General features: G+C 38.8%; 1 protein-coding gene across 1 annotated transcript; it reads left to right on the top strand.

Moving 5' to 3' along the window:
• The first annotated feature begins 12,103 nt into the window (after positions 1-12,103).
• Positions 12,104-70,831, top strand: JAKMIP2 (janus kinase and microtubule interacting protein 2). The gene is made up of 20 exons (XM_064279706.1): positions 12,104-12,904; positions 25,244-25,741; positions 29,794-30,003; positions 31,935-32,033; positions 37,110-37,256; positions 37,946-38,086; positions 40,108-40,164; positions 41,086-41,205; positions 42,159-42,287; positions 47,197-47,280; positions 48,123-48,185; positions 50,822-50,920; positions 52,063-52,161; positions 54,057-54,110; positions 55,031-55,096; positions 60,045-60,113; positions 61,447-61,524; positions 63,469-63,672; positions 70,633-70,698; positions 70,814-70,831. The coding sequence occupies exons 1-20, from the start codon at positions 12,776-12,778 to the stop codon at positions 70,829-70,831; spliced, it is 2,430 nt and encodes an 809-aa protein (XP_064135776.1). The 5' UTR covers positions 12,104-12,775.
• The last annotated feature ends 1,258 nt before the right edge of the window (positions 70,832-72,089 follow it).

The following is a 72,089-nucleotide window of genomic DNA, read 5'->3' as shown; positions in this document are numbered from 1 at the left end:
CAGGCTGCAGAAGCTGGAAAAAATCTTCAATGTCTTCATCTGTGGCCTTAGTGGTGGGTGTGTAAATTTGAATAGTCGTATTAACTGGTCTTCCTTGTAGGTGTATGGATGTTATCCTATCATTGACAGCGTTGTACTTCAGGATAGTTGTTGAAATGTTCTTTTTGATGATGAATGCAATGCCATTCCTCTTCAAGCTGTCATTCCCGGCATAGTAGACCATATGATTGTTTGCTTCAAAATGGCTAATACAATTTCAGCTCACTGATGCTTAGGATATTGATCTTTATGCATTCCATTTCATTTTTGATGATTTCCAATTTTCAAAGATTTATACTTCATACATTCCAGGTTCCAATTATTAATGGATGTTTACAGCTGTTTCTTCTCATTTTGAGTTGTGCCACATCAGCAAATGAAGTTCCCGAAAGCTTGACTTCATCCACGCCATTAAGGTCAACCCTACTTTGAAGAGGCAGCTCTTCCGCAGTTTTCTTTTGTGTGTCTTCCAACCTGGGAGGCTCATCTTCTGGCACTATATCAGACAATGTTCTGTTGCTATTTGTAAGGTTTTCACTGGCTGATTATTTTCAGAAGTAGACTGCCAGGTCCTTCTTCCTAGTGTGTCTTAGTTGGGAAGCTCAGTTGGAATCTGTTTGCCATGGGTGATCCTGTTGGTATCTGAATACAGATGGCACAGCTTCCAGCATCACAGCAACATGTAAGCCCCCACAGTACGACAAACTGACAGACATGTAGGGGCTGAAAATATTAGCTCATGTTATTTCTGAACACACCCATGACTCCTTCTTCTTACCAAGTTTATTGAAGCTACACACCGTCTTCCAGTGTCCTATGCACAAGGCTTGGTGTTGTCTTTGACCTTTCCTTTTCTCTCTCACTACTTGTCAACAATCAGCACGTTATATGGTCTCCTTCTGCAGCTCTTTGCACCAGCTGGAATGAAGCATAGTAGTTTAAGCCCATAAGAAGCTACTGATTCACATACACCTAGTCTATGACATATATCTACCTATGCGTTAGTAAGAGAACTGATATCCTATATGCTCAATTCTGCCACTGTAAATAGGGAATAAAAACTGCATCTCTATCATAGTTCTAAGTTTGAAATGGTAGGATACATGTAAAATGCTGCAGTCTGTAGTATTCAGCATGTATTAGATGATGAGTAAAGAGAAGCTGTTGCAGTGATGATGATAAGTTGATGGCGAGAAGAATAAGAGTTCCTTTAGCTTAAACCCCTAAAAAACCCAAACCCAGTGCCATTGAGTCGATTCCAACTCATAGCAACCCTATAGGACAGAGTAGAACTGCCCCCATAGAGTTTTCAGGGAGCACCTGGTGGATTTGAACTGCCAACCCTTTGGTTAGCAGCTGTAGCACTTAACCACTACCCCTCCAGGGTTTCCTCCTTTAGCTTAGAAAAGAAAAAAAAGCTCTGCTGCCCTTCCATCCTAGTCCAGGCATCACCTTTTTATATCTGGGAATTGACAATGCATTCCTATCTAGACTTCCAACCGCTCTAATTTTTTCTTGCTGCACATATAACTGCAAGATTAACCTTCCTTAAAAAAAATGAAAAAAAAAAAATTGAATCAGATCTCTTTTCTTAAACATGATTATGAATTTCCCAGTAATTATTAAATAAAATGCAGATTCACTATGTAGGCAGTTAAGACAATGCACATCTTTCCCTCATCTTATTTTTTTGTTTGTCCATTTGCTCCCCAGCATGAAGCCTCCATCCAGACAATGTGATCTACCATTTGTTACTCACACTTAACCTTCCACTGGCCCTACTTTCCTGTCTTTGCTCAATCCCTCCTGTTCATCTTTCGTCTTTCAATCTTAACCATAATTATTCCATAAAGCTTTATTTTTTTGTGAAATAATTTATTAATTCAGAAGTATTTATTCAGGTCCTACTTTGTGCCTGGCATTATACTTGGCCTTGGGATTCAATAAGAAGCCAGATAGACATAGTCTTTGCCCTCATCTTATGATTGTTGTTGTTGTTAGGTGCCATTAAGTCAATTTCAACTCATAGCAACCCCATGTGACAGGGTAGAACTGTCCTACAGGGTTTTCTAGGCTATAAAATCTTTACTGGAGCAAATGGTCAGATCTCTTTTCCCATGGAGCCACTGGGTGGGTTAGAACTGACAACTGCTTAGCCATTGTACTACCAGGGCTTCTTTATCTCATGACATCCTCTTCTTCTCACTCTGTGTGTATGTGTTATTTCTCCCCCTTTGGCACTTAGTATATGCAACCTTGTGCTTCGTGCACAGTTATGGCTGAAGAGAGAGTTCTTGATCTGATATTTTATATGATTATCCTATAGAATATATGGCCAATGTTAGGGTTAATGACCTTCAATTAATCAACTTCACAGTTTTGCTTCCAAGATTCCATCAACTGAAAAAATGTGGATAAGCATCCCTCTGGAACAAAACTCAAAACAGGATCCTAAATGTTTTTTGTAAGAAAAAATCTCTATTTCATCTATATTGCACTATAATTTTGTATACATTATGTTGTTATTGTTTTTAGGTGCCGTCAAGTCGATTTTGACTCTTAGCGACTCCATGTGAAAGAGTAGAACTGCTTCATAGGGTTTTCTAGGCTGTAATCTTTATGGAAGCAGATCACCAGGTCTTTCTCCTACGGAGCCACTGGGTGAGTTCAAACCACCAACCTTTTGGTTAGCTGCTGAGGGCTTAACCATTGCACCACCAAGGCTCCTTAGTATACATTACACTGTATTGTCATAGAGGGAAAACACTGTCAGCCAGTTTCTCTTCAATAGAGTATGAAAAATTATATACAGTTCTTTATAACAGAACCAAATAATATATCCAAAACTGTTTTATTCAAACTTTATGTACTTTTACTTAAGTAACAGTAATCAGTGTAAATGTTTATACTGAAGTTTTGCCATTTTTAAAAACCAGGTACGCATTACTCCTATATATAGAAATTTCTGCTCATTTTGACACTTTGCAAAGGTGCCTTATAATAGTTGAGTTTTTATTTATTTATTTATTTTTAAATTCAGTCTTTGAAAACAGTCACCAACAACAGAACAGGATGTATGTTTTCCTTATACATAAAATAGAAAAGTTTGTTGTCATTTATAAGTTTAATTCTATGAAGATCACTCTTTCTAATGATTTGGATTTTTTCCTTTACCTTTACATGCCAGTTTATTTTTAATAACAGCATACAACAGAGCAAGAGCCTGTTTCAAGCCTGAGCTCTATGTGTTTCTTGCTCTGTCTGATCTTGAACAGGTAATTGTTTCCTTCTGTGTTTGTGGTTTCTCTCCCATGTCCAATGAAGTTAGCACTTCGCATATAACAACTGTAAAACACTTTGAACCCAGGAGAGAACAGACAATGTGAATAAGAATATACGGCAGGTAGTGCCTTACTTTGCTAATGTTGTCCTTGTGAAAGCCTCCTAAATCCAGACAGTAATATACAATACAAAAAGGCTGAGGAAGTACTGAGAAGAAATTAAATTTGGGAGTATAGTGGATAACAGCTAGGAATTAAGAAATCTCAGTATATGGCTTAAATAAAAACTTATTTTATTTTGTAGTCAATTTATTGTTGCATCAAGCTTTAGTTCTGTCTGAAATCAACACAATTATTCAAGCTCCCTTGAGAAAGGAAAAGAAATTTCCCGTCATAAATCTTATTTTAAATGATCTTTTTAGAGACTGTGAAATATGTTCCTCAATCTCAGTATTTTCTTTGGATCTGTATTAATGTTAATTCAACAGGTATTCATTGAACTTCTACTGTGTGGTAGCTCCTGTGACAGGTAATAGGATTAGACAGATGAATAAGACATGGTTTTACCTTTAAGTGGGACTCAGTCACGTAAAGAATGACAATAATATAAGTGCATTATGGCCACAGCCTCCTAAGTTTCCCTTCTCCTTTAGCTCATTCCATCCTCTGTTGTCAGAGCACCTTTATTAAAACCAAAGTGTGGTCAAGTCTCTCTCCTGTTTGAAACCTTTCAGTGTCTACATATTGCTATATGAATAAAATCTACATGCTTTAACACAGTATTCTAACTTCTACCATCTGGCTCCTGCTTACCTCTCTAAGCTCATGTCTTGCCATTTTTCCATTCACTACAACAGTATTTATCTCCATGACCTCTTTTATGTTCTGTTTTACCTCTAGGCCTTCATATACAGTACTCCTGCGTAGAACATTCTTCTTTCCCACCCCAAATCTTTGCCTGCTGATTCCTTCTAGTCTTTAAGATTTTTGCTTTTCCCAATGAATGTTACCTGACCCACTGTCTCAGTCATCTAGTGCTGCTATAACAGAAATACCATAAGTGGATGGCTTTAACAAAGAGGAGTTTATTTTCTCACAGTCTAGTAGGCCAGAAGTCCAAATTCAGAGCGTCACCTCCAGGGGAAGGCTTTCTCTCTCTGTCAGCTCTGGAGGAAGGTCCTTGTCATCAATCTTCTCCTAGACTAGGAGCTTCTCTGTACAGGAACCCCAGGTCCAAAGGACGCACTCTTCTGTTGGCACTGCTTTTTTGGTGGTATGAGGTCCCCCCTCTCTGCTCACTTCCCTTTCTTTTATCTCTTGAGAGATAAAAGTTAATGCAGGCTACACCCCAGGGAAACTCCCTTTACACTGGATCAGGGGTGTGACATGGATAAGGGTCTTACAATCCTACTCTAATCTTCTTTAACATACAATTAGGGAGAACAGCCACACAATACTGGGAATCTTGACCTAACCAAGTTGACATATATTTTTGTGGGGTACAATTAAATCCATGACTCCCACTAAGACTCCTATGGCTCCTAACACCTATCATGCAATACAAATGTGCAATTATCACCCTGTATTAAATTGCTGATTTCTTATCTGTGAGGAGTGGAAACCATGTCTTTCTTGCTTAGTACAGACATCACTCCCTCATGCTTTATAAATATTTGTGAATTGATGGGTGAATAAATTAATGAATTAAGTGAAGAATGCTATAAGAAGTATCTTCAAAGTGAAAATGGTAACCTAGATGAAGGAATAATTTATTCCACCCAGAGGATGGTGAAGAAGGTAAAGCAAAGTGGTATGAGATGACATTTCATTTAGTCCCTAAAGATGAATAAAAAAAAATTTTTTTTAGGAGGGAATAAATAGGAGAGAACACATGGGAATTCAAGAAGGGAAAGGGAAGCAGGACAAAGGGAAGCTGTGTGAGCAAAGGCATGGGTTTACATAGTAGACAACTTGTAGATAAATTCTACCTACCTTGGATTTCAACTTACACATCACTTCTACCAAGCCTTCCTGACACACCTTTCCACCTCCTGAAAGAAGTATATGTCTCTTGTATTCATGTAATGTAGTTCTAATACAGTTTTAAATCTCACATCTAAAGAAACAAACCAAGCATGAGTAGTAGTTTTTTGGTTGCATTTGTAACATTCTTTTTCTATGAATAATTTAAAGTGTTGACTTAAAATAATTTTTAATAATAGTAATTTCCATAATCATCATCATTATTATTATATGATAAAGAGGACAATTAGGTGGAGGAAGAGGAGAGACAAACAAAAAGCCATATAGATCCGGGCATCTTCCAAATCTTGAACATGCATAATCGTTACCATGCCAAAAGTCAGCATTTCAGATTCTAACAGATACGTAATGGATTAAGAGCCTTTTGACCCCATACCCATGCCACCCCTTTACATAGGGAAACTAGAGCTCAAGAGTTGGACTACCTTAAACAGCAGCCCCTCACCTTTAAATTAAATTGCTGTGTCAAGTTTGTGAATGCACGCTGAGACATTTTTCCTGTATGGAAAAGGGTTTAAGAAGTGATAATATCTCTTAGCAGGTTACCAGGAATAAAGTGGGCTAGCAAAATAATTCATTTTAAACACCAACAGCATCTCACTCAAAAGCACCCAATTTGAAAAAAAAAGGACGGAAGGAGGGGCTTAGACAAACAAGCCTTAGGTAGAGTGGAGGTAGAGTGGGCATTTCCAAATGTTAATTATGGAGAAACAGTGAAGCATTTAGGTTTATGCATATGAACTCTAGCTATTTTATATTACAGCTGCTTTTCAAATCATAACTTGGGGGCAACAGCCTTATTGGAAATCCTAAGATTAATAACAACTTTATTGAGCTCATAGTTCGGGGCTGAACTAGCTACAAAGCCAAGACTCCTGGGAATACTGATCCCGTCATTGCAGGTTCCATTTCCCCCAAAGCATGAATTCCTTTAGTCTTTCCAGTATATTTGTGCTTTCACTGGCCCAACTTTTTCATACAAAGACTTATACATTGTTTCTTCCTCCCATAAAATCTAAGCAGACTTTAAGTTGAATAGTTAGGTTTTGGAAAAACAATAACTATGATAATAATGATATAAGAATATCATGATGAGGAGGCATGGCCAAGACGGCTGAATGGCCAGATGCTGTCTGCAATCCCTCTCACAAAAGACCTGAAAAAACAAGTGAAACAGTTATATTTATGACAAGCTGGAGCCCTCAACATCAAAGTTGGAAAATGGACTGAGCAGCAGGGGGAAGGAGAGAGAGTTCAGAAGCAGAGAGGAGTTGCCAGACCTGAATCGTCAGGAGCCCTCAGGCACCATTCCCAGGAGAGGCTGTGGCAGGCTGGTAGTAGCATTTGGCCGCAGTTTCCTCAGGGAGAAGCAGCCAGCCACACAGTCTACTCACACCTCTGGAACCAGAGAAGAACAGCGCTCTCAGCAAAAGCTAAGTACTTGCATATATTTTAATGTGTCCCCAGCCGCCAAGCTGGCTTCTGTGGCTGTTGATTTCCCTGGAACTGAGATAGGCTGTAATAAGCACCCTGAGCCACCCCCCCGCCCAGCCTTGGAGTAGGAATAAATTCACAACTGGGGGAAAAGATAATTTGCCAGCTCTACTAACCGGGGAGCTCAGGACAGAAGTGGCTCCTGTCCAGGCATAACGGTCCATGGACTTAGAATACATTTCCCTCCCGCATGGTCCTGTGTGGGTGTATTTCAGGAGACTAGGCCCTTGTTGGAAGACTACAACTGCTTCAGCTGTGCAGTGAAGAGGTGGGTGTTTGATATTTGACACTGCTTTGCCTATTAAACAGGGTCCTCAACTACCCACATCAGGGGCATAAAGACTGGTGGCTCTACTCAAGTCACCCAGCCACCTGAGACAGGGGCTCAAGGATAACTGGTACCTCCCAGTACTTACAACCAAAAACATTGGGTACGCAAGGTCTGTCTGCAGAACCCACCCATCTGTACGCTCTAGGGAACAGGGACATTCATTGCTCACAGACACTCGGAGGATGGTTCTTGCCCCCTGCCTTGTCCAGAGCATGACCCCCGCTGCAACCAGATACTGGTACCTACACCAATCACCCCTACCCCTCTAAGACTGTAGGGCAGAGCCTGTACCACACCTTCAATGATCAGCTACCTGGACACCTGAGCTGAATTCACACAAGAAAAGTGAATGGACTCCCAGACTGATATACCTGATAACCACTCTAGCCATCCGGGGACAGGATGTCAGAGCTCCAAAGGTGAAAATAATCAAGTTAGCTCATTCAAGCAACCCATTTGGGCATATCAAAACAAAACAAAGCAAGAATCTAGGATACAGTAAGCAAACATAAAATAAACTAATACAATAACATATTGATGGCTTGGAGACAACAGTCAATATCAAGTCACATAAAGAAACAGAACATGATGGCCTCAAAAAGCTCTCAAAACAAAGAATCAATGGAGCTTCTGGATGAAGGTGCCTTCCTGGAATTACCAGATGCAGAATTCAAAAGGTTAATATACAGAACTCTTCAAGATATCAGGAAGGAGATTAGGAAGAAGATCAGGCAATACACAGAACAAGCCAAGGAACACACAGATAAAAGAGTTGAAGAAATTAAAATGGTTATTCAAGAACATAATGAAAAATTTAATAAGCAGCAAGAATCCACAGAGAGACAGCAATCAGAAATTCAGAAGATTAACAATAAAATTATAGAATTAGATGACTCGATAGAAAGTCAGAGCAGCAGAATTGAGCAAGTGGAAGGCAGAATTGGTGAGCTTGAAGATAAAGCACTTGGCACCAATGTATTTGAAGAAAAATCAGATAAAAGAATTTTAAAAAACTGAAGAAACCTTAAGAATCATGTGGGACTCTATCAGGAAAAATAACCTACAAGTGCTTGCAGTGCCAGAACAGGGAGGGACAACAGAACATATAGATAGAACTGTTGAAGATTTGTTGGCAGAAAACTTCCCTGATATCGTGAAAGATGAGAAGATATCTGTCCAAGATGCTCATCAAACGCCACACAAGGTAGATTTTAAAAGAAAGTCACCGGACATATTTTAATCAAACTTGCCAAAACCAAAGATAAAGAGAGAATTTTAAGAGTGGCTAGGGATAAACGAAAAGTCACCTATAAAGGAGAGTCAATAAAAACAAGCTTGTACTACTTGGCAGAAACCATGCAGGCAAGAAGGCAGTGGGATGACTTATATAAAGCATTGAAGGAAAAAAATTGCCAGCCAAGAATCATATATCCAGCAAAACTGTCTCTCAAATATGAAAGTGAAATTAGGACATTTCCAGATAAACAGAATTTTAGAGAATTCGTAAAAAACAATCCAAAACTACAAGGAACACTAAAGTGAGTTCTTTGGTTAGAAGATCAATAATATCAGGTATCAACCCAAGACTAGATCACTGGACAGAACAATCAGAGGTCATCCCAGACAGGGAAATCACAAAAATAAATCAAGGTTAAAAAAAAAAAGCTCAAAACATGGAAATAGCAATGCTACTATGTAAAAGAAGAGAACATTAAAACAATAAAAAGGGACTAAGAAATGCAGTCATACATCTTTCATACAGATAGGAAGACAAGGTGATATAAAGAAATAAAAGTTAGATTTAAATTTAGAAAAATAGAGGTAAATGTTAAGGTAACCACAAAGGAGACTAACTATCCTGCTCATCAAAATAAAATACAAGAAAAAAATAGAGACTCAGCAGAAACAAAATAAACAACAATGAATAAGAGGAAAAGACAATATATAAAGATGAACTACTCAGCACAAAAAATTCAGTGGGAAAAGGAAATTATCAAGAACACACAAAAAAAGACATCAAGACAACAGCACTAAACTCATAGGTATCTATAATAACACTGAATGTATATGGACTAAATCCATCAATAAAGAGACAGAGTGGCAATTAACAACAATAAAATACTACACAGGAACAATAAAAATGATCAGAAAAAAATATGAATATTAAACTGGGAGAAGACAGAGAGTGTCTTCTCCCATTTCATAATCTTCTCTAAATGTATCAGGCAAATTTGTGGCTCCAGGTTTTTGCCCAAGGTCTTTCCTCTGCCATTCCCGTATCTAAATTTAGAAAATCCCATTCTTCATACAGGAAGATTACATATCTATGAAGGGACTATGAAGTTTTTCCCAAACTACTACATCCCATTATAGGTTTGTCAGAAATTGACCAAGGAGAGTCATACTTACTAGGTAAAGCAAGCAGGACTTGCTGGTGGACTAGACAAGAAAAACTAGGGATAAAGTAGAAGCAAGGCTGACTTCAAAGTTTAGGTCTTGAACAACCAGGCATGTGGTGCTGCCATGTATTAATATTAGAAAGCGTTTGGGGATAATAAGGTTTTGGGGGATGAGTAAAATAAAGATAGTGTATGTTTGAGGTACCAATCAGATATCCAAATAGTCTGGCAAATAAACCGTTGAATATATGAGTCTAGAGCTTGGTGTCCAGGTCAAGGCAATGAATTTAAAACTGTGAGTTCTAACCATACAGGTCGGGCCAGAGAAGAGCATCTGGGGAAGCCCAGGGGAACATCAACATTTAAAGATAACCAGAGGAAGAAAAACCCATTAAACATACAAATGTGAATTTACTCACCCATACCTGCTTGTGGTTAAGTACCATCTTATTTATGTTGGTGCCTAGTGGTGTTTGTCCCACAAATGCTCAATAAAAGCTTCTTAAATTCATTTCAATTCTAAAAGCAAAGGTGTCCTCTTAGAGGCTTTCAGTATTTACTTTAATGATTTTGCAACATCTGCAAAACAAGCAGAGGGCCAATGCCAGCATCTAGCACAGGGTGGAATACGATGGACTGTTCATGACTGCTGTAGACAGGCAGACCTTCCCTGTTCTTCAACCTCTCTATCCCCATCCCCTCAGGGACACCCTTCAAAGGGTATAGCTCCTGTGCTCATAGGGAATGGCACAAAGCCCAGGATCCTAGCATGGTCTCGGAGGCGAAATACAATGGGCCTTGAGAGACCAGCAGCTGCTGGAACATATGGGTGACCAATAGCAGTTCCACTTAGTTCTGGACTGAAACACCTTAATGTACAGAATATCATTTTCTGAAAGGCTGCATTGGAAACTTTCTCTAGTATTTGTTATGTTTTCCCACTGACTTTAACAGTTTAATATTCGTATTATTTTCTGATCCTTTTTATTGTTCCTGTGTAGTATTTTATTGTTGTTAGTTGCCATTGAGTCAGCTTCAACTCACGTACGATAGAACGAAACATTGCCCAGTCCTGCACCATCTTCACAATTGTTGGTATGCTTGCATCTGTTGTTGCAGCCACTGTGTATTTTGAGTGCACTCCAACCTAAGGGCTCATCTTCCAGCACTGTACTAGACAATATTCTGTTGTGATCCATAGGGTTTTCATTGGTGAATATTTGAAAATAGATCTTTAGGCCTTTCTTTCTAGTCTGTGTTGATCTGGAAGCCCAGCTGAAACCTGTCCACCATGGGTAACTCTGATGGTATTTGAAATACTGGTGGCATAGCTTCCAACATCATAGCAACACGTAAGCCACCACAGCACAGCAAACTGACAGAAAGGTGGAGAAGTATTTAAGGCTTTGTAAAGCATGACACATGTGCTCCCTCTTTTTTCTCTCCTCTTGCCACTATTCTGATTAGGCATTCATCATCCTTCATCTGGACAAATTCAATATCCTCCTAACTTATCTCCCTGCCTCCACTCTCTCTCCATCCTGCCACCAGAATAATCCTGTCAAAACAATGCTCAGTTAGGGCATCCAGCTATTAAGAACCTCAATAGCTTCCCAATTGCTTACTGAAAAAAATACCCCAAAATTCTAAGCTTGGCATTTGAGGTCTCCAACGATCCATCATTTTCAGGCAGGCTTTCCAGCACTAATGCTAATCAACATTATCCTGGGTTACAATTAATCAAGCCCCCATTTTTTCCCACAAAATAGTCACTGTGCTTTTTCTTTGCTGTGTCTAGCATTTGCCATTTCCTTCTTCCAGGATGCTTCACCGATTTTTCTGTTACTATCTTACCAGGCCAATGCCACCTTTTTCAGGGAGTTTTACTCAGGATAAGACCTTGTCTAGATTTTTCAAACAGTTAGTGTTTATTTCTTTAAAATGACTTAACAGATAGGTGATGGAGAGAGAGAGAGAGAGAATTTTCTTGCCTTGGAACTCTGAGTTATTGATTTTTAATCTCAACATACTGGACCTAGCACAGCACATGGAAGGAACTCTAACAACATTGATTTAATGAATGAATAAATGAGTGAGTCTATCAAACTAGCAATCAATTTATAATGAATCTCTTCTTCTCACAGTTTATCCACATCTTCATATGCTGGGTTTTCTTAAAGTTGGGGCTATTTGTACCATGAGGTGACCTCACAGGTGATCTCCTATGACAAATACTAATTGAGTGCTTAGTATGTCCTAGGCCTTAAGATAGAATCTGAAGAGCCAGTTTTAAACAAGAACATTCCTTCCCTCACAAAATTTACAAGTTCAGGGAGATGACCACAATTTCACAATAGGGACATGGTGACACAGTGGTGAAGAGCTATGGCTGCTAGCCAAAAGGCCGGCAGTTCGAATTCACCAGCCACTACTTGGAAACCCTATAGGGCAGTTCTACTCTGTCCTATAGGGTCACTATGAGTTGCAATCGACTTGACAGCAATGGGATTTTACGGGTAATAACCCAGAGGATGTTTCCTGGAAGAATTGATATTTAAGCTGAAACTCAAAGGATTTGTAGAAATTCATCAAACTGAATTGTATGTTTGGCATGGTTTTGGGAGGTGGCCACAAGAGAGGCCCATGCAGAAGATGGAGAGAACAAATAGAATAGGTAAAGTCTTGATGGGAAGAGAGAACCAATCAGAAAATTAAAAACGTTCCTTATAGCCAGAGTATCAGTGAGTGACATGGAGGAGATAAGGATGGAAGAGTGGGCAAGTTCAAGTGTAAAGAGCACTCCAAGATGTGAAAGATATACTTATAGACCCTAGAAGGATTCTAAGCAGGGCGTTGATATGATCAGACTGTCCTTTTGGAAAGATAATTCTAAATTCATGTGCAAAGTGGGCAGGAGACACTGAAGACAGGAAGACACTTATGAGACGGCTATTGCAGGCAGCTCAGGCTGTAAATGGACCAACTGGCATTACTCCAAGTTGTTGCCAAAACAATAACCTCTGTCTCTGCCTCTTTGCAGGGCTTCCAAGGCAGCAGTTGAGGAGACCTTACCAAGGAGCACTACGCAGTAGATGCTGACACATCACACTCCAGGATAAGAAACGGTAACATGGCAGCACCTGTTTGAAAGGAATTACAAACCAACAGACTCCATTTAGAAAGGAACCATGTCCAAGAAAGGGCGAAACAAGGGTGAGAAGCCAGAGGCTCTCATTGTCGCCCTTCAAGCTGCCAATGAAGACCTCAGGACCAAGCTCACCGACATTCAGATTGAGCTGCATCAAGAGAAGTCCAAGGTGAGTGAGGGCTACCTGAGGCCACAGCCTCAAGAGTGACTCTGGCCATGTTCACACGCAGCGTGCCCAGCTCTGCCTGCCAGACCACCCCAATGGATTACTGCCAGTTGCTATAGATGGAGAGGTCAAAAATCCTGTCACGTGGAGATTGTCTAGTGTGTGGCAGGAGGGAACTGAGCACAGGACACACAGAAAATGACAATAGCATACTCATCAGACTAATCCCTACCTCCCCAGGAAACCTGGTTCAGGAAGCCAAATGGCATAAAAATTGAGGCAGTGACCCCACACACACCACCTCCACCACCATCATACCTGTTGTTGTTGTTAGGTGCCATTGAGTCGTTTCCAACTCAGACAGACCCTATGTACAACAGAATAAAACACTGCCTGGTCCTGCACCATCCTCACAATCATTATATTTGAGCCCATTGTTGTAGCCAGTGTGTCAGTCCATCTCATTGAGGGTCTTCCTCTTTTTCACTAACCTTCTACTTTACCAAGCATGATGTCCTTCTCCAAGGATTGGTCCCTCCTCATAACACATCCAAAGTATGTGAGATGAAGTCTCGCCATCCTCAACTCTAAGGAGCATTCTGCCTGTACTTCCAAGAAAGATACCATCATATTTCCTGATGCTTAATAGTTGTACAGTAAGAAAACTTTCTTGACCAATCAGCTAGAGGTCACAAACCAACAAATATTCTTATTCCATTTTATTACCTCTTATTCCTTGACATCTCCATTAAATTTTAATATGTTACATCCTCCAAAATTGATTGCTCTTGGTTTTAGGACTAATAAAAGCCTGGCTCTGCCAAAGTCTTTTGCCTCCTGTCTCAGCTAAGCCTTGCTGCTGAATAAATAGACACCCAATGCACAGATTGTAAAGGAATTTTTTTTAGTTTCCATGAAGCCAACGCTTTTTTTTTGTTTTTTGTTTTTTGTTTTGTTTTGTTTTTTTAAAGCATTTATATGAGCGTTAAAAGACGTTGGCATTATTCATCTTTATCTCTCCTCAGGGGGCAAATTTAAGAGTCTCAATTTCTCTATCTGTAATTCAGATGACTGTGTTTCTCCTTATCTGTGCCTCTCAAGCACCAGTGTGCATGAGAACAACCTGGGTGAGCTTATTAAAGATGGAGATTTCTGGGCCCACAGCCCAAGGATTCTGATGCATGTGTGTGGGCGTGGGGGAGGCTACCCGCTGTGCAATTCTAGCTAGCAGTCCAGGGGATTCAGGTCCAGGTGGTCCCCAGCCTTCATACCAACAAACACTCCACTCTTAAGTTTCCGTCCAGGCCTGGCAGTCTACGAACATTTCTTTGGTTTTAGTTTTTCCCTGGTGCATTGGAGCACATCAAGGGAGGTAGACTTCTCTCACTGTGATAATGATAGGATGACAAACCACATTCAAGGGAAGAAGGGTTTCTGTCTGGAGAGTGGTAACCATAAATTGTTGCTGATTTACAGTAAGCGAACTCAGGAGACTCCAGAGAAGCAGTGGTTCTGAGAGCCCCGCTACTGCCAATTGTCCACACATTCAGCCTTTTAAAATAGGTAACTCTCCACCTTGGACAAGGCTGCCTGGTTATCCAGTACCTGGCACTGGTGTCTAGCCAGCAAGCCAAGCATAGCTCCGCTTCCTCTGACAGGAGACTGGCCCCCCGTCTTGAACACGAGCCTGCCTCCTTTCTCTCCTCTACTGGCTGCCCTGCCTTTCTCCCTCTCTTTGGCAGTTAATTACCACCCCAGCACAGGAGCCAAAGCCAGGCCTCACTGCCTGTCAGCGGCCTCCCCTAAAGAGCACAGGGAATTTAGAGGGCAAAGAAGTCATAAAGCAGTTTTATTATGAATAACTATGATTGTGTTTTTAAAAGACCAGGTTTTAGGAGAGAGAATATGAACAATGCCAAGATGTGAATTCACACTCTCACTTTTTTTCTGGGGCTAGGAAGATAAAATGACAATTCAGTTGCTGGAGAATGGATTAGCTAAAGAATGGAAACCTTTGGGGCTTTGGGGCATTTCTCGTTTTTCTAGCAAGACAAATAATCCAGTTAACATTTACAGAACATCCACCGTGTACAGAGGAGAATCATAACTGCTTAGGGCTGGTAAGATAAATAGCTACAATTTATTGAACGTTTACTATCTGTCATCCACTTTAATAAGCGCATCTCACACTGGCATAATCTCAGTTCTTTCACTTAGCACCTGAGTGACACTGTGCAGGTTATGAGACCGACCCATCTGTGTTTTCTTTATCTCATCTGTCAAATAAGTTAATAGTAGTATTTACTTCATACAAGTGTATATATGTGGATTCGTTTGAGTAATTAGTTTGTACCAAGCATGTTAAGTGTTTAATGTGGTTATCTCAGTTTATCCTCATCACTACCCTCTGAGATAGGCTTTTGTTATCCTCATTTTACAGATGAGAAAACTGAGGCTTAGTGACGGAAAGTAACTAATCCACGGTCACATGCTAGGTGCAATGAGCTGGTCTTTCAACTTCTCTTCCCTCTTGCAGAAAACCTGTCTTCTTGAAAAATGTGGCGGGGAGAGGGGAGGGAAACACAGTTGCCATAAAGCCCTTCCGACTCCTGGCAACTCCATATGTGTCAGAGTAGAAATGTGCTCCATAGGGGTTTCCATGGCTGATTTTTCAAAAGCAAATTGCCAGGCTTTTCTTCCAAGGTACCTCTGGGTGGACCTAAACTGCCAAGCTTTTCATTAGCAGCCTAGCATGTTAACCATGTGCACCATCTAACAAACTGAGACTCACTGCCATCAAGTCGATTCCAACTCATAGCGACCCTATAGGACAGAGGTGAACTGCCTCATAGGATTTCCAAGGAGTGGCTGATGGGTTTGAACTGCTGACCTTTTGGTTAGCAGCCAACTCTTAACCACTGGAACACCTAGGGATAAAAAAAAAAAAAAAAAAAGTGAAAGTCTGGAAAAAATTGGAACCCTGGGCTAGAGAAAAGGAAAGGAAAATGTCAGGACTTGTTTTCTTTCCACATTTATGTAAATTTCAAGCAGAGAAATGTGGTATATGTATGTACAGTGGGCAGAGGGTAAGAACATACCAAGTCCTTCTCCCAAGGATATCTGCATTTCCAATGTAGAGAAATGACACAAACATACAAGACATAGTTGATTGCTAGAAATTATCTAAAAGGTTTGCAAGGCCCTGATAGGAATGGACACACTGCTAAGTAGAGTGTGACTGAATTCCAGTGAAAAGGGCCTAGAGGATGGGATGATGGAAACTGAAGCCCTGTGATAGAGAGGAAGTGTATGACTTGGAGCAAGGAAGTGTATGACTTGGAGCAAGGCTCTCACCTTTGAGCTGTTATGGCCTTGTCCTTTCTGAGCCTGTATTTTCACATCACTAAAATGATGGTAAAATGAGTGCATTGGATGAGTCAGAAGAGCTGAGGTCCTTGCAAAACAGGTTGGAATTGGTTAGGAAAGGCCACTGACTTCTCTAGCTCTTCCTATGTTGGGATGGTTGTCAGGACACTTCCATCTCAGCCTTTCCTGACCACCTACTATATTTGTAGTCAATTTGATTCCTGTGTTCACCATCTGATGAGGTCCACATGTATAGTTGCTATTTATGTTGCCGAAAAAAGGTACTTGCGATGGAGAGGTTGTTGGCCTTGCAAAATTCTGTCATGCAATCTCTGGCGCAGTTTCTATCACCGAGGCCATATTTTCCAACTACAGATCCCTCTTCTTTGTTTCCAACTTTGCATTCCAAATGCCAATAACTATTGGTGCATCTTGATTGCATGCTTGATCAATTTCAGACTGCGAAAGTTGGTAAAAATCTTCAGTTTTGTCATCTTTGGCATCAGTGGTTGGTGCATAAATTTGAATAATTGTAATAAATGGTCTTCCTTGTAGGTGTATGGATATTATCCTATCACTGACAGCATTGTACTTCAGGACAGATCTTGAACTGTTCTTTTTGACAATGAATGCAACCTTATTTCTATTCAATTTGTCATTCCCGGCATAGTAGACTATATGATTGTCTGATTCAAAATGGCCAATACCAGTCTATTTCAGCTCAATAATGCTAGGATATCGACCTTTATGCGTTCCATTTTATTTTTGAAGACCTCCAATTTTCCTAGATTCATACTTTGTACATTCCATGTTCCGATTATTAATGGATTTTTGAAGCTGTTTCTTCTCATTGAGTTGTGCCACATCAGCAAATGAAGGTCCCAAAAGTTTGACTCCATCCACGTCATTAAGGTTGACTCTACTATCCTACATTATTATTTTACTTATTTAGATGGTAAATCCCAGGCTCAGGTAAAGAAAGATCCCACTCAGATTTATCTTCTTCTTGGACCAGCACTCTGAGCCATTAAGCTGTGTGATATTTTCTTCAGTTTGTCTGTTCTCTGGATACTGTAAGGCAGTGATTGGCTGCTCAGCATGTGAGAACACACCAGGTATTGTTGTGAGATGCGAAATCCATCCATCTAGTTCCTCAGCGCTCAGTTGCAGTGGTGATGAGCCATATGGGCACCATGACATAAGGAAGCAATAAAGAACCATGTCAGGGGATGAAGGGACAGGAGCAGAGAACAGGGCACCAGGGGTAGTAGTAGCAGGACAGGGGTCCTCGGTTGCAGAGCCTAGGAGGGATCAACTCTAGACTCATCCCGAGAATCAGCCAGGGGCTTCCACTCTTGGAACAGAACTTAAGACGGCAAATCACATTCACACAAGCCCAGGACAAAGGCAGGGCTTGATTACTATTTTGATTTTACTGAGGAAGAAAATGAGGTTCAAACAGTTAAACTCACTGGCTCCCTGTGACACAGCAAGTAAAGGAGCCCAAATAGAAATTCCCATCTTCTGTAAGGTGGTGGTGATCCAGATAATGCTGGATTTATTATCGTGCCGTGCTCTGTTGCCTCTCGGGCACTCTCAGACAGTCAGTCTTCTTGAGACTCACATGGCCACTCCTGAAGCTTCCAGGGTCAGGGCCCTAATTTGGAATTGGCTATTGTTTTCTGCATTCAAAGAACCTGTTTTTAGTAGGTGTATGTGGCCGAAATTAGAAATGTGAAAAATAAAATCTTTTGTAGTACCCCAGGCAGTATAAGATTTCCCTTAAAAGCAACCCTGCTAGAGTGGCAGCTTTCTCCTCTTTCACGTGTCCTGTATGAGAGGAATTGAGAGCACATAAAAATCCCTGCGGCTTACTGTGAGTTTAGAACTCCAGGGACATCCAAGGCAGATAATCCAAGCCAAACCTTACGTTAGCTTGTCTTGCCTTGACACCCTCTCAGCCCTCTTCTTGCCTTTGACTGAGTTGCCCAAGTTTTGGTTCCGGATTTCCAAGGTCTCGTAAAAGCATCACCATCTTTATTTTGGCAGAATTTATACTGGTATTTTCCACGGGCCAGATTAGAATTAGGACAGAAAAGAAAAACACATGCAAGGCCTATGTGGGGTCATCGTGAATTCTCTTCCTTCTCTCTTAAGTGTAAGCTTTCCCTGGTAGAATTTAATTTTTCTTATTTATTTATTGACTAGAACCTTTAGGGTAGAAGGGAATTTGGAACTGTATTATTTAAAGCCCCGTTTAGTGCTCCCCTCCTTACCCTGCCCCACTCCACACCCCTCTCCTTATGCATACACGTATTCCAAGTGTTTTCCAAGTTATAATTAGATAGCTCTGAAGCCAGGCAACTCAATACATACTGAGGAAACCCATTTTTATCTCTGCACATCTCTTTCTATTAGGAAAATAGTTGTTTTGATCTTAGAAATTAATAATGCAATAATAATAATGTATTAGTCTTACCAGTATAATATAGGTATTTATATATTAGCTGTATTAATAGAACTTACTATATTACACAGTTACATGAATTATATAACATACATATAGTATATAATGTATATATACATTATACATACACATGTACATAACTATATAGTTATGTGTCTAATATTGTATATAATATATACATATTATAACTGTATTGTAAAAATGGTGCAGTGGCGTTATCAGACCTCCTCATCTAACTTCACAAGGTGGAGAAAGAGGAGTCATCATCAACATCAGCCCTAAGCTGATTCCTATGAGGTGGAGGTCAGACACACCTCCTCTTTCCAACCCTTTTACCAATTCTGACACCAGCTTTCCTTCCCATGGCACTCTCTACTCTGCTAGGTTTGATAATTTGTTGCAATGGCCACACAGAACTCAGGCCGTACTCACAGTTAAGGGGATTATACAGGTTACAATTCATGATCAGGATCAACAGGCTACAACTTGGGACCAGAATCGGGAAGCATGTAGGCAAAGTCTCCCTTCTGTAGTCTCTCAGCTTCTCTTGGCCATGCAGGGCTCCTCTCAGCTCCCTCAGGACAGGCTCCTTTTGTCCCCTTAACCCTCAGCTTGGCCTCTTACCTGCTCAGACAAGTCTTATAAAGTTCTTTAGCTCTGGCAATAAGTGCCCAGAGGCGCCCCACTCTGCTAGCAAGCCTCCTGCCTGAAGGCACTCAGCTCTCTTGCTCTGTGGGTCGGCATACACACTGTAGCTGCCTCGCTCCATGGGCTAGTAAGACCACTGTGCTGTCTCATGCTGGTCTCCTGGTTCTCTGCTGCTGTTTTTCTATTTGTTGCGCTTGCTGCAGCTTCTCACCATCTCATACCTTCTCCAGTGTTACAGCTCTTTTTGTCTCCTGGGTCTAGGAGGTTCTCAGAGAAGGGACCCAGGTCCAAAGGACATGCTCTGCTCCTGACTCTTCTTTCTTCGTGATGGTAGTGAGGTACCCTCTCTGATCTGGAATTAGATCTCTTTTTAGACCTAGTGGGTTGACAAAGCTAACTAATCCCCTTGTTAGGGTTCCATACACCTTATTTGCATGGCTGCACCCTTACAGGGTTCCATTCACCTTATTTGCATTCTTAGCAGGTTGTCCAATCCCCTTGGTGAGCCACAAACACCTTATTTGCATAGTCCTACCCAATCATTGTGTGGAAGTTGTAAGACCATATGTGGCTAACAGGCCATATTAAGTAATTCACTATACCACAGTAATATAATTCTGTAATTATATTCATCAAAATATAATTCATCAAAATATTAATAAACCAAACCAAACCCACTGCCGTCAAGTTGACTCTGACTCATAACAACCTTATAGGACAGAGTAGAACTGCCCCATTGAGTTTCTGAAGAGCACCTGGCAGATTCAAACTGCCAACCTCTTGGTAAGCAGCCGTAGCACTTAACCACTACACCACGAGGGTTTCCAATGTGTTCCTACCTTTCCAAAGGACTTTTAATATATTGTCTAATTCAATCTTCCCAACAAACCTATGAGGAATCCTGTTGTACAGATAAGAAAATTGAGGCTGAGAGATACGAAATCGCTTGCTCAAGGCTTCAGAGTTAACAAAGATAGTTGCAATCTGGCCCTGACCCAGCTCCAAAGTGCACTGTCTATGTTAATCAGCCTTCTTTCCTTTGCACTTATGCAGAGACTGTTCCTCAGTGTTCTCTTCTGAAATTGGGATGCTACGAATACTACCTACATCATAGAGCTGCAGAGAAGGGTCAATGTACCGATAGGTATAAAGCATTTAGAAAGGTGCCCACCTCGTAGTAAGCCCTCAATAAATGCTAGCTATTAAATGATTGAGATGAAATTTTTCCCCGTAATACATTTCCAGCAATCAATATTGACTTCTTTCTTTTCCTAAATAATTTTTCTCTATTGCAAAGCATTATTATATTCATATTTACCATTATTATTCAGGAATAGTTTTTCTTTTGTTTGTATATTCATTCTCCAGATCTAAATTAAGATATTAAAATCTATTTCCTTAGTGGTACAATCTACTGTACAAATAATTTTCAAAAAATGATTCTACTACAAAATTTTTATCAGCTCTCTTTTTCCCCAAAACTGCGTGCCATATTTTTTGTATCTCCTTCATAGTGAAATTCTTCTCCTAAGCTTAAAAAAAGGTCATACTTAGAAATCTTGGGAAAAATGCCAGTTCCATGACAACCAAAATAAATGTGTATAAAAAAATCAAATGTCATTTCATTCCTTTACATTTTCTTTGGTTTCTGTTGGCTCTTTTAAGTGATGGACAAGAAGCTAGTGTTTGTTTGCATTTGTTTTTGTCTTCGAGCTCGAATATGTTTTCCATACACCTGCATTTTCATATTTTTTTCTTTTCATCCATCTCCCCTCCAGTCTATACACAAGATTAGTATTTGTAATTTAAAAGAAATACAATCTAACCTACCCACAGAGAATCTTATGCTTGTGATTACAGATCAATTAATATCTCTCTTTATACCCAGTAATAAAATTGCTTTCTATCTCATAGAACTTCAAAGTTTAAGCAACTTTCCAATGCATTATCTAATTTAATCCTAAAAATACCCCTATTACAGATATTTTTTAAGTGTATTCAAAGATCCTAAGAAGGGAAGCAACTTTCTTAGAGTTAGCAGATGATGAAATTGAAATGTAAACCCAGAACTTCTTATGCTTTGTCCATTTTTGCTTCAGTTTTTCATTGTTCCAAGAAGAATTGCTAACATTTCCCTTAATAACTTGTTACCTGACAAACTTCATGGTCATGATATTGTTCCAAATGCCTAGTGTAAATATACCCTACTGAATTCAAAGGTGAATTACAATTTGCCAAGTATCTACCAAGTTCCTATCACTTGAGCTAAAGTAACTTTCCCCAGCCTGTGTTCTCTGAAACTGTATGACAGGTTGTATTATTCTCGCCTCTAGTTAGGGAGCTAGCCAAGGAAGCTTATTGGTATACAGTCTTTAACTTCACGGATGTCTTCTGGGTCTTTATCACGTCTTGTGCTAGGAACCACTGGCTATACAAAGATGAACAAGGCTCAGAGGTGGTCTTCAAGAAGTTTTCCGTCAGGGATAGGGGTAGGAAAAGAGATGATGAAAACAGACAGACAGGTGCAAAAAGCCTAGCATAAAGAAACATGTAGAAAGGACCAGTTAGGAGGTGTTAGCAAAGTGTGTTAAGAAGACAAAGGGAGGTGAAATGAACTTTGTCCTGCGTGATCAGGGGCAGTGTGACAGGAGAGGGTGACATTCAGCTGGGCCATAAAGAATGAGAGGATCCCAAAGAGTGGAGCTGAGGGAAACGCACTTTAGGGAGAGGGAACTGTGGGCACATAGGTACAGAGCTGCAGGCCATGATAGAAAATAGCATAGTCCCCTATGTTTGTCTTAGGATATAGTGTATCTTTCTGTGCATAAAAAATATTAAACACTTCCAAATACACGAAAACATCTTGAACATAATAACATAGTAATAATAATAGTAATATTTTGATGCTCATTGAAAAGTAGTGCCAGTTTATTACTAGGATCAATTGTATGTACCTTTTCCACAGCTGAAGAGATACCTACAGGGCAAACATTACCCAAAACAGTCAGAAGATTCTGCTCTGTAAAACCTTTGGGATACTTTATTGTAGTCTCTGAACTAACAAACCTGCGTTGTAGCACCAGGTGGCATTTCTGCTGGGTTTTGAACGCTGCTCAGCAGAGACAGGGAGGGTTGGGGGCATTAGTAGAATGGTGCTGGGGCCAGACGGATCATTCCTCCATCACCTCCTCACCTGAGCTGTCAATCTTACACACAACATGAGGCCTCTGACTAGGGGTGCCAAGAGAGAAAGCACAGCTCACTATGTGCTAGGAGCAAGCCTGGGACCCAAGGGTTGGGGAAGAGAACTCTGAGGGAAACCCGAAGTACTCCATGGACCCCTGGAAACCATATGGACATATGAATCAGGAATCTAAGAATGCTCCCCCCGCCCCACCTCCCGCTACCAAAAGGCCAGGAACCACTACAACACTGAAATTCCCACAAGTGTAAGGTAGGGGAAACATGAGCCCAGAGAGGTGCCATCATGGTTCCGGGCTGCACAGCATAGAGGGCCCTGCGGGATGGAGTGGAGGGTAGCCGGTAAGGGGTTCCGCAGAGGCCCGGCTGTGTGCCCTGTGCCCAGCGGCGCGCACTGACCTGTTGTACTCAGCGAACACTTAAAGCGCAGCACCCTGGGGGTGCTTGGAGCACGCGGACGGTGTGGCCCACCCTTTACGAGCAACAGGGGAAGGAGGAAAGATGCCTGTGAACTCTCCGCTCGCTGCAGGCCGTGCCTGGGCGGACCATATCACGGGGGGGAGCCCGCCTACCGCCTGTGGCCTTCCACCGACCCGCTGGGACATCTGCGCACGCAGGAGAAGAGGAGCCCATCTGCGCACGCAGAAGAAGAGGAGCCCATCTGCGCACGCAGAAGGGTGGCCAGTCGGAAGCCCGGGCCAAACAGCGAGTTAGTTTTTTTTCCTGATAGGCTTTGAGGGTGGGAGGGTGATTGGTAACTACGGGTTGTAGGTAAGTTGGTCGTTCATAACCCGAGGACTGAACATTATTTTAGAAAATAAAATATTCATAAAATGTTATGTGGGCTTAGAATATACTGTTCCAACGAAAGGTAAGTAAATCTCAGACGTTTCACATTATAATTAGGATAGTTTGAATAAAAAATGGGATGGTTAAATCACAAATTTTTTCAATGGGAAAGGCCCTCAACGATTATTTTGTAAAACTTGCCAGTTTTACAAAGGGCAGAGGTTCAATATCACTCAACTAGATATTACTCCTGAGGCTTCTCAATTATTTCCTTTTTCCAAGTTACTGTGTGTGTGTGTGTGTGCGCTTGTGCGTGTGTGTGTAAGAGAGAGACAGAAAGAAATAAGAGGCAAGAACAGGCAGCAGATAAGAGCTTGGAGGAGGACAGTAGAACAGGATCACAGAGAGGCTTTTTCAAGCTACAAATGCAGAGTCCCACCTTGATCTCTTGAATCGGAGACTGAGTCACAGCCAGATAAAGGCAGTGCCATTGCTAATCTACAAGGATTCCTATATTATCACTGGAAATGAAACAAAACACAAAAGATTGGCTTTACCAGAATTTCTGAAAGATTAAAAGGAATGCCTTATAAACTGCTTGGAGTGTTGGGGGAAAAAGGGGTATAAAGGTGAGAGATGGGTACAAAGAGACCTCCACGGAGCACACAGAAATAGCAACCGTCACTAACCTCCTTTAGGAGTCCCTGAGTGGTACAAACAGGTTAACATGCTTGGCTGCTAACCAAAAGGTTGGAGGTTGGAGCTTACCCAGAGGCACCTCAGAAGAAAGGCTTGGCAGTCTACTTCCAAAACCTCAGCCATTAAAAACCCTATGGAGCACAGTTCTACTCTGACACACATGGGGTTACCATGAGTTGGAATCAACTCTACAGCAAATGGTTTTAAATTCCTTTAAGAGGAGAGGGCCCAGTGAACTGCAAAATATGTTTTGGCAGGGGGAGGTGTGTAAAATGTGGGACTAGAACTAAGTTGCTCATAACAAGAGAGGTAAGGTTGAGGCTTTATCAGCTGTCAGCATTCTTCGCCCTCCACTCTTGTAGCATCAACTTCTCTTCCAAAATGCATTGAGAATACAATATCACTCTAGGCACCAATTTATTAGTCTGTCCCGCACTATGACACTATGACCTTCCCTGAGATACCCACATTTATAATTTGGATCTAGCTAGGGATTTGAGTTCAAAAAAGCTTTCCAGGTGATATGTTTTGAGCTCTTCCATTCCAAGGTGAAAGGATCCCTGGTGGCAAAATGGTTAAACATTCAGCTGCTGACGGAAAGGGGAAGCTTCAGGAAAGATTACAGCCTTGAAAACCCTATGGGGCAGTACTACTCCGTGCTATAGGGTTGCTGTGAGTCGGAATTGACTTGACAGCAATGGGTTCAGTTTGGTTTTGGACACCAAGGTGAAACCATTAGAACAGTGTTTCTCTGATACTCTGAATGCATATACCAATCACCTGGGGAATCCTGTTAAAATCCCATCCTGATTCCTAGGCCTGGGCCGTGGCTGAGATTCTGCATTTCTCACAAGCTCCTGGGTGATGTCAGTGCTGCTTGTCTGCAGACCGCACCTGGAGTAATAAGGCCCCAGAGCATCTAATGTTTGCCTGAACAAAGTAATATGTACATCCTTAGGCATTTCCTTCTTTGCCACTGTGTTCACAGCTTTAAGGCTGTAGTTTTCTTCGCTCTGAGCACACAGTGGCCTAGAGTTTGAAAAGAGATGGGGATCTAAGAGATCACAGTTATTCCAAGCATATCACGGCGGCCTGAGCTGCAAATCCTGCCTGGGAGCACACCTTCCCTTTGAGGCTCATTTCTTTTCATCCTTTCCCCTCTTTCCCTTTAGGTATCGAAGCTTGAAAGAGAGAAGACTCAAGAAGCAAAGAGGATTCGTGAGCTGGAGCAGCGCAAACACACAGTCCTGGTGACGGAACTGAAAGCCAAGCTCCATGAGGAGAAGATGAAGGAGCTGCAGGCCGTGCGGGAAAATCTCATCAAGCAGCACGAGCAGGAAATGTCAAGGACAGTGAAGGTGCGCGATGGAGAGATACAGAGGCTCAAGTCGGCTCTGTGTGCTCTCCGGGACGGCAGCAGTGACAAAGTAAGGACAGCGCTCACCATTGAGGCCCGAGAGGAGGCCCGGAAACTGTTTGATGCAGAGCGCCTTAAGCTCTTACAGGAAATTACGGACCTAAAAACTGCCAAGAAGCAGGTGGATGAGGCTCTGAGCAATATGATCCAAGCGGATAAAATCAAGGCAGGGGACCTTCGAAGTGAGCATCAATCCCACCAGGAAGCCATCTCGAAGATCAAGTGGGAGTCGGAGCGGGACATTCGGAGGCTGGTTAGTAATCCCGTCAGACCTGTGCAGAGCCGTTGCCTTTTAAGATTTCATTACAACGTGGGGTTTGCTTTTTCAGGGGTTTCATCATCAGTGTATTAAAACAAGTGTCCACTCTCCTTCTAGTACTTTTTCCAGAATACCAGGTGGATAGGTAGACAGGCAGGTAGGCAAGTGGTCAGACAGACAGATAGATGGATAGACAGACATGCCTGAGCCAAAATCAGTACTATTAAGAGTGTAAAAGATTTTAGAGTCTCCTTTCTCCTAAAAACTGGGTTCTCCCAGCCACACTCATATGGAGAGTATCTATTCAATGATTCCTGGTTTTTGGATGTCTATAAAAGTATTCTAAATTATGAACTCTTCCAAAGTCAGCATGTTTTGTGGGTACTCCATTTATAAAATGCTGTTGTATTTTTACGTGGGTTAAGGAAAGTTCCTCCTAAGACTTTCAAGATGTCTGAAAATGGCAACCACTGGGAATATCCTGAGTGATTCACCAGTCTTAGAACCATGCCTGAAAACAAGATACAGACCTACAGAACCCCAGTCATTTTTAAAATAGATCTTTTTCCCCCAAAGTAAACCTCCAAAACTGGGGCCATTATTTTTAAATTGGTTGTCCTTCCTAACTAGCTTGTGTTGCTTGTAACTTTTTCCAAAACTTACCTCAAGCCTACAGTTTGGGTCTTCATATTTTATGTGTATGGCCAAAAGCCACACAGGTCTCACCATGTTTAAAAATAAAACAAATGTAACTATCTTCTGAAAGCTGTAATAACCTAAGTTGACCTTGAGCAATTATTTTAGGAGAAGAAACATTTCAGATCATGTACACACAGTGTATTTGTTAGATCTTAGCAGAAGTAAATCAGATTAACCATCACCACTTAGAATGTACTTTATGCTTCTCTAAAAAACTCATTTTCCCTCTTGTGTCTGCAGATTTTAAGCAGTCACTTTCCAAGAATCTCAGTGGTTTTCCTTGGACACTAGGGTTCCAATTTTAAGTAAAAAGTGATTACCTCAGAACTTTTAAGGGCTAAACATGTGTAATTTTCTTTGTACTGAGATACAGTGTGACTGTAAAACGTTGCCTTTGCCACACTTTCTGAATTCTTCAGCTGCAATTTGTTTTACTGCACTTATTGACAGTAAAGACCAAACACAGAGCAGACATATTGGTCTCTGCCCTGCCTTTGGCTTTTGAAAAGACAATGAATGGCTAATGAAGAAGAAACCAGGACCTTGCACTCTGGAGTTGGCAGGTGGGTAAATGAAAAGGTAGCTTTACATTGAATATTCTTGCTTGTTGGTGATTTCAGTATAAGATCTTCAAGTATAGTCACTCATTTTTTCCATGACTTTCTTTCACTGGCACATTGCTGAAGGAGACATGGAGTCCCTCTTACTAGCAGTGTAAAACGCTAAGCTGCCAGAACAGCAGTTCTAAAATCAGGTTCAGACAGAAGAACGTGGGAAACTTTTTAAATAATGTAGACGCACTTGTCTTCATCTTCTCTCTCTCCTTACCCTGTCCCTGCTCCCACCCCCAGTTCCCTTTTTTAAACTAGAAGAGAGAGAATTGGGAGCTGTCCTGTTTCAAAAATTTCACCCTCACATCTAAGAACTAGAGATTTGGTAGTTTTTCAGTATCTTGAGTTCAGATTTCATGCTCATGGCCACCATGCAATAGAGCCTGTACAACAATAATTACTGCATGTTCCACAGAAAACCACTTTGGGAAATGCTAGGGTGACATAGTAGCTAACAGTGAGCTCCAAAGTCAGAAGATAAATTAAAAATTAGGCTCCAAAACTTATACATATAGCTATGACCAAATTTTTAACCCTTCGGTCCTCACTCATTACCTGTAGAATAGTGATAATACCCAGTGCCGTCGAGTCAATAATAGAACCTACTTAATACGATTGTTAAAAAAAAAAAAGAAAGAAATGTCATGTAAGTCTCTGAGTATAGAGCCTTAAATATAGTAAAAAAAAAAAAAAATCTATAAATTACAGTTATGATGACAGTGATGAGGAAGATGATTATACGGGCAGTGTTGGAATGCTGTCTCAGCAGGTTCAGTTAGGTCCAACACATCAGAACCAGCATCTGGGGCTATATTCAACTTTAAATAACACAATAGATGGCAAGTCTCTGAAATGAAAGTGCTACTCGGTTAATAACACTGGACCCAAGTCTCCAACACGGAGATGGAGACTAAAGACAATACTTGTCCCCCCCAAATGAATAAGGCTATCTTTGATTCCTTACCAGCTTATCAGGTAATATTACAGGATCATGTAGAAAGCATCCCAATGACCTCCCAAAATCAGACTGAAATTTAATCATGCAACTTGGCAGCAATAGTTCACCAATACATACAGTGTAGAGTACAGGTAGTCCCTCATTTACAACATATTTGAGTTACCACAAACCATACTTACAACCTTTTGTTTTACCTTTTTACATCTTATTGTTAGTAATATGTACTGCAATGTTGCAGTGAGTAATTTGCTGATGTTATCCTTCTCAGATGTTCGCTCACAGATGTTCAAAGATCAGATTTATAAAGATACTCATAATAAAAGACAATAATAATGAAAACTAAAAAAAAAAAAAGAGGTATTCAACTTAGGACAGAGTTGTCACAACAGAACCGTGTTGTAAGTTAGGACTACCTGTGTAAGACCACATAGTATAATTTCTGCCCACCCCCGACTCCCTGCCTGAAAAGCACAGCAAAGAAAAACTTACAGGCAACAATTTCTTGTGTATAAGGAGAAACTGTTTTATAAAAGGAGAACAATAAAATATTGATTTCTAGGTGTCTTTTCCCTATCTTTATTTTGAATATTCACATAGAATATAATAAAATGAGAAGAAAGGCCTAACCTGGTGGCTGTGCTTTCCTCAAAAATTGTTTACAGATATTTACTTCATTAGTCCTCTAATCCAGGGATGGCAGAAAGGTTTCAGTGCAATGGAATTCTGATCGGTTGATATCAAATGCCTGAGACCATGCCCAGGCTCAGCTGAAATGAGCGTTGGGATCAATCAACATACTCCACAGATATGGGAGGGGAAATTAGTGGCTAGTATTACCAGATATTTTCCATCCCTGTCCTAGTCCCAGACGTGATTTTCTGGTATTAACAGTAAAATGGTCGCTAAGCACTGGCTGCTCTGAAATATGGACAGGAACGGAAAGAACCATATGACATGACCCATAAAGGACCTCCCTCCAAATCCACTGGCCTGATACAAGCATGTTGGCCTTGGGAAATGACTAACTATTAGGAAGTCTGCAGTTTCTTCGGATACAATGACTCATTCATAGGTGTAACACTGCTATTGGGGCTGGTCTCAAATGTCCATTCCTCCAAAAAGGAGGTAACATCAAAAATTGTCCAGGACAGTGGGTAGGAGAGAGATTCTGATGAAGAGTGAGCTATTTATATCAGGTGGACACTTGAGACTGTGTTGGCATCTCCTGTCTGGAGGGGGGATGGGAGGATAGAGAGAGTTGGAAGCTGGCAAAATTGTCACGAAAGGAGAGACTGGAAGGGCTGACTCATTAGGGGGAGAGTGGGTGGGAGTGTGGAGTAAGGTGTATATAAACTTATATGTGACACTCTGACTTGATTTGTAAACATTCACTTGAAGCTCAGTAAAAGTTAATTAAAAAAAAAATTGTCCAGGAATATTTAGTGGAATATTTAATATCAGTCTGTATTAACACCAGTGTCCCATCTGAAAGTAAGCCTTTCTTTTCAGTATCCAACCAACCCAGACCATTTCAAAAAATACTTTGTATCAAAATTTCTACACAGGCTATACTGGAAAGAAAAAAAAAAAGTTCTCTTTAACACTTATTTAGCCTAGAATAGTCCTTTATGACATAATGTTGCCTTTATAAAAGGAAAACACTTATTCATGATTTTTTTTATATCCATCAGCGCAAAGAAGTTAAACTCATACCGTTGTAAAAATGTATTTCTTTACAGCATTGTTAAATAAAATGTCCTGGGTCTCATTTAATTCAGATGGATGAAATCAAAGCCAAGGACAGGATCATCTTTTCCCTGGAAAAGGAACTAGAGACTCAGACAGGCTATGTACAGAAACTCCAGCTGCAGAAGGAGGCTTTGGATGAACAGCTCTTTCTGGTCAAGGAGGCTGAGTGTAACATGGGCAGTCCGAAACGAGAAATTCCAGGAAGAGCAGGAGATGGCTCTGAACACTGCAGCAGTCCTGTAAGTCCATTCAAGTTGCAGTTAAGAACTCGGGAGTCACCTTTTATTTAGCCCCCAAGTTTTCCTTTTCACTTAAGCTCTTTTCTTGTTTACTATGAAGAAATCGATTCTCCCTCCTACCGTAAAATCAGCTAGTATCTTGGGAACAGGGTTTTCTAAACTCATAGACAACCAAGTGGTCTGGACTGCATTAGCAGATCACAGGAGAATTACAGACCTCATTAAATCCTTCATAAAAAATGTTCTAGCCAAGCAATACCTATCCAAACTTCAGCCTATTATAACAATCATGAATTAGATGAAAATACTTTGCCTCTTTCCAAGATTGGTAATTTTCTCTTGTGTGAACAATTGGGTTGGAAATTGGCAAAGATGGTTATCATTTACAGAGGTCACATATATCACCATATAAAAGACTAAATCTTTTATAATTATCACCGCTGTATAGAGCTGGCTATTACATGTTATACCTTTCAAATTATTTAGCTGCTAAAAAGATGAAAATGTATTATTTAGGAGCAGAGATGGGTTCCAAAGTACTACTTAGAACCACATACTGAACAATTCATGGATTGTGGATATATATACCCCGGCAGGTGGTGGAAAAAGTGCTGACCTGTGATTTGGCCGACATAGGGTTAGTTCTCTCAGTGACACCTGCAGGGTGACATACATAACTGTTAGAAAAACAGGCGGAAGAGTCAGACCATCTGGTTCAAGTCCTGGCTCTGCCACTTACTAACTGTGTGACCTTAGGCAAATCATGTCACTGCTTAGCGTTTCCTCATCCATGAAATTGGGGTTACAGTGGTACCCCATAGGCTGGTCTAAGGACTAGGAGGGTATCTCTGGATGGCACAAACTGTTATGTGCTTGGCTGCTAACTGAAAGTTTGGAGGTTCACGTCTACCCAGAGGCACCTGGTAGACTGGTTGTCTGCTTCCCAAAAATCAGCCATTAAAAACCCTGTGGAGCACAGTCCTACTCTGATACACATGGGGTCACCATGAATCAGACTTGACTTGATAGCAACTGGTTACTTATTTTTTGAGGATTAGAAGGGATAATATGTAAAAACTGAGCACAGTCTCTGGCACATAGCATTTAATACATATTATTGATCTATTGATATTAGCCATGAGGCCTTGAATGAGTTATGACCTCCCTGAAGCTTACTTTTCTGCTGAATCTAGGAATATAACTTGTATGAAACTGCCTTGTCAACAATACAGCACTATCAAAATCTAAAATGATGACAGAATTGCAGGTGTATGGCAGTAATAGTCATATGGACTCTAGAGCATAAGATTAAGCCATGATTGCTCTGCGTGTAAGGTAGCAACTCTGCTAGTGTGGAAGCCAGTTGCACTGTACAAAATATACCAATGAAGGCTACCCTATAAATGACTGTCTTTAATTCACGAAGGGAATTTACTGACCTCTGACTCAACTTTTTCTCCAGGAGTGAGAGGAATTTGCAAAGCCCATCCCTACCCTCCTACTCTGTCCCCACCATGGTTAAGTGTAACAGCAGCGCAGCTGTCTGAGCTGTGGGAAGCCATGTGCGGCCATTACACAAGGGTTGTTCCTTGAACCTCATGGAATCACAACATGACGTTGGCTTCCCAGCACACAGCTCTGATGAGCTGGTACAACCTCTGCCACTCCGCCTGCCAGGAGGCTGGGCTTCAGGGAGTAGCTGCCACATAGAATTCATTTGCAGTTTCAACCTGGCTTGATCTTAAACCCAACTGGTGCATGTTGAGAGTTAGAACAGGACAAATGTGTATTCTCCCTTGAATAAGAAAGTGTTTTACTCTCACGTCATGAGCCATATAAAGAGAGCTGAGCCTATTAATTTTATGAGCGGTATTTCAAAACTTTGTGAAAAGTGTTATTAAAGGAATACCCAGTTTAATTTTTATGTGTAGGATTTGCGAAGAAATCAAAAGAGAATAGCTGAATTGAATGCCACTATAAGAAAATTAGAAGACAGGAATACCTTGCTTGGAGATGAACGAAATGAATTGGTGAGTTATAATCAGAATATTTTTATTTTATATTCGTATTTTATATTTTACTTCATATTTACACATATTTATAGATGTACAACATAATAGAGAAAATTGCACAAATCATAAATATACTCAATAAACATTCACAAAGCGACATCCATATAGTCACCATACAGATGAATAAGTGTAAGTTTACCAGCATCTCAGAGCCTCCCCATCTAGTGGCCATTCCCAGTCACCATCCTTCTCCTAAAGTTAACCACTGTTCTGACTTCTGTCACCACAGAATTGTGTTACCATTTTAGAAACTTGATGTAAATGAAATCATGCAATAGTTACTCTTTTGTGCCTGGCTTGTTTTGCTCAACATTGTGTGTTTGTGAGATTCATCCATTGTGTTACATGTAGTAGTAGTTAATTCATTCTCCTTACTCTGTTGTTAGTTGTCATCAAGTCAATAGTGTTTGATTAATATACCACAATATATTTATCTATTCTATTTTTAATGGATATTTGTGTATTTTCCAGTTTTCAGCTGTTAAGAATGGTGCTGTTGCATGTCTTCGGGTGAAAAAAAAAAGTGTCCATTTCTGGTGGGAATATACAAAGGAGTTGAATTACTGGATCTTAGGGTATTCATGTGGAGCCCTGGTGGCATAGTGGTTAAGAGCTTGGCTGCTAACCAAAAGGTTGGCAGTTCAAATCCACCAGCCATTCCTTGGAAACCCTATGGGTTCTGTCCTGTGGGGTTACTATGAGTCGGAATCAACTCAGTGGCAACAGGATTGATTTTTTGGGGGGGCTATTCATGTACTTGGTTTAAGTAGATACTACCAGTTTTCCAGAGTGGTTATAACAATATACATTCCCACCAGCCACATCTGAGAGTTTCAGTTTCTCCACACCTTTATCAACCAAATTTTGGTTGAGTGTGAACTCTATTCTTACTGTGATTTTAAATTATATTCTCCTCATTATTAATGAGGTTGAGTAACTTTTCAGGTGTTCATTGGTCCTTTGGGTATCCTCTTTGTGATTTGCCTGTTTAAGTCTTTTTCCTATTTTCTATTGTGTTGCCTTTATTTTTCTTACTAATATGAAGATTTTTTTTATGTCCTTTTTTGGATATTTATATTTCAAATATCCTACTCTGTGGTTTTTATTTTTACATTCTTAATGGTATTTGTTAGTATAAAGAAGTAATTTTCAGCCCATCTTTTTCTTATATACGTATCTTAGACCATAAATAGCCTGCTAAGAATGGCTTTTGGTTCATCCCACAAGTTTTGATATATTTATATTGCTGTGTAATTCAAAATAGTTTCTAATTTCACCTGATTTCTTCTTTAATCCATCTTTTTGTTATTAATTTCTACCTTAATTCCACTACAGTCAGAAAATACCCTTTTATTACTTTATTTCTTTAAAAATTTTTGAGATTTACTTTCTGATTCCAGCATATGGTCAATTTTAGGAATGTTCTATGTTCACATGAAAAGAAGGTATAGGCTACAACTGGATGTGGTTTAGGTCAAGCTTGTTAATAACCAAAACCAAACCCACTGCCGTGGAGTTGATTCCAACTCGTAGTGACCCTATAGGACAGAGTAGAACTGCCCCCATAGAGTTTCCGAGGAGCACCTGGTGGGTTCGAACTGCCAACCTTTTGGCTAGAAGCCATAGCTCTTAATCACTATGTCACCAGGGTTTCCAGTTGGTTAATGGTCTTATTTAAAATCTTCTATAGCCTATCATCTTGACAGCACACAACAACAACAGCATAGCCTTACTGATATTTTTGTCTGCTTGTTCAACAAGCGGCTTTGTCTATTTCTCTTCTTAGTTCTGCCAATACTACTCTAAAATTTTTGAGGTTATGTTATTAAATGCATATAAATTAAATTTGTGTAAATTATGTTATATTTGCATGATGGAATACTACGCAACAATTAAGAACAACAGTGAATCTGTGAAATATCTCTTAATATGGATAAATCTGGAACGCATTATGCTGAGTGAAATTAGTCAGTTACAAAAGGACAAATATTGTATGAGACCACTATTATAAGAACTCAAGAAAAAGCTTAAACACAGAAGAAAACATTCTTCAATGGTTACGAGGGTGGGGAGAGATGGAAGGGATATTCACTAATTAGATAGTAGACAAGAACTATTTTAGGTGAAGGGAAAGGCAACACACAATAGAGGGGAGGTAAGCACAACTGGACTAAACCAAAAGCAAAGTTTCCTGAATACAACCAAAGACTTCGAAGGCCAGAGTAGCAGGAATGGGGGCCTGGGGACCATGGTTTCAGGGGACATCTAGGTCAATTGGCATAACAAAATGTATTGAGAAAATATTCTACATCCCACCAAGGACTGCCCTGACAGGGAACACAACAGAGGATCCCTGATGGAGCAGGAGAACAGTGGGATGCAGACCTCAAATTCTTATAGAAAGACCAGACTTTATGGTCTGACTGAGACTGGAGGGACCCCAGAGGTCATGACCCCAGGGACCCTCTGTTAGCCCAAGACTGGAACCATTCCCAAGGCCAACTCTTCAGACAGGGTTTGGACTGGACTATAAAACATAAAATGATACTGGTGAGGAGTGAGCTTCTCGGCTCAAGTAGACACATGAGACTATGTGGCAGCTCCTATCTGGAGGCAAACTGAGAAGTCAGAGGGGGACAGCAGCCGGTTGAATGGACATGGGAAATACAGGGTGAAGAGGAGTGTGCAGTCTCATTACGGGGAGAGCAGCTAGGGTATATAGCAAGGTGTGTATAAGTTTTTGTATGAGAGACTGACTTGATTTGTAAACTTTCACTTAAAGCACAATTTAAAAAAAAATTAAGATTTATGTTTGTTTTTGGTATATTGACTCTCTTATCATTATGAAGTATTTTTCTTACCTCTAGTAATACTCATTGACTTAAAGTTGTTTGATATTAGTTGAACTATCTCAAATTTTTTTCAGGTATATATTTTAAAAAGATTTTATTAAATATTATAGGACAGTTGTTATTGGTGTACCGTATGGTAGAATTATGGGTATTTCTTTCTCTTTGTGCTTGGCTTTATTTTCTATAAATAGCATGATTAAGTAAATTAAAAAATATTTAAAACACATGTCATTGACCCTCAGAAAAGAGACAAAGTCTAAAAGAGTAAACTTACTTAGTAAAATAATTTATTTGTGCTTATATGTATTCAATATCTAATACTAATGCTTTAGGCACTAAAGCTCAGTAACTGAGGATTTATTTTATGCAAAATAAATCCCATCTTGGCCTTAGATATAAAATGGGAGTTTTCAAATGGAGATGGGGATGGAGTTGGGGACTGCAGTTTGAGAATCACAGTGGGAGCTTCCTACCCCAGGACTCACCAAAATGTTAGACTCTCGAAAGCATGAGTAAGTGCTTTAGAAAAGCTTTTAAAATTTTTCAGGTATTTCTGATATGCTCCTTTCTTGCCTTGCTTTGCCCTCCTCCACCACCCAATACATTCATGCATTGAGAATCATTCTTGTGAAAAGACTGAACAGAAGAATTTAAAAAAGGAAATCCATTTTGTGTAGGGTGACCATAAAATAAATATATCATCCAATAAATATATCATCCAAATGGGAGACTTTTGAAAATGAGAGGGGATACTAATAAAATTACCACAAGACATTCATAAACTTAGACAAGTGGTTCTCAAACTGAGGGTAATTTTGGCGATGTCTGGAGACACTTTTGGTTGTCACAACTGGGAGAGTTGTTACAGGCGTATTGTGGGTGGAGGCTGGGGATCCTGCTAAATACCCTAAAATGCACAGAATGGCTTCCTACAACAAATAATACCTGGCCCCAAATGTCAATAGTACTAAGGTTGAGAAACCCTGCCTTAGACTAACTGGGAAAACTGGAGTGTATGGTCACTCTTAACTGTGGGTAGGCAACAATATAACGGAGCCCTGGTGGTGCAGTGGTTAAGAGCTCAGCTGCTAACTGAAAAGTTGACAGTTCAAATCCACCAGTTGCTCCTTGAAAATTCTATGGGGCAGTTGTAGAAGTCCTTGGGTGGTGAAAATTGTTAAGCGCTCAACTACTAGCCGAAAGCTTGGTGATTTGAATCCACCCAAAGGTGTGTTGGAAGACAGGCCTGGAGAGCAGTTTTACTCTGACACATATGGTGTCACCATGAGTTGGAATTGACTCGATGGCAACTAACAATGACAAAAATATGTAATTGCCATCTCTAGATGGTGCAGTTAATGTGCTCAGCTGCTAACTGAAATGTGGGCAGTTTGGGTGTACCCAGAGGTGCTTTGGAAGAAAGGTCTGGAGATCTGCTTCTGAAACACCAGCTGTTCGGCCTTTGGAAATTCTGTGGAGCGCAGTTGTACACATGGAGTCCCACGAGTCAGACTCTACTTGATGGCAACTGGTTAACAATATAATCATACTTTTCCTTAGCTTAGTGAGAATTAGATGTTCTTAAATACAAATATAATTTCAAATTTGTGTTGTGTGTGTGTGTGTTTTTTTTCCTTCAATAAAACTTCCTTAAAAATAAACAGCCTTAGCATGAACTGGGAGACTTGGCAAAATCTCTGCTGAAAAGAACGGGCTTTGGAGCCAGTGAGGCTTGGATTCAGGTCCTGATTGCATTACTTAGTGACTGTGTGCTTCTGATGAGCCCATCTATCTCTCTGAGCCAATGAAAGGTCATTCCTGGTTGAAGGAGATGTGTGAGCAAGCCTGAGATTGGGGCTGAGCACAGTGAGGTAACTGGGGTGGAGGAGGCAAGGGGGAGAAAGGAGAGCAATTACCGTTAGTGAGCTTTTCCATAAGCACTATGTCTGCAGCAACTCCTTTAAGGTGATACACTGATACAGGGTGATGAAAACTGTGATGAAGACACTAGTGGAAACTGAAAACAAAGCAATCAGGCAATTGAATGGATTGAAATGTCACTGGTCAGCCCTGAGGCACATAGTAAAGCGGACAAGATATGCTTTCTCCCCCACCGTTCACTTCCCCTCTCCCCACATCCCCCACAAACACCAGAGACAAATTGTAACTTCTTTCTTCCTAGTTAAAACGTGTACGAGAAACTGAAAAACAATGTAAACCTCTCCTGGAGAGGAACAAGTGCCTCGCCAAGAGAAATGATGAACTGGTGGTGTCTTTGCAGCGGATGGAAGAAAAACTAAAAGCCGTTACCAAGGAAAATTTAGAAATGGTGTGTATCACAGCTTCTGCAGGATTGCAGCTTCCTTCTTTGTATTACTCCAGTAGCCTGACTTACTGTTCTTCCTCAGCGCATTTTTAAAACACAGTGCTATTTATGAAAGTTTGGGTTTCCTGTTACATAAGCAAGGAGCCTTTAAAAAAGAAAGCAAGAGAAGCTTGCTTGCTCTGAATTTTATTAAAAAAATGGGGTTTCTAAATTTGCCAAACAGTTGGAGGGCTTCTGGAATCTGCACAGTCTCCAAAAGCCTGGAACTGGAGAAGCAAAGCCTCAGCATAGCTCCTCAGCCACACAAATCTCCTTCCAAGAATTTCCCTAACATGCTCTTTACAGAGCTGCATGGTGGGTGCCACTCCCCTTCGAAGGTCTAGCATAATAGTTGGGAAATTGATACCATCACTTGTATTATGCATGGACAAATGATATGCTTAAATGTACTTCTTAACAGACTACACAGCTATGCAGATCTTCAAACAATCCCCAGTGATTTTGACTTATTATAGCAGATATATTTGAGGGTTTGGGTTGGAGCATATGTATTCTAGGAGGGCTATTTCCAAATCTTGCTGCAGCTTCATACAGTTTTGACAAATATTTTATGTTAACAACTAAAGTTCATGGTCTTTAAAAGCCTTTACCTGTATTTTCTTCTTTTCCAATATTGTTTCGCTCAAATTCAGAGAGAAAAAATAACATCCCACCCACCCTTGAAGAAATTAAAATCTCTGAATGACCTCGACCAAGCTAACGAAGAACAAGAGACAGAGTTTTTAAAGCTTCAGGTCATTGAGCAACAGAACATCATTGATGAGCTCACAAGGGTAGGTCTTGATCAATCTGTAAATGCTAAGCTGTTTCCAAGGACAAGTAGGCAATAAATCAACATATGCTGGAAGCACTTAATAATTTTGAATTAGCCCCCAGACACCCAAGTTCATATATTCAAGATGTAAATATGTTCAAGAGACTGTATTCCAAAATTATATTATATTATTAAACTACATTATACCTTTTTAATTATATCCCTTTGTTAACTAATTTGATAACATACTAACTGCAAAGCATATTATAAAGAACTTCCAAATGCATTGTTATGTAAGTAGGTAGGTAAGGTCTCTGTGTGTGTATGGTTTAATTGCCCTCCAGTAGTATGATCCTGAGGCTCAGAGATCAAGTATTTTGTCTACAATGACAGGACCGTGTGCTCCTTGTACCCTAACACCTAGTACAATGTCTAACACATAGTCACAGTTTAATAAATAATTGTTGAAAGAACAACAGCACAATTATATAACAGAGCTAAAATTCCAGTTTAGCATTTCTGACCGATATTCTAGTACCTGCCAAAGTAGGTAAGGAGCCCTGGTGGTGCAGTGGTTAAGAGCTTGGCTGCTAACCGAAAGGTCAGCAGTTTGAATCCACCAGCTGCTCCTTGGAAACCCTATGGGGCGGTTCTGCTCTGTCCTATAGAACTGCTATGGGTTGGAATTGACTCGAGGGCACAGGGTTTGGTCTTCGGTTTTTAAAGTAGGTAGTTATTACTCCCATTTGCATCTGGCCAAGGTATGTTTTACCAACAAAGATGGACTAAGTCCTCTAGATGCCTTTGGGTTTCCCACTCTGTGTCTCTCTTTATTCTGTCAATGACACGTATGGTCCCTTGCACTTCAGGACCAAGCCAAGACCTAAAGAGTTGGGAACTAGTGATGGGGAGTTTTAGGCAATGGTCTTCAGAGTAGGGTAAGCAAGTGGATTCATTGTCATTGAGGGAAGGAAATATTATAACTTCTGTGTATAATTATTTATAGTTCACCCTTTTAAAAATGTCTATGTTGAGTATATAATATATACCTTAAGAGGATAATCTAAGTATATAATGTATAAATTTTAAAATTTCAGATATGTTGAGCTCACATGATCAAAATATTTTCACACATAAAGGTGAAAAACTTAAACCCCATTGACTTAATTATGCTAGATTATTTATCAAATGTGGTCTCCTGAGACTCTGTGCCCTTCACTCCACTTCCATGTCCTTGATAACTCACACATCTCACAGATGTACTAGTCCAGGAATTTGTCTTGCTTTGAGCATCTTGAGATTAAGCTCTGGGTTTCTTATAGATTTTTCAGTTGTTGAGGCATATCGACCAAGCTTTCAGAGAGACATAAGTGATCTGTGTTCCCTCTTACTTGATACAGTAATTGCATGGAGTACTGTGTGGATCAATCCCTAAATCCAAGAGTATCTCTATTTGTAACAGTAAGGAATCAAGAAATCCATAATTATTTCTAGGTATTCTTTTAGTGTGCCAGAAAATTCCGATGAGAATCAAAAACAAACAAACAAAAAAAAGGTTAGATGACTCAGGAGAACAAGTAGATCCTTTGTTCCCACCTTCAAGGAAGAGAGGGGATCCAAGAAGAGTCAAAAGTAGCCCTTAATGCCTTTCAAATTATTAATGAAAAGAATGAAGTTTTACATAATTGTGAAATGTTCTCTTTTTCAACACTTAAAGTAATTTGGGGTCTGTGAAAATGGAAGGAGTGTGCTTTGGGGGAATAAGAGTAATTATTTTCAGAGCTGGTTTATTTTCCAATATAAAACAAAGGGTTCTGATTAGATTAACACAGAGCATTTCCAGTTGTCAGGCTCTCAGATCCACGTAGATGAGCAACAGAATATTCTTACTTTGGCAATACTTAAGTATCAAACTCAAAATTTGCCAAGATTTATAAAACTTAATCTTACTTTAAACAGAAATATCCCTAAAGGGAAAAACAACTCTCGGGGAATATGTACCAACTCTAGATCTGAAAAGTCCTTTAATTTGTTTTCCAGGACCGAGAAAAGCTCATTCGTAGGAGAAAGCATAGAAGAAGTTCCAAGCCAATTAAGGTAATGAGAAAACTAGGTTATCATGCATTTGCTACAAACATAGCCAAAGAGGTGAGCCTTGCCAAAGAATCTTCTGGCAAAGATGTGATAAATCATATGTTCCTGAACTGCAGCAAACCATGAGCTTTATTTGCTAGAAGAGAGTTTCTTCTCTTGTCACTTCTCAGAAGTCCAAAAATGATTGTGCTGTGGATTTTAACCTATAAGGGTCTGATTTAATGAGTTTTACCAGGTGTCTTTCTCTGAATAGAGAAGCCACTAGGTTTGATGTAGAAAGAATTATCTGACAAATTAGAGATTCATACTCTAAAAGCATCCAAGGGATACGTATGAGTTGATGTCTCTACTGAATAAAGTTACAGTCTTGTGCCCACCTTATAGCTGATTAATATATTTTCATATTTAGCTTTGAAAATATTAGTGATAATGATACATCCTGCCAATGTCTGTATAGCCTCTTAGAATTCAGAAAGTTTTGTTTTTTAGTTTTTCTGTTTGTTTTGATTTTTGTCCTTTTCCAAATACATTTTTCAATTTGGATATAAAATTGGATGATGAGACTTAAGATCTGAAAATTCATTTCATATAGATGCCCAGGCTTGCAGAGTTGCTTGATCATATTTTAAATACTAGCAAGCCTAGATTACATAAACTCATAGAATAAAATGTAATGTTAAAAAAGCTCCAGTATTTCCATGAAGATAGCCAAGTATTAATGAATTTCCCTTGAACATATCACAAGTGAAACATTTCTTGAAATTTTTATGCTCATGACTGATATTTTCATTTCATCAAAGAAGCATTCATGAATTCATGTCGTCTATGATCGTTTACACTTAATGCTAGTTGATAGTGTTTTAGTAGGATGCCAGCTTATTCCAGTTTGATTTGTGGTAGTCAATATGTATTTCCCTCCATCAGCGACCTGTTTTGGACCCATTTATTGGCTATGATGAAGACTCCATGGATTCAGAGACATCATCCATGGCCTCATTTAGAACAGACCGAACACCGGCTACTCCTGATGATGACTTGGATGAAGTAAGCTTTTCCACTTCTTTAGTCTTTTGTGATATTGTCATCAGGTTGTTTTTTAAGGGAAGAAAATGATTTCACTTTTTGTCTCCTTCATGAACAACACAGAGTGATCTGATAATAGTGACCGATTTTGAGACTGCTCCTAACTTTGTTACCCCTTGGAAAATAGCTTCACCTATGTCAGACAACTCTTTTAGAAACTTCTCTACAATTCATGTCTGTAACTTGAAGACTTTTTTTCAAAATAAAAGATACTGCCCCCAAATACTTCATTTAGGGAAGGTGTGAACCAAAGAATAAGCTTCAAAAGCTTTTGGATACAGTCTAAGATAGTGTTTAGCAAAGTGTGCTCTGTGGTCTACCTTCATCGGAATGATGTGGGGAGTTGAGTTACAATGAAAATCCCCGGACCCTATCACACAGCTTCTCACTCAGGATCTTGAAGGTGGAGTCCTCCCCCCTCAAATTGGCATTTTTCATAAAATTCCCTGGGTGATTTTGTTATGCTCTAAAGTTTGACCCCTAAATCTGTAAAACTATGTTTTTTTATAATTTATCAGGGGAAGTAGCTCTATATGAGTGTACTGACAAAAAAGTAAGATTAAAATTCTAAGTATCATTTCTTATGAATTTGAATCCAAAATGTGAGTATCAGTTCTTCTAATTTGGATTCAAAATTGACTAAAATCCAAGCCCAAATGGGTAATAATCAGAGATGTATAAGTAAGCAAATGCTTTTTTTAAAAAATAAACAAGTATTTCTACAGTGTACATCTTGAAATTGTTACAATATTTGTATCCGTACACACACTTTCGAGTTAAAATGAAATCAAACAGAATGCAAAATCGAACTAACCATTCACGTGTCTTTAAAAAGTGGACAAATGTTAATATTTCACCTTGAACAAAGGACCTGAACATAGCATAATTATTTTTGGTCTTTTCTTAAACTCTAGAGTTTAGCAGCTGAAGAATCTGAGCTAAGATTTCGACAATTAACAAAAGAGTACCAGGCCCTCCAAAGAGCATATGCCCTCCTGCAGGAGCAGACTGGAGGCATCATCGATGCTGAAAGGGAAGCCAAGGTTAGTGCACAATTGACTTGTAGCAGTCGCACCATTAAAGTACCATGGACATAACAATATCAATAGGATAGCTTTCCCATACCATTCTCTCTTCTGCTGCCTTTGAATTGTTGTATCTTTTATGTCAACAAACCTTGGATCTAGAAACATTAGAACCAACTTAGATCGATGGTTTTATTCCTTTAAAGATAGTTGAGTATACAGTTCTTATTCTTGCTATTTGAAAACTTACATTTTCAAAGCTAGACCATATTGAATTTTGGCAATCCATTTTTTAGTCTCTTGCTTGGAGAAAGAGCTTTTATCTTTCAAAGGCAATGGTTAGCCAGTTTCTTTTCTTAGTTAATAAGCACGCAGTAAATGCTTATTGACAGCCTACCAAGAATTTTCTCAGATAATATCTCATTTAATCCTAGTGACAACCCTCAAAGGCAGGTATTTTATGAAAGAGGAATTTGAGGCTCAGAGAAGTTAACTGAATTGATCAAGATAACACAGCTAGTAAGTGACAAAGTTAGGATTCCAATTCGGATATTTACTGAGTCAAATGTTCTTTGCACTGTGTCACAACTGCCCCTCATAAACCTATTTCAAAAAAAAGAAGCACACATAATAGTAATACTTAACACTTGGTGAGTGTTGGCTGTGTTCAAGACATTGATCTGAGTACTTTACACACATTACCTCATGCTAACCTAAAACAGCTCTATGAAGTAGATACTATTGTTATCTCCCTTTTTACAGAATAGGAAGTAATAGCTTAGGAGGAGTTCAATGTTGTTCAGTGAGGTTAACCTTTTTACCTAAGGTCACAGAGCAAGAATATGAACGTAGTCCCTCTGACTCTAGAGCTTCAACCACCATGCAGTAAATATCTCAAAGATTAATTTACATAGACTGAGAGAAGGGCGTGATCATCTGGTGATTTTTCTCCCACTCACTTTTTGGAGGGTGCAGTATGCTGAGAAGTGTTATAAGAACTCCTGTTATTTATTTAGTAAAAAAGGACAGATTTCACAGTTATATATTTTTATGGTAACACACACACACACACACACACACACAAAGTGAGTAAACGTGTTAAAAAGAAACACTGTGATTTGGAGTAAACAGGCAAGCAATTAGTCAAGATTTTTCTGAAAGGGGTGTACGTTTATGCCTTCATGTGTATGCTTTAATACTGTAATATTTTTGGTTTTCATTATCAATATTTACTAAGTGTTCTTACCAACATAGCATTGGGCAGCTAAAATAATAGCATAAGTCCTTTTTAATTTTTTGGAAAGGCAATAATGCAGAAACCAATCCAATTTCTCTCATTTGATTTCCCCGTCTAACAAAAATGATAGAAAACTTAGAAGCACTATCTATGGTCATTAAAGTGGAAAAAAAAAAAAAATCTGAACAGAATTAACTAACATAAGTCAAGGTGTTAGAAAAAGAATAATAGAGTAAATTCTAAGAAAGTAGAAGAGCAAAAACAGACAACACAGATGAAAGATCATCAGTGAAAACAAAAGCTAGGTGATTTTAAATTTTAATAAAATAGAAAATTTCTGGAAAGATAGAGAAATATGGAAAAGATACAAAACTATTGGGAATGGAAAGGGTGCTATAACTCCTAAAAATAATAGGATTATTTAAAAAGGAGAATATTGTGAAAAATTTTGTACCAATAAAATTGAGAATTTACATGGACAGACTAATTTCTAAAAAAAAAAAAAAACCCTACAAAATCTAATTTAAAAATTCTTGGTACTTTGACTAGACCTATAACAAATAAATTTAACCACTAGATAAATATCTGCCCACAAAATAAATTCTATTCTTAGAGAGTTTTATAGTTGAGTTCTGCCAAATACTCAAGGAGCAGATAATACTAATGTTATGCAAAGTCGTCCTGATAGTGCAGATATAAGGAGGGGAGGGCATACTTCCCAGCTTATTTTATAAAGCAACTATAAACTTGATATAAAAACTACAAATGGAGAGCACAGTGATGATTAAAGGTCACCTTTACTTATGAATATAGATGCAAAAATCCTAAAGAAAGTATTAACAAATAAAATTTATTAATGTATGTTAAAACACACATACACACTCTGTGATCAGGTTTAGATTTTCCTAAAAATGAATATGATTCAACATTCAATAATCCAGTAATGTGAATTCACTGTAATTTACTAAAGGATGGAAACATATAATCATTTCAATAGAAAACAAGAAAAAAAAATAGATTATAGTCAACACCCATTCCAAGTTTACAGAAATATTAGCAAAGTTAAGAACAGACTTTTTTTTAGGCTGATAAGGTTGAGTACAATATTAAATAGTTCACAGAAGTATTCTCCTTAAATGAAGAGTAAGAAAAGAATACCTATCATTGCTGATTTTATTCAACCCTCTACTCGAGTCAATCCAGACACAGATAAATACGTAAGAAACACTTGGGCCTGTTTCTTCATCTGTAAAATCATTGGTTGGTGATCTCCAAACTCATTGGTTTGATGAGGGCATATTCATGAGTTCAGAGACGGTTGCGATTGTCATGAGCTGGAATGGATGGGAAAGATGACAATATGGACTACAAAGTTAGGTGTGAAAGAATGGAAAAATTTTGGAGAAACAAAATGGGAGCAGTCTTTCCAAGAGTGGAATTGGTTCAAAGAGAGATGTGGAGAGTTATGAGACATATTTAAAGGGATAGACATATGATACTAAAGAATTAATTTAGGAGAAATGGAATATTTTATGGAGAAAGCTGACCTAAGAGAAAAATAAGCAAATCAATATAAAAAACAATTTGCTGAAGAGGCTTATAAGCATATAAAAGTACTCATGTTTACTAATTATCAAGGAAACACAAACTAAAATAGCAATGAAATATTTACACTTGACAAATTTCTGTCACATTGGCAGAAAATGATATATCTGACAATACTGAGTTTTGGAGAGACATGGGATACTGTGAACCATCATACATGACTAGAAAAAGTATAAATTGTTTCATCCCTTTGGAGAGTGGCATTATTTAATTGTAAAATTGAAGATGTACACATATGATGAGCTAGCATTTTCTTGCCTGAAACACACCTAGAGTAACTTTTACATACATACCTAGACACGTTCAAGAATACATTGCAGCTTGGTTTATAATAGCAAAAGATATGCAAATTATCTTAGTGTTTTTGAGTACTAGAATGAATAAATAATTTGCGATAACTTCATACAATAGAGGAGTCCCTGGGTGATACAGATGGTTATCATGCTCAGCTGCTAAGCAAAAGGTTGGAGGTTCAAGTCCACCCAGAAATGCCTCAGAATAGAAGCCTTGTGATCTACTTCTGAAACATCAGCCATTGAAAACCCAATGGACCATAATTCTACTCTGATACTCTGGGGTTGCCATGAGTTGAAATTGACTCGATGGCAACTGTTTTTTTTTTTTTTTTAAATATATACAGTGGAATACCAAATGGCAGTTAAATAAGTGAACTTGAGCTAAATATATCAACAGAGATAAATCTCAAGGATTTATCTCAAAGAGTATGTTGTTTGAGAAAAGCAAAAACTCATGTAGAGTATGATTTGAGAGATGCAATAACTTATCATATAGAGTATGGTACATTTATATAAGGCTTAAAAGCATTCAAAACAGTATTTTACGTGTGCGTGTGTATATATATGTATATGTGTGTATATGTATATATACACACATATATATGTATATGCAGTTACATATACATATATATGTATATATATGTATATATGTGTGTGTGTATATATATATGTAATTTAATGGCTACTCACACCTACATATACCATCATGCACAGGAAAAATAAATATCCAATTCAGGAATGTGGTTAACTTTGGGAAGCTCTAAAGTGGTACATAGGGCTTTTAACTGTATTTTAGCATAATGTGTCTAATATAAAAAAAAAAAAAATTTTATTAAATATGGAAATATATTAATATTTTACAGAATTCGCTGGTGGGTATGTAGGTTACTTATATGATTTTTATATTTCTGTGTATTTGAGTTATCGTATGTGTTTGAATACTATCAAAAAAGCAGTGTTTGAAATCATGCCCAGTCCTGCTGCCTATAATCTAAGGAGGGAGATCTCTGTATTATGTCTGTATTTTAATGTTCCCTAAGTATTTAAGCCCAAGAAAGTGGTAGAGACAATAAAGGCTCTGTGACTTTGGGAAATATTATTCAAACCCACTTGGGGCCTGTTTCTTCATCTGTAAGATCATTGGTTGGTGATCTCTAAACTCATTGGTTTGATGAGGACATATTTGTGAGTTCAGAGACGGCTGGGATTATCATGAGCTGGAATGGATGGGAAAGATGACAGTATAGGGTACAAAGTTAGCTGTGAAAGATTGGAAAAATTCTGGAGAAACAAAATGGGAGCAGTCTTTCCAAGAGTGGAATTGGTTCAAAGAGAGATGTGGAGAGTTACGAGACATATTTAGGAAACAAGGAGATCACCAGAAGATAAGGGGGAACCAATTCCACTCTTGGAAAGACTGCTCCCATTTTGTTTCTCCAGAATTTTTCCAATCTTTCACAGCTAACTTTGTATCCTATACTGTCATCTTTCCCATCCATTCCACTAATCTTAAACTTTGTGTTTAAGATTAGTGGAAAAAGATTGGAAATATAATGGAAGTTTGTGAATGCCAAGCTAAGGAGTTTGAACTTTAGCCTGATGATAAAGCGAGCCACTGAATATTTAAGGAAGAATTTGGATCACAAAAGTTAGTTTACAAAGATTCTTTTTTTTGTCATAAGAAAATTCTTTTTTCCTTTTTGGTTTAAATTCTAGGGATGTGCAGGGGAGGGGGAAAAATAAGCATTATCATTTTACTTGTTCAGTTCTGGAATTTTAATTTCACCAGGCCCAAGAACAGCTCCAAGCAGAGGTGCTAAGATATAAAGCCAAAATTGAAGATCTGGAAGCGACTCTGGCTCAGAAAGGGCAGGTAGGCATTTGGTTGCTAGAACTTCAGCAGACGCAGACAATGCAATCTGACCATCCCGTAGACCACTCTGTGCTCGGGCAGCATCCAGGACTTGGCTTGGCTCTCCATAGTGACCTTTCCAAACTGTATCAGAATGTTCAACTCTATGTGTCTGTCCCTGGTACTTTTCTGGCCAGAGTATGAGCCCTGCCACAACAATGAGTGAAGTTGGACTAGCAAGGGAATGCCAGAAGAAGAGCCCTATACAAATAGCCTAGCATTGTCTAAACCACTAAGATAAGGACCCACCCCTCCAGCTGCATTCTTTGCCTCTATGCTGCATTTATGGTTCTGCATTGTAATGTTTTTCATCCATACGTATCTAGCCTGTGTGCATTCTGACCCTTTTCACTTCTTGCCTGTGTGGTCACTTCTGAGTCCCCAGAAGGCTGGTCCTGGATTTTTCAGACTGGAAAAGGTAGAGATAGTAACAATGAAAAAAAACCCAAACTTGTTGCCATGGAGTTGATTCCAACTCATAGCAACCCCGTAGGATAGAGTAGAACTGCCCCATAGGGTTTCTAAGGAGCACCTGGTGGATTTGAACTGCCGACCTTTTGGTTAGCAGCTGTAGCTCCCTTAACCACTATACCACCAGGGTTTCCAAAGGGGATTAAATTTTCCTGGCAACTTTGGCCCCAGTATCTTGGAAGAGGGAGCTAGAAGGGTGGGTGTCGTTTGCCAATCATTCACAGGCAAGCAAACTGGGTGAAAAGAAGACAGCTCAGGCAAAGTGGTTTGACGACACATGCTCTTTCATGCCACTCTGAAATGCTGACTGCGCGATATTCTTTGTCAAACAGGATTCACACTGGGTAGAAGATAAACAACTTTTCATTAAGAGAAACCAGGAGCTTTTAGAAAAGGTATGTTGGGCATAACACCCTAGTGGGGCAGATGAGGAAATGATGAGAGATCCAGGAGCAGCAGGGGTTGTGCTCAGGAGTGGCACAGGGGCCAGGGGAAGGGGAGGCTTTTCCAGTGCTGTACTTTCCTTGCTACGTGCTCAACTGCATCCCTGTCACCGCCATCACCATCAGTTAAGTGGCACGTGTGCATGGCTCTGCGCTGGGCATTGTGCAGACTTGAAAGGATGTGATCCCTGAAACCAATGGATTTGTTAACCATATGTATATATATACTGTATATCTATTGTATATGTATATATATACACACCCACAAACACATACACACATGCTATGTTGTTGTCCATTGGCAAAAAATGCTCTATGAATAGGACTTGTTATTTTGTGCAAGGAAGTGACAGAATATGGCTCCAAAACCATGCTGTAATCTAGCATAGACAATGTTCTCACTTCTAATCTTTTTGCTAAACTTGGCTGTTTATATATATTTCTTATTTAAAAAAAAAAAAAAAAAGTTTTAGATGCATCCAAGGCACAAAACAACATTTCCAGGAAGTTTTTCAACAAAACAATATACAGAAGGATGATTGATATAGGTCCAATAAATATAAATTTTGGTTATCTGAACATAGGCTTTTTGTTTTGGGGCAATTAAACTTAACAGGTTAAGTTTAAAGGTGGCTTTTCATTTGCTGTTTACCTTTCATAAATTAAGTGAAAGTTTACAAACTAATCTTATATTATCCTTGAGAAAAACAGAATTTGAAAACTTGTTTGGATAAGGGAAATGATTCTGTTGATCAATCTAATGTTATATACTAGTTATTTTAGGATTATTTATTCCAATATCTTCTTCCCTTGGCAAATAATAATTAAAAAAAAATAACCACCACACCTTCAAAGGCATGAGGAAGAGAAAGAAAAGCCTTGTCCTTGTATCTGAGTTTCCCCTCTCTAGTCTGGCAGTTAGGACATCGTATTGCACCCTCTACATGACACAAAACAGAGCTGATGTGTAAAGTGTGGGTGAGGAGCCAAGGCCAATATTTCAGCACTGAGTACTGGTATTCTTGGAATGGTTAACGGTCCCTATAAAGTAACTTCATCAGGCATTGACCAGCCCATGAATTGCAATCCAGAAACCACTGATCTAATCACTAATGCTAACCACCATAACCAGCAATCTTCCCCAAATATCCCATCACTGATCTCAATCCAAGATCTAGAGAGTAGAATGTCCTTTGTGATCTAAGTCAACTTCTAGAAACTTTGGAAAGTTCACTAAACCGCAAACACGTAATGTAAAAAACTTGAATTAACTACATTAAATAACATCACCTAATTTCTCACTATTTCCCCACCTTTATTATGCTTTTTCCTATATTATGAAGCTATGAGAAAAATAGGATTTTTGTGGTCTCAGAGATCCCACAGAGAATAAGAGATACCACATTTCTTTATCACATAAGAAGTAATCTCTGTATGTCTTCTGTCTGATTTTCTTTACTTTTAATGTCTTTTAGCTAAAAGGAGAATAGTTGATCTTGAGTAAAAGGAGAACACAACTGAAAATGAATTTTGGGGGAAGTAAAATTCATCCTATGACAAATCTTATTTATATAGATAAATCCTGTTTTTAAAATCAAGATTTTAAATAGTGTGCATAAGACCTACCCACACAGCTAATATCAAAGGCAGCCTTAAGCCTACTAAAATTCATGAGAAATCCCTTAAAATTTAAAGATAAGTTGGACATAGACTCAGTCTACAGGGGGAGGAACATTTGTACGCAACTAACTTAACTCCAGACTTTATCAGGTATGCGTGCATTTTACACTAGAGATACAAAGTCCTACAGGAAAACAGAAGAGGTGTCACTTCTGAACGGGTAGATGGGAGAAGGCTCTTATGGTAGGAGACGTTAGAGTTTGTGTTCAAGGATATGTGAGATTTACTTGCATAAAAAGGATAGGCAAGCAGCCCTTCCCAGACATAAAGATAAGCAGGTAAAGAGTTCATGGGCAGTCAGTTCATAGGGTAGATCAAGAGGTCTAGCTTCTAGTGTATGCATGAATATATGTGAGTGTATGAGTGGGTAGAGATGAAACTGGAAACCTACGTGGTGACGAGATCATTAAGGTTTTTAATGCCATATTAAGGAGTTTGGCTTTATTCTCTAGGTAATTGGAAGTCAGTAATGTTTTGTATAGGATTAGAGATGTTTTTTTAAAAAATTAATTCTCTAACAACTTGTACCTATAGAATATTCCAAAATAAGAGGTGTTAATCCCTTCTGTTTGTACTTTTAAATCTGTTTCCAGTACACCATCCCCAATCCACTACAGGAGTATAGTCAGTACTCTCAGATTCACTATTCCCAACATCTCTAGACTATATCCCAGTGAAAGAAGATGTCCTCTGCATTTTCCTCTGTGACCAGAACTCAACCGAAGAGTTCCTAGGAAGAAAGCCAAAGACTTATTCTATTCACATGTACTTGGGATTTTTTTTTTTTCCCATGGTTTTTTTTTTCTAGATGATTTATTCACTGAGTAAATGAATGCTATCCATGCTTGCTTTGCAAAGTTGTAGGTGCTTTTTGCAATGCTCAGCTAATGTAATATTTACTTTATTAGATAGAAAAACAGGAGGCAGAAAATCACCGGTTACAACAAGAACTACAGGATGCCAGAGACCAGAATGAGCTGCTGGAGTTTCGAAACCTAGAGCTAGAAGTAAGGAAATGATAATAATAATACTAGCCCTTAGCCTGCATTGAGCACTTTGTGCTAGTGATGAACTAAGCTTTTCACATTGGGGTTGTTATTTGAACCTAACAACCACTCTCAAGATTTGATACATGAGGCAACTGAGGTTAAATAACTTGCCTGAGTCTCATGATTAGGAAGTGGAAAAACCTGAATGCAACTGAGAACTGTCTGGTCAGAGATTGTACTTTTTTTTTACCTTTATGCATAAGAAAAATGCCTAATTTAAAAAAAAAAAAAATTTAAATAATTGATTTCAAACCTCATCCATATCTCATTGCTTTTAAATAATCATTCCCATCTTTCATTGAATTTTGATTCATCAAAAATATTACTTTGAGAATTTTATTTTAGTATGTGTTGTATGTAAAAATATTTTATAGTATCATTAGATGTTTGGATTTGTGAGTAAACTTTTTAGTCCGTAGGCAGTTATGCAAAAGGTGGCTACAAAACAAGGCTAGCTTGTTTTAGGAACTACCTTGGACAAGTGAGTTCCTAAATTTCAGCTTTTCTTTTCTTTAATATAGCATACAAATCAAATCAGAATTGGATTGTATCACGTGGAATCTGGCTTGAGATCTGATTGAACTCATGTTGATATGTAAGGGATAAGAAAAATTCCATGTGGTTTTTCTGTTATTTTACCAGCGATCAGTTCTAGAAGTTATTTCTTATAAGGTCTGGGTAGAGTTAGCATTTTGTAGCTCACTTATCTAACCGATAAAGCTTGAGTGGATTGAATATGCAAAAGGCTGTTAGCTGCCATAAAACTTCATGGCAAGACCACTCTTTGTGATATCTGAAAGCTCTAAATACTCATACAAATTGGAACTTCACTTTATACATTTCCTGGATTAAAAATTTGCGAGAATGGATGACACCATCTATAAATTCTTCTCTCATACCTTTTAGTTGACTAGTCAGTTCTTTTCATTAAATTTAAGCATGAACTTCTTGAGTTTGATTTGTTTTTTTGTTCCAAATGACATATTGATAAACTGCTGAAATAGCATAAAGAGAATACACAAACAACTGGTTTAATGTTTAATCAGTTGTTGCCTTTTTTCTTTTTTTTAATTCCCATATATCCTTCACTGCATTTCAAGGAAAGAGAGAGACGATCCCCTCCATTTAATCTACAAATTCACCCATTCTCAGATGGTGTGAGTGCACTACAGATCTACTGTATGAAAGAAGGTGTCAAGGTAGGCAGAGATTTGATTTTTTATGTTTGTAGAAATTAGAAGAATTTAGAATTGGAAAGGTAGGAGGTTGGTCATGACTATTTTGTCTTTTAGTCAACAGATGTCGTTTTGATCCAAGCTGCTTAGGAAATGAAAATAGCTACATCTATTGGAAAAATCAACAGAACATGAACAAAATAAATATATGACATATGTGTCAATGGTCCCAGCAAAGAACCCAGGAAGCTGTGATTATTTAGAATAGAATAATGCAGGATCAAAAGATATAAGATAATTATTTTCAGTTGTTATTGTTCGGTGCTGTCAAGTAAGTTCTGACTCATAGTGACCCTATGTACAACAGAACGAAACACTGCCTGGTCCTGTGGTATCCTCACAATTGTTGATATGTTTGAGCCCATTGTTGCAGCCACTGTGTCAATCCATCTCATCGAGTGTCTTCCTCTTTTTAGCTGACCCTCTACTTTACCAAGCAAAATATCTTTCTCCGGAGGCTGGTCTCTCCTGAAAACATGTCCAAAGTTTTCAATTATTCAGGGGAAATACTAAATAAATTTAATACATCAAGAAACATTCTTAGAGAGTTCTTCCAGATAAAAAAAAGTATTTGTTGAGTTCCATTGCGTGCTATTCTACATGCTGTGGAATTACACTCATGGAATTTCGAGTTAGAAAAGTTAAGAGACCTTAAAATCATCTAGTCCACTATCTCTTTTGAGATATTTAATTTAGGGAAGATTTGTCTCCTAGAGGGACTTAGAGTTTACAATATATTGCTTATTTGGACAACATATCTATCTTTAGTGATATTGTAATGCATTTTAAATATTAAGGTTGAATTCAGGTGGCTCTCTGTCCTGACGAATACATTGTACTTCAAAGTAAAGAAATCCCATTGTGAAAATGTATTCCAGAGGCAAAGCTAGAGAGCCTCCTGCTTTTCCAGGTCTCCCTACTACCCTCTGCATGGCCTTTCCTGCTCCTACTCTGAGCTGCCAAACCCGCCTGCTTTAGTTGCATTTTCTTTACCTATGAGATTGATCTAGACTTCCCCTTTCCTGGTGGTAGGACTCTGCTATACTGCTGTTTGAACAGGAGTAAGAGGAGAAAGTAATTATAATGGGCTAATAAAATTGTGCTGGTTTATCTTCTACATTAAACCACTTTCATGGAGTCTACAACTTCTGGCCTCCTGGGCTCCATGGAAGTTTGTAAACCAAAGCAATTTTTGACTCACCTCTAATTAACTGTAAAGCAACTTACTTTGTCTTTTCCTTAGATGTTTTTTCTTAGACAAATCACGAACAACCTCATATCCAAGGGAACTTATATCCAAGGGAACTCTTTCAAATGGGGCTCAGCTACTTCAAACTGACTCAAGGAATACAGGAAAAGTCACCTGTGTCCCATAGGATGACATCAATGCCAAATACCTAAATAAAAGGAACTGTATTATAGTTTTGCCCATGACAGTCAAAATTCAACCAGGTCAGAATCCCATTGATTAGAATGAATCTGATTCTTTATATTATTATCTATTACTTTTCTTTATGCCTAAAATCTTTCATAATTAAAACAAAATGAAATATTTCGAGCCCTTTCTACATGCCAAACTCTTTCATGTAGTCTCTTTATCCTCAAGGTCAGGCTTCGTATGGAGGTATTTATCTCCATTTTGCAACTGAAGAAATTGAGAATGAACTGTTAGTTAGTTTGCCTGAGTGCACACAGCTTGTAAGAAGCAGAGTAGAAATTTAAAACCAGGTCTGCCTGATTGAAACAACCCAAGGAAATATAGACCCGAAAATGTCTTGCCTAACCTAAGAGTTCCGGCGCTGATGAAATGGTAGCCATATTTGTGCCTTTGATTTCAAGGTATTGCTTTGATCTTGCAGGATGTGAACATCCCTGATCTGATAAAGCAGCTTGATATCTTGGGTGATAATGGGGTAAGTAATGAATTGATTAAATGCAGTAAAAATGTGAATTTGCCTAAATAGGGGGCAAGTACTGCTTGCCAATGCATCATGTGTAAAATAAAATCAAGTGAGATGCCGAGGTCTCCTAAGGACATCGCTCCTTGGAGGCTTTCTACAGTTTATCAAGCAACTTGGCTAAAGAAAGGGTAGTAAGAATCTCTACATGGTAGTGCCAGAAATGAGACCTGGTAAAATCCCTTCCAGGGGCAGGTTTCAGGTCTGAATACTAACTGGCCACATCTGCAGTGATTCAAGCTAATTGTCGTCTGACTGTTGTTGCTCGGAGGCACTCTGTGTGAAATCAATCCGTCATGCAGTGGCAAATACTGCTACATAGTACGGTTGGTGGCAGCTCCATAAAAATGGATCAGAGAGCTATAATCCCTTTCCTTTCTGAAAACACCTTCCAGCCAGGGTCAAGGTATAGTAATTTAGTGGGAAGACCACTCATTGAGATACTAGATGGATGGCGCACATAGGTCTCCAGAGTTGAAGGAGTCAGGCCATTTTCTTCACTTGAAAAATTATCAGAGGTGAGAATAAAATCAATTAAAATCACATCAACCTGCTATGAAAAAAATCTCATTTTGGTTTCTGCTTTTCTCATGACTATTAATGAAGTGTACTTACAGTGAACTATAAAATCGTCATTAACATATATAAAAAATCACATTTAATATATATTTTATAGGCTTTGACTTCTCTTTGTTAAGAATTATTACCAAACCGAGAGAATGTTTGTTACAGTCCCATGTAGGCATATATATGGCAGTGTCCATGGCAGGCAGTTAGGCAGGGTTTTTTTTGATAGTGCAAATAATATTATAAATGTTTTTAGCTTACTTTCCTTCTTTCTTTGCTTCCTTCTTTCTCTGTCTCTCTTTTCACAGAATTTAAGAAATGAAGAACAAGTGGCCATAATTCAGGCCAGCACTGTGCTGTCTTTGGCAGAAAAGGTAATAAATCGTAATAACACTTCGTATCATCTCAGCGCCTGGCTGGTTTAACACGTAAAGAGCAGGGTTGGAGATAAGGGACATTTGCATAACTGAATACATAATAAATGTTTTATTTTTAAGGGGTAATCCAACCCAGATAGAATGAGCACAAACAAACAAAAAAGTCTACACACCGATTTCAGGTGACAAATGAATTCTGGCTTTGATGTCCCTTAAAAATAGATAATTCTTAAAAAATGGAAGACTTTCTGTATTACATTATTCAAGCAACCCCTACCTAGCTGGGAAACCAACCATAAGATGGCCTTTGTTGAGAGGTGGTAAACCAGAGCTTTGGTCTTTTTATAGACCTTTCCTTGGTGAGTAAATACCACGTGTTCCCAGCTGATTTTGCAGCTTGGCAGTCGTGGCTCACTGCAGTCTTATTCAGAAAGCTCAATGTGGGTAATGTCAGGAGAAAAGCAACATTGAGTGTTCTCGTGCCCCCTTGCGTCTGAATTTGGTAAATTGCAAAAAGAGAGAGAAGAGGAAGGAGCCAAGTGAGCAAGTCTGGTAACTGGTTTTATTCGGGTGCCTGGTGAAACAGTGCGTGGTTGAAAATCACGTACATACACATGGTTAGATGGAATGAGAACTGTGTAGGTTCTTTGAGGTGTTTGCTTAATTCCCAAAGACATAAAAAGCCTGTTTATAAATTAAATGAAATCACAGGCAAGCAGTCAGCTTTCTCTCATCTGGAATGAGGGCATTCTACCGGTCAAATGACCCACTTAAGTCACTCAAACAAAACACTATGATATAAATAAAGAAGGGGAGAAAAAAAATGGGGTGAGGGAGGAAGAGGCCTGTTACCAAAAAAAAGATACTTAAGAAATACTAAAATGATCCTTTTTTGGACCCCAATCCTGCCAAACCAAGTTAGAGATGCATATTGAAGTATTTACATATGAAATGACAGGAAAGCTGCAATTTGCTTTAAAAAGAAAAAACTTCCTTCATGATTTAAGTTGAGCAGTCCTAATAACAGACCTGATCCCTTTTTTGCCTTCCTCCCCACAAATTAATAGTGCTAGAAAATCCTGAACTTGGCAAGAGGGCCCTCTGGGATCTGGCCCCTGCCTGCTTCTCCAGTTATCAACTGTCACTTCTTCCTGGGACACTAGATAAGCTAGAACCGTACACGAATTGTTTTAGGATCCCAGCCTGGCTTCTTTCTCTCACTTGGGCCTTTACACTGTTCTATTCCCCTAGAAGGCTTTTGCTTCTTCCCTTTCTATCTTTGCCTGGCTAAATCTTAGTCTTAGATTTCCCCACCCGTGGAGAAGCCTTCTTACCCTCCCCGTTTGATGTACTTTCTCTTGCGTTCCCACAGTGACCAGCACTTCCACTACCACTGCTTTGAACAATTGCTTTGTAACTGCCCATTTACTTTTGTTATACACCCTGCATCCACCCACCACTAGACTATAAGCTCCGCCAGGGCAAATATGATGTGTGTTTTTCCCCCCTTTGTTTCCCTAGCATGTCACACCAGCCTAGCACATACAATAGGTGATAAATATTTACTGAAGGAGTAAATGAGTAAATTTCAAAATGTCCACAAGACACTTCCAGTGACACAAGGGGGGACACAAAGATGAAGAAAACACAGTCTCTACCACCAGCTCTACTGCAGTTATTTGGCAGCAATAGCCAGAGTGTCTCGTTCATTTGGAATCATGAAATGATATGATTCTTTAGTACAAGAAAAGTTGTCTTAGTTTAATGCTCAAAAAAAAAAAAAAAAAAAACCAGAGTCTATGAAAAGTAAGGGCTGGGGAAGGAGAAGAAAGGAAAAATAGGCCCTTGTGCCTCTCATTTATCGAAGTCATTGCAACAAAATCTTCCATTCCCTGTCTTGTATGGAGCAGTGCAACTTGAACTGAATCATAACTAACATTTGAGCCAGGCCTGTTCTCATTGCCAAAGTCTAGATACTATTATTATGTCCAGTTTTCACATGAGGAAACTAAAGCATAGAGAAGGTAGGTAACTTCCCCTCAGGTCACACAGTTAGAAAATGATAGTGTCAGGATTCCCACCCAAGGAGTGTTTCCAGAGTCCATGAACTTCTTAACCATGGCACCAAACTTCTTCTTAAGTGTCCTATTAAAAGGAGGAAGTAGCATGTGCAGAGCACACAGAGGACCTGTTAGAGTTATAGTGAATTATCCTGTACCTCCACTGACCTCCTTTGCAAGACAGGTGTAAGGGTTCAGTTGAACAACTACCAGGAGATGACTACGTGCTTAGCGCTGTGCTAGAAAGTGAGAGACTGGATGAGCAAGACACAAGCCTGCCCTTAAAGTGCTCTTGGTCTGCGCAATTGCCCTTGGTATAAGTCTTTGGGATTCACAGATTCAAGTCACCTCTTACCTTTGGGATTCACAGACAAAAGTTTCTACCTGCAAGTAATTTTAAATGCCCACCTGTGGATTTTCTAAAACTTTGAATTAGAAAAACACTTTACTAGGCTGGAACGTGGGAGTCTGATCTTTAGCCAGAAATTGAGACCAGACAAAATGCAATAAGCACATCCTATTGTGGCTTTATATTAAAAATAAAGATAGCACTGATAATAACTGAGTATACATTATGGTCTAGGAACTTCACTTTACAAGCATTATTTTATTGTTCCTCACAACCATCCTGTTGGTACCATTGTTTTCATTTTAGGAGTCCCTGGGTGGCGCAAATGGTTAAGCACCCAACTACTAGCTGAAGGATTGGCAATTCTAACCCACCCTGAGGCACCTTGGAAGGCAGGCCTGGTAATCTGCTTCTGAAAGGTCACAGCCTTGAAAACCTTATGGAGCAGTTCTACTGAGTACACATGGGTCACCATGATTCGGAATTGACTCAATGGCAACTAACAACATTTTCATTTTACAGATGAGGAAACTGCAGCTTGGGTCACACAAATAATAAGAAACAGGAGCCAATACCCAAGTCTAGAACTAAAGCCCAGGCCTGCACTACTTCAATTCATAGTACTTTTAAACACATGATTTAAAAAAGTAATTTGTTTTTCAATAACAAATGACTAGCAAGTGAGAAGAAGAATTTTTAGGAAAATTTGAGAATATGCAACTGCAGTATGAGGCTAGTTGCAAGAAATCCATAACTTTGTGTAATTTTTTAAATTTTATTGTATTTTCAGTGAAGGTTTGCACAGCAGTTTCATTTCCCATTCAACAATTTCTATACAAATTGTTCGGTGACATTGGTTACATTCTTCACAGTGCGTGAGCATTTTCTTTATTTCCATTCTGGTTGTTCCATTTCCCTGTCCCCTTACCTTCTCATCTTTGTTCTAAAGTAACTGTTGACTGGTCTCATAGATATTTTTTAAAGGAGTACAGTACTCATGGGTGATATTCTTTATTTTGCAAGCACCAGTTATTCAGCTAAAAGGTGATCTCAAGGCTTTGTTTTGGCTCAAGGTTTAAAGAGTATCTCAGGGCAATAGTCTCAGGAAGTCCTGTGGTCTCAATCAGTACAGTAAATCTGGATTTTTTTTAAAAATTGAGGTTCTGTTCCACGTTTTTATACCACTCTATCTAGATCCATCTATTGTGGCCATGATCAGAATGGTCGGTGGCGATAGCAGGCCACCATCTAGTTCCTCGAATCTCAGGGTGGATGAGGCTAGAAACCCATGACTTTTTACTGAATTATGTTTCAAGGGGAAGGCATGTGTATGTACAAAGAACTGAGTTATTACCACCTCTCCTGACTCATGGTATCTTTTTTCTTTCACCATGTTCCCTCCAACCAAGGAGCCATTTGACTGGTGTCCCCTCGTGAATATCAAGACTTTTTTTTTAGTATATAGAAATGTTCAGTGCAGTACCAAATTTATAACAGATAAACTAAAAAGAAATATCTAATAGTGATGCACATTTCTAAGAATATAGAAGTACAAGAAAAATAAATGTTAATCAAAAACTCGAGTTTGTAAGGTACCTTATACATGTAATAATTGTACTTTAAGAAGTGCCTAACATGAATTACTTCCTTTAATCTTCACACTATAATTAGCTTCATTTTACAGATAAGAAAGTTTAGGCTTATAAAATCAGTTAACCTTTCAAAGTCACATAGCCATGAAGAGCTCGAATTGGGATTAGAGCCAGAACCTACTGCTTGATGATTATGTCACATGCTTCCTTAAGAGAGAAACTGATGACTAACTTGGTAGAGCCCCTTTATAATAGTTTTTCTATTAAATTATATGTGTAGCAGGGTCACATGATATTTAAAGTAGATAAACTCATTCATGTGTTCATTAATACCATGTAACAGAATGATTAAATTTTGAGCCTTAGGAAAGATAAGGGTTTGTTTTTTATGTGATTTAAAATTTTTCTACTTAACAAAATTGATTCTTCATCACTTGACTGCAATCACATTCATATAACCAAAAACTTACTTTTCCCATTTCACCTGGCCTTCTGTCTTTCACCCTTCCAACTGTGAAGAAATTAGACATGGTATTCCTTCTGCTTGTACCACTCTTCCCCCTGATTTTTGTCTAATCCTCTCCAACTCATTCTTCAGACCCCACAGCAAATGTTACAGAGTAAGAAGCCTCCTCTGATGTCTTCCAAAGAAGGCAAAAGCCTAGTACTGTTGTTCACCATTGCAGCCCTAGTACTGAGCACAATGCTCAACACATGGTAGACTTCAGGGAATGCGTTTGTTGAATGAATGAATGAATGAATTAGTGGAAGTTTATAGTCTAGCTTCTGAACTAAGTGATAAAAATGCACTAAATGTTCCCTTCAGCCTTTAGTCTTCTTCTTGGCATATAAGGTGGGGAGACTGAGTACCTTCGCTGACAGCACACAAGACATACCTCACATCCAGCAATCATGTGAAACACTTTTGCTTGTTTGTTGCTTAGTGGATCCAGCAGATTGAAGGAGCAGAGGCTGCCCTGCACCAGAAAATGATGGAGTTGGAAAGTGACATGGTGAGTACAAAGATGTGGCATCGGAAAAATGAAGGAGAATTTACAAGGCAAGTGGAAGATGACAGTCACCTCTACCAGTTTTATCTGGCACTGATGAAAGTTTGTAGTCTTCCCATTACAGAGTGGAAAAAAATCTCCATAAGTATCTCATAAAAGTCTTGTTATAAATATTACAAAAGTGTATCATGATTCTCCATAAGCATGATACAGTTTTGCAATATTTATAACAAGACTATCTTGAAGGCATCATTATTACTATAAAACATTTAGTGGATTCCTATCAAGTTAGAGATCCTATAATAAGAACAACTCGCATTTATATAGCACGCTACAGCTTAAAAGTCATTTCCTTATGTTTACACAGGATTCACATTTTACCAAGAGGTCAGACTCTAACATCAAGGCATATAAAAAGAACTGTTTGTATTCAAAAATCACCCTTCAAAAGTCTTTAAATGTACAAATATTAATTAAGCAGCCAGCCAGTAGCAGGTACTATCCTACGCACTAGGGGCTAGAAATAATCAGGAAAGTTATCAACAAAATTACTGCATGTAGGCATATAGTCTTTCAAGAGTCAACACAATCAGCTTTTCCTCCAGTGTTGGAAGAGGTCTTTGTTTCTTCAGCTATAACCCAAAGAAATAACAGACTTGTGTTTGAGGCCATGTCGTACATCCAAATGCTGGGATCGCACCCAGCATGGCAAGGTGCTGACGGTAGGAGGGACACAGAGGAGCTGAGGACAAGCGAGGGAACATCAGGTTTACATCTTCTGTCTGACACTGGCTTTGTGACAAGGGCAGATGCTCTGTTATTGGGTGGCATTGTGGGTGGAATCACCACCAATATTTCAATTGTCATCTGTCTCTGTGTTTGCTAATTGTACACAGATGGAATTCGAGTAAGTTAAATTTCTTTATTGTCCAACTCTGCTATATTCCATTTTGTAACATTTGACACAAATATAGTATCACAGATATATTTAACACTTACCTTGTTAAAATTATCTTTAATAATACGCTCTCAGATTGGCATAAAAATCTTTTAGAGTATTCCATCTGGGTTTTTCATTGTATCTCTGATGCTTGATTTTTACATTCCCTGTGTGAGACTATGAAAGTCGAACTGTTTGTCTAACAGACAAAATCTATGACCCTGCAAATATTAGTGACTTGTGGTAGAGTTAGAGAAAACATTGATCACTTTTTTTTTCCTCTCTCTCTCTCTCTCTATTATATCTATATGTGTACAATCGGTATAAATATATATGTTAAATCACTTTTGACTTAACTAAAGTGACTATATTTATCAACATGGCACTTTATTATAGGAACAATTCTGCAAAATAAAAGGCTACCTGGAGGAAGAACTAGACTACAGAAAACAAGCTCTCGACCAAGCCTATATGGTAGGTATAAAAAACATTGACGACACCCAGATTGTTTGCAACTCTGCGCTATGGAGTAAAGCACCCTATTTAATTTTGTCATGCCATGTTTTTGAATAGATCTTAACATCATGGTCATTTATTCACTGATCCTAGTTCTAGTATTTGAACAAATATATCCCTTGACTATTATAATATTCTTGCAATACGTAATAAATATTAAACATCACTTTGCAAAAATTAATTGTATATTGTTAAGTCATATTTAAATGAAGGGCAGATTAGCTGGCAGTTAAAGATAAATTTTACTAAACCAAAATGATTTATTTTGAATGCTAATCTAGTGGTGGAATCAATGTCTGCTGTGTTTGTTAGGCATGTTTTTAATTCATTTACTTCTCACAACAACCCTATGAGGTGATATTGTCATATCTGAGGATGCTGAGACTTAGAGAGTGTGGGAACTTTGCCCAAGCTGGTAAGCGGGTAATGTTTAGATCTGACTCCAGATACCATGGCCTTAACTGCCATAACCCAGCCATAGCAAGTGTGGCTGTGCCAGTAAATGGGCTGGGCCTTTTCCTCTATTGCTTAAGATCAGGCAGATTGAGGGGCATATGTGGTCCATTCCCCTCTACCATATTCATATCATGTAGTTTCTAATGGTGGACTAAACTTTGTATTCCTTTTCTCCTTGTGCCCTGCACTGACTCACAGTAATGACTCAAGAGAAAGGGAGCAAACTTAAAAAAAAGTAACATTTCAAGAAATTTCATCATGCTTTCCTAGAAGCAGCCTGAGTCAATTTTAGGAAAAGAATGAAGCACTTAGTCCCTGCTTGTAACAAAGAAGAGTTAGTATTCCCCCTCCAAAAATGAAAAAGAGATTCTGAGCATTTAGGAAAGGGGAGAATGAGAGTTGATCACTTACAGAATAAAGATTGAAGTGATTTTTCCCTTCCTTCCCACCCTTTCATCCATTCGTATCCTACCTATAAATAGTAAGCTCTGTGTTCATGTGGATCCCAAAACTACTGAGTACTCATTCAGACAACCATATTTAACTTAAAAAAGATGGTATCCGCTTAGTCCAGGATAAGAACTAGTGAAACATCCCTCACCAGGTCATGTCCAGTCACCCCTGCCAGAGTTACAGGGGATAAGATTGTAGATTTCAGCAACTATAGTTGAACCATATTTAAAACAAACAAACAAACAAAAAGTGGGTCAGGGAGAGGACTAGAATTCTGTCTCTGGCTATATGAGGGGCACTTAACCCTTCATCTAAAAGAGAAGAGATTGAAGGAGCCATTTCATAGCCAGAACAACCATAAATCTCAGCATATACAAAACAGGCTGAATTACAAAGACTAAGCCATTTTTTTGATCATATTTCCCAATTTTTGTTTCAAGGAAAAATATGGACATCATAAAGCCATCCTCAAGTACAGAGGTTTGTCGTGTGGAAAAGAAGTAGCATTTTGTGCATGAAATATAGCTCCAATTTAAAGTATTTTACCCCAATTTAGACCACGTTTCAATAGTTCTAAAATGATGGCCACCATGATAGATGTCTTTAAATATCTGAAGGGCTGTCAAATGGAAGTGAGAACAAACTTATTGTCAGCTACACTGGAGAATAAAAAGAGGTACAGTGACTATAACCAAGTAAGGACATTTTAAGAATGAAAAGCATGTGAAATGGACAGGATCCCAAGAAAGAGAACAAATTCCCCATCACTAGCGAAGTGCACATATTGGCTGGATGACCCTTATGGCATATTATAAAGGGGGTCATCATGAGGGGATTTAGGCTGCATAAACTTTGAAATTTCTTCTGTTGCTAAGATCTGTAAGACAAAAGTAATACGTATATGAACACAAGCATACATACTTGCTACATTCATACATCACACATAAATGCTATTAAGTGCCAAAGTTAGCCCTTTATAATTCTAATTGCCAGAGAATCCAGGAACTAGAAGCCACTTTGTACAATGCTCTGCAGCAAGAAACTGTCATCAAGTTTGGTGAATTATTAACTGAAAAACAGCAAGAGGAGCTGAGGACGGCAGTAGAAAAGTTACGGCGGCAGATGCTGAGAAAGAGCAGAGAGTATGACTGTCAAATTCTTCAGGAGCGAATGGAGCTCTTGCAGCAAGCCCATCAGGTGAGAACTGAGTCACTATATCCGCATAGGCTTACTACTAAGTAAATTAGACTTAGCACTAAGTACTAAGAACATGATCCCAGCATCTCATGGAGAACCCACAATACAACATACACTCTTTCAGAGAATAAAATGAATCATTTTTGCTTCTCATCTCCATCAGTAACCTTCACTCAGGTACAGGATGACAATTTTGTAAGGATTCAATCTTCAGAAAGCTGGCATTTCAGAGGCATTGCATATTTTTAGAGCTACTTCATAATGAAATACCCTTCACTTTCATGGAGCCTAATTATCTCCTCTATGCAGGAAAGCAGGATTTTTCCCAGGGAAGAAATAATGCTTTCTTCTATTACTGGTCCCAGTCAATATCCTAGCCTGATCCAAAAAACCTGAATAGGGTAAATGAGAACAAGGGCCTTTCTCTTTATTCCCAGAATAAACAGCAACCACTACAAAGACTGGAAGCTGCTGTTTACTTACTGACATTTGCTATGTCAGGAGTTAAACTAAGGGCTCTACTTACATCATTTCAATTAATCTTCACCGTAGCCCTGTGAGGTAAGTATTCCTATTACCATAATTTTGGAGATAACAATACTGAGGATGTGAGTGTTTAAGTGATTTGTGCAAGCTGACACAAATAGTAAGCAACAGAGCCAGGATTACAACCCAGGGCTGCGTGACTCCAAGGCCACACTGTCATATGTAGCTGGGGTCATCCATGACTTCCGTGATTCAACTAGGCTAAAAAAAAAAAAGGCTAGCAAGGCTCAAAATAGGTACTCGATACTAATATACAGACAAAAGTCTTAATTTTAGCTCTTCATTTGTGCCATAGCTTGTCAGGTGAGTGCTGGGGCCCTAGTCAAAAAGCAGATACCAATAAGAATTCCAGAATTGAAAACGCCAGGCTGTAATATTTGTAACAAGGAACTGGTACAAAATCCAGGTGGGCTGTACAGTAGGTAAGAATCACATAGGTATCAGAGATCAAGGTGATTAGGGATTATTTAATAACACCAGTAAGAGCAGTTCATAGGAAACATGATATTTAGTATACTTCAGATACAGCCAGGAGCTTTGTGGGTCTTTATAAGCTAACAGATTATGCAAGTTAGCAGGGAACTTTGAAGCCATCTGTACCAAAGATGATAAATAAGTGCTTGTTTGTATTAACAACCATTCAGATTTCATCAGAAAAGTTAGAATTTTTACCCAGGAAAAGAGTTTTTACGGCCTCTAATGATAGACTTGGAGCCCTGGTGGTACAATGCTTAAGAGCTTGGCTGCTAACCAAAAGATCGGCAGTTTGAATCCCCCAGCAGCTCCTTGGAAACGCTATGGGGCAGTTCTACTCTGTTCTGCAGGGTCACCATGAGTCAGAATTGACTGGGTGGCAATGAGGTTTTTTTGTTTGTTTGTTTGTTTGTTTTTTGGTAATGATAGACTTTCTGGCATCATTGCATTACTTCAGGCATCCTTTTCTTCTTTCATGGGTTGAATGTGTCTTCTCCACAAAAAGTTATTCTGCTGCAAGAGCATTTTGTTCATCTCAACAAATCAGAAGTCATGTTATAAAATCACAGAAATGTTTCTTTTTAAGATGAACTTATAGTTATCTACATTTATTTATCCATTACTCGCCTGTCAGTTTGTCAGCATGTTTATTTATGCTTAAGCCCTTGTCATCTCTTTTCTCTCTTTAATCAGTTAGCTAAGGTATGTCACTCCTGAAGGAGTTGATTCTGTTTGTTTGTTTGTTTGAAGATATTCAATCTGAGCTGATGGGCATATAACATTTCTAAGCCTCACAGAGTTCCATTGACATTGTCTGTCTCATAAACAAATGTTTATCGGAATATGCCTTTTTCAGTTCTCTCTTACTCTTTGCCTCTCGTTTTAATCAGTAGCTTAATTTCATAGAATTATTCCAGAAGGCCTTGGCCAGGACATGGCCTATATAAAAATATAGTCCAGTCTAAATTCTAGAGCATATCACTAGCCATTAGACATTTCTACTTAGATGGTTCTGAGCAAACTCAAATGAAGCCTAAATACGCATTCTTATCCTTACCTCCCTCCTCCCTCCCTGCCTTGTTGTTGTTGTGTGCCATCAAGTTGATTCCAACCCATAGTGCCCAAATCACTCAGACTGGAAACACTGGGATCTTCTCCGTCTTTTACCCCCAGAAGTTAATGTAGTAGTATGTTCAGCTGGCATTTCCCCTGCAATGTTTTTGAAACTGATCCATTCTGTCTACACTTGTTACCCTAGGTGTGTGCAGGACCTTTTATTACTACAATAGCTTCCAGTGCTGCCAAATGTTCCTGAGATAACGTGACTTTGTCATCTACACATTTATTCAATCAAACATTTAAATGCCATTTCCTATGTGTGAGGTACCATGCTAGACATAGAGAACTCATCAATAGATCCTGCCCTCACAAAGCTTTGAATCTATCGAGAACAAAGGAAATCATTGCAAAGAAAACTAATTATGACATAATTTGTTATGGGACATAAGAACATCATATGCAGTGTACTGTAGGGACCTGGTTGTGGGGAAAACTTTAGCTCCCCTCTGTTTAGTTTGTTAGGCATATCATTACAGATTCTTCACCCCTTTCTTCATGTTATATTTCTGCTCAAAAGCTTTATTTCTAATTGAGATCTATGCAGGTCTCTTCAGGTCCTTCATTAGCTGGTTACCCTCCCCCAAAAAACCTGATTTCAGATGATTCCCCAGATCATACTTTCCTCTCTACTCGGCAGGACATTTCCTGGTACCACTTGGGCTTTGAATGTCCTACCTCAAGCCTTAGTTTTCATGATTGCTCACCCTCAAATGTCCCTCAGTTTCTGTTAGATTTCTCCAAACATTCTCATCTTTCCTGTCCCTGTTCCAGATCTGCCTCCTCCAGGATGCTCTTCCTGACAGCCATAACGGATTGCACACTACTGAAAAATTCCTCATTCCATACCATGTTAGATACTCATTCCAACCCATTTATTGAGAGTTTGCTATGCACAGGGGTTAGAAATATTCATGGTAAAAGAAGACATAAAAGTCACTACTTTCATATATCTTACAGATGAAAAAGGACAAACCAAAGGCACAAATGAGGTAATTTCAGAGAGTTCTATGAAGAAAATTATACAATATGTGTGTGTTTTGAGAGTGGGGTTGGCAAATTTAGATTGGTTGATCAGAGAAGGCCTCTCTGAAGATACCTCTATAGCACAAATGATGAAAAGAAGGCAGCCACACAAAGATCTTGACAAAGTGTCCCAGAAAACAGGACAGCAAGGGCTAGTTCCTATAGTGAGAATAAGTTTGAAATCTTCAAAGATCAGAGAGAAGGGCAGTACAGCAGGAACATACAGAGCAGAGTGAGATTGATATGAGGGGAAGATAGAGAGGTAAGACAGGACCAGATCATATAGGGCCTTAAAGCAGGCTAGCTCTTCCCTCCTCCCCTTCCCTACCCCCTTAAAACTCAGGGGATTGCTGTGAGTTTTAGGAGTTTACATTTTAGGAGTTCACACTGACTGCTGTAGATGGATATAGGATGGAAAAGAGTGGAAGCAGGGAGAACCAGTAGTAAGCTATCATACCAGTCCTGATGAGGGTTAATGGTGCCTTGGTGTACTTGGTAATAATGGGAATTAAAAGAAGTAGGTAAAAAGGGATCTGTTTTGGAGCCAATAGAATTTCCTGTTGGATTAGGTAGCAAGAGGATGGGAAGAAAAAAAGAAATCAAGCATATTTCATACAATGTAGCATAACTAATTAACTTAACAAATATGTATGGGTAGCTTCTCCATGCTAAACTCTGTTCAGGTATTAGAGATTGGTGAAGTAGTTGTACACTGGTTTTAGCTATTGTGTACATTTTTTACTTAATTTTATTATTCCCTGTGTTTTTAATCTTGTCTCCCCATCTGGATCTGATACTTCCTTGAGATCAGAAACCAACTGATGCTTTACACCAGTTACAACCAGCATAGTCCTGAACATGTAAGGAAGTGCCCAGTAAGCACAGACGTGACTGCTGAATAGATAATGCAATAATCTAACATGTCCATGATTTTCTCAATATAATACCTGCTTCCACATCCCATAGACATACCAAAGAGTTATTTGTACATTCAGAGTGAAAACGTCTATTAAATTCTTTTACCACGTGTGGCTTTGGAGGATGGGCAGTTCTAAAGAAATATACACACACACCATCAGCATTCTACTCCTATACCTTCTCCAGCATTCATGTTCATATAAGTTTAAGATCAGCCTTGCTGGCCTCACACTTATCAAAACACACCATCCTCTTCTGCACAGATCTCAGCAGGGTTTCTCAACCTCCATGCTCTTGGCATCTTGGGTCAGACAGTTTTTGCTGTGGGTGCATTGTAGGCTGTTTAGCAGTATCCCTGACCTCTACCCACTAGATGCCAGTATCACCACTACACCCAGTCATGACAGTCAAAAAATGTCCAGACAATTACATAGTGGTGATGGTGCACAAATTCATGAATATACTAAAGACCACTAAACTGAGCACTTTAGAACAAATAAAGAAATAAATAAACTAAAAAAAAAAAAAATATCCAGACATTACCAGATGTCTTGTGGGGGACAAAACCACTGCTTTTAGTAAGAAGGGGATATGATTTCCAAGTTCAGCAGTCTTTCGTACAGTGTGCCTTTTTTTCTCCTCCTTTGGCATTACAAAAACCTGTGTTATTAACCACTTAGCTTCTACTTTTTTTCATCTCAGACTCCTGTTCTCTATTTCCTAAGTATTCCAAACAGTGGCGCTAAATAACAAAACTACAGTGTATAACCATGTGCCATGATTATAAAAGGCCTTTAAGTTGCCAGATATAAATTTGAAGACTTTTTTTTTTTACTTGTAAATAACCATCTGTATAATATGATTTCAAATCCATGCTATTAAATTAATGAAATTTTGTTATATAGTTGACAGGTAAGATCAAAGACAATTCTGGAATGTTTTGATCTTCAGAATCACTTGTGCTATTTTTTGTTTGTTTTGTTTTTTCCTGATTTATCAGTTTTCTCCATGGAATTTTTGTTAAAGTGTAATTTCTACTTTATTTTAGGAGAATTGGCCAATCCTGATTTGTGAAGAAATTCCATCTTAAAACAGTGTTGAAATAAGGTTGAAAAGAAAGGTTAGCAAAAATCAAATGGGAGAGGTTTACATTTATATGACCTTTAGCCATTTTTCTGTGGCCCTCCCACTTCTCATTCCAAGCCTGATGATAATAAGGTGGGAACTATACCTCTCTTATGGGGAAGATGCTCTGTAGGGATAGGCCCAGTAGAGAGTGGCAACTAATATTTGGAAAAATTATAATCAGTAACAGTAATTTTCCATGCCAATTATGGATAATTTTTGGAACATGTAACTAACTACCTTTTAAGGACAGAAAACATACATAGGTAATCCCTGATTTATGATGTATTCGAATTATGACAGACCTCCCTTATGACCATTTGTTTGTTTGTTTGTTTTTGTACATCTTATTATTTGTAATATGACTATGTTGCAGTACATAATTCGCTGATGTTATCATTCTCAGATGTTCACACACAGATGTTCAATGTTATGGTTTACTGTTCAGTACACTGCGGGACAACAGGCTATGGCCTGGTCTATGGGAAGGGCAGTGTTCAACTCTAACAACATAGGACAACTGAACAGTACACACGCCAGGCAGCTGTACTTGATAATGCCCCAGGACATCCTCCTCAGATAGATGATCTAAATCAAGATGTGAAAGTGGCATATCTACCTCCCAATACAACAGCCGTGATTCAGTCTTGGATGAAAGTACAATCACCACCCTCAAGGCATACTACCTACAGACTATGTTTTCTCAGATAATAGCTGGAAGTACAGTAACCTTATGCAATTCCTGGAAGAATTATAATATTCTTCAGTATATCGAGAACATTACATCTTCTTGGGAGGAAATTATGGAAAAATGCATGAGAGAATATGGATAAAATTGCTAAGTTATGTTAACATGCTCGAAGCATTTGATCAGGATAACATGATGGAAGAGATCAGTGGAAAAATCATCCATATGGCAAGAGCAATAAATTTCAAACTTGATATCACAGATGTGGAACAGCTCATAGATCACAAAGAAGGAGAACTGACAGATTAGGACTTAATGGATTTAGAAGAGGAAAGAAGTACTGAAGAAGAAAGAAAGAATGACGATGAGGAAGGAGAGAAGTTATCAAAAAAATTTACAGTGAAAGGATTAGCTAAAGTTTTTCTAAACTAAACCAGGGGCTTCAGTTGCTTGCAAACATGGACCCACATGCTGATCACCTTGCTAAAGTGGGTAGGCAGATTTGGGGAACAATGAGATGGTATCGTGAAATGTATGAAGAAAAGAAAGGACAGGACCATAGAGACAACTCTCACTAATTTTCTAACTAGAAGCGCCATCCCCATTCCTAGGAAAAATCCAGATGATCCAGAATCTCCTACAAGTAGAGTTCTTACCTCAACTGACAAAACGCCAAAGTCATTCAACTCTTCATCATCGGAGTAAATTTTTATAATTTGTGTATTTTATTATGTTTTTATGTATTAAGATATATCAGTAAGATTATATGCAACGTTTCCAACACCCAAAGACAAAGATTGCATTTATAAAGATACTGGTAATAAAAGGCAATAATAATGAAAACTTAAAAAAAAAAAAAAAGAGGTATTCAGCATATTATTTGTCAGAACCAACTTAGGATGGAGCTGTCAGAATGGAACCCTATCACAAGTCAGGGACTATCTGTATGTGATATTTCCATCTGCTGGCAATAATGCTAATGTTTTACAGAAAGCTTTGCGTTTTAGATTGGTGAAAGATTTTTGTGTACACTAATGCTTCCCTTTTTTTTTTTTTTCTTTCTTCAGAGAATTCGAGACTTGGAAGATAAAACAGACATCCAGAAAAGACAGATAAAGGACTTAGAAGAAAAGGTATGTGCTAAGTTGAATATCTGTGTTATTCTTTATTTGTTTAATCATAATATAATATTGATTTTACTCACTATGTTTGCTTTCTTTCTTCTCAGTTGTTCTGTTTCTTACTTAGGCAAGTACAGTCACATAGATTCACAGTCAGTCAGGCACCTAGATTCTGGTAAAGGATCTGCCATCAGGGCTTGACTTTTTTACCTCTTGCATTGATTTTTCTCTTCTGTGTTTTATTGCCTCAGTTTCCCCTTCCTCAACTTCATTTCCTTCCCAAAGGTTTCTTCTTTTTTATTTTACTCTATATTGTTCTTTGTTTTTAAAACGTTTTTAGTACCATAAAAAAAAAAAAGTCCTGTTATTATTCATAAAAGCCCTTTCTTCCTTGCAATATAGTTTCACCTCAAAAATAAGTTCAGAAACTTAGGTTGGTGCATGGTAATTACCCTCTCCTGTTAACTTCCTCAATGGTCTGAAAGAATAACTGCTTCTTTCAAGCCACCTAATAATTTTCCTGGATAAAATATTGTTGTGGTTATGTGCCGTTGAGTAATGTGACCCTAAAACATAAAAAAAAAAAATTTTTTTTTTTTATAGTGGTTGTTAAAGAGCGCATTTGGAAGAGCGTGTGTGTGTGTGTGTGTTGGAAGAAGGGGCAAGGCTCAGACAGGGATAAGCAGCCTCTAATGACCTAGACAGTCTTGTATCACAAAGAACTATTCTGCCTAAGATGCTGGAGCACCCTGTTGAGAAACACAGCTAGAATGGCAAAAGGGTTTTCTCTTGTGTCCCAGCCTGACTGACTGGAAGGAGCTGCCTGAATCTCTGTGTTGAAAGGGATATGACTGTTTTGCTGTGTATTCCATAGACATCCAAGAAGAAAAATAGCAAACCATTCGCCATTCCCTGAATTTGATTCATCTCCAGCTGTTTCCATAGTTATATGTCTATGTGAGATCAGAGGAAGTTGTTGGGCTCCACTAGGCAGATCATGAGGGACCCAGATTCTTATAAAGGCTGTGTCTTCAGGTACTTATTTGACCCTGGGTAAGTGACTTCACCCCTTGTATCTAAGCCACATGTATAAAATGGGGGTGATAACACTTGCCCTCCCCTCCTCTCATGGCTTCCATGGGGAGCAAATGAGATCACTTATGTGAAAATTAGGAAACACCAAGAAATGCAAGTCAAGTTAAAGAGTTTAATTTTAAAACTTTCCAACCCTAAAGTACACTTCTACTGCAAAATATTAAGTTTAAATTTCCTTCATTTCAGAAGTGTGCTATTCAGTTTTGTGGAATTGAAAAAGGCAGAAGTACATTGCAATGAGTTAAAGATAAGTCTCATTTCCCAGTGTTTGGCAGGAAGACCCACAGAAGGCAGGGCTTGGCCCTGCA

The sequence above is a fragment of the Loxodonta africana genome, chromosome 2, assembly GCF_030014295.1.
Source record: "Loxodonta africana isolate mLoxAfr1 chromosome 2, mLoxAfr1.hap2, whole genome shotgun sequence".
NCBI classification, from domain to species: domain Eukaryota; kingdom Metazoa; phylum Chordata; class Mammalia; order Proboscidea; family Elephantidae; genus Loxodonta; species Loxodonta africana.
Note: the sequence above shows the minus strand (reverse complement) of the source record. Positions and strands in the feature narration are given on the sequence as shown.

What these genes read in the sequence shown, in the direction of transcription:
- JAKMIP2 (XM_064279706.1), top strand. Translation starts at nt 12,776, where the DNA reads ATGTCCAAGAAAGGGCGAAACAAGGGTGAGAAGCCAGAGGCTCTCATT. An exon ending in TGCATCAAGAGAAGTCCAAG is followed by an intron (nt 12,905 to 25,243) that starts GTGAGTGAGGGC and finishes CTTTCCCTTTAG; the next exon opens with GTATCGAAGCTTGAAAGAGA. An exon ending in CTCTGGCTCAGAAAGGGCAG is followed by an intron (nt 47,281 to 48,122) that starts GTAGGCATTTGG and finishes TTTGTCAAACAG; the next exon opens with GATTCACACTGGGTAGAAGA.